This window comes from Durio zibethinus, chromosome 11, assembly GCF_047325235.1.
Source record: "Durio zibethinus cultivar Kanyao isolate XHJ-2024 chromosome 11, ASM4732523v1, whole genome shotgun sequence".
In the NCBI taxonomy this organism is placed as follows: Eukaryota; Viridiplantae; Streptophyta; class Magnoliopsida; order Malvales; family Malvaceae; genus Durio; species Durio zibethinus.
In genome coordinates, this window is record NC_143172.1 from 15,356,404 (window position 1) to 15,428,492 (window position 72,089).

Genomic DNA, 72,089 nt, shown 5'->3' on the forward strand with positions numbered 1-72,089 from the left:
TGTGTCCATGCAGGGGTTGTTTTTTATATGGCATGTCTATTGCATATGTTTCGATATTAGAACTGAAGAGTGCGTAAGTCCCCTGCTAGACCAAGGATAAAATAAAAAATTAGATATATTTCCAAATACACATATTGTTAGAAATCGTTTGTTTAATCTATAACAAAGCAAAATGCTATCGTTCTTTTAATTTTTAATTTACATCAGGTGAACTGGAAGAAGTATCCAAAGTTCCAACTTAATACGTCATCCTTTCCAAGTGATACATTTATAGTACAATTCGTCTAAGTTTTGTTCAATTGGTTTTATGCGAGAGGAATTATCACGAATGTAGATATAAAGCCATTGTCCTAACTGTTGACACTCCTAGACTTGGTCGAAGGGAGTTAGACATTAAGAAAAAGCGACATAGTGCATCATTTTCTTCGTTTTGTTTCGTTATGACCAGTTGATCTAAGTGCTTTTGTATGTTGTTGATATGGCGCAAATTGTTTCGAACTAGCCTATCTTGATGCTTATTTGGATTTATACAATAATTTTTCAAACAAGTATTCTTTATTTATGTTTTGTTTGGAGTAAGTATTAAAAATATTAAAATATATATATGTAATTATTAACAAATTAAATATAAATAAATAAATAGTTTTTTAAAGATGATAAGTCTTTCCACTAAATAATGTAAAATATTATAATAAGTTCACAATCTTTAATAAAAGTAATCTTAAGTGAGGTTCAATAAAAATTTTAAGTGAGAATTAATAAAAATTTTTACTAAAAATAAAAGATACAATGAAAATCAAAATTAACTTTCACTAAAGTTTACATCTAGTAAGAGTTAAAAGTAAGTTTTATTAATTGTTTATATTTATTATTTTTAAATAATATTGAAATTGTAAGTACATTATAACAAAAGAATCTTTTGTTATAATGATACTCGCTAAAAGATTCTTTTGTTATAGTGTACTTATAATTTTAATATTATTTAAAAATAATAATTTTTAAAATATTAGTAATATTTTATTTATTTTATAATAAAATATAATTAAATTATTAAATTAATAAATATATATTGATAGATAAATTAAATTTTATATTATAAATTTTATAAAATCATTTGAATTGAAAATTAAAACTATATCTATTAAAATCATAAAAAAATAAAAAATTACATTATATTATATAAAAATAAAAAATTATATTATATAAAATATTAAAATATTAAAAAAACATAGTTGAAGCACGCCTGCCCAATGTTTTTCTTTCACGACATGCTTTGGTTTCGGGTGTTTTTCAATGGTCCTCTAGCTTGTGTCACAAGTTTTATCCGTCTCGAATATTTACAATGACCTCTCAACAAATAAAAAATATTTATAAAATAATATCTAACGTCAACAAATCAACAAAATTATTCAATTGATACATAAGATAAAAATAAAAAATTAATTTCTAATAATCCAAAATCAAATAATTTATACTTTACAACAAACTAAAACATAAAAAAAATTAAATTGAAATTTAACAATCTTGGTTTTTAAATATTTATACTATTTAATAAATATGTTAAATTTAAATTATATTAAATATTAAGTACATTCATCCATAATTAATTAAGTTATAAATACCATAAATTCATAAATAGTTAAATTCATATAATTTGAATTTGACTTATGATCACCATTAATTTCAATAGATTCAAAAAAATAAGAGATAAATAAAAAAATAATTAATTTTATTTTTGAATTTATTAAATCAATTATTAAAAATTATATATAACTTTTTTAAGTTTATATTGATATAAATTGATCTCTCTCTAATTCTAATAATCTAAACAATTATTATTTAAAAAATCAAAACATTAAAACAAAAAAAAATGTATTTAAATTTTGAGTTTCAAAGAGTTTTTGTTAAAACAGGTGCCAATAAAAGAAAACTCTGCAAATAAAAATAAAGTTACCGTAGATTTTGAGAGAAAAAAAAAACATATTTTTGAAAGTAAATGTGATTTTATCAAAGTCAAAAATGAGATTTGGACTGCTCAACATATAATAGAGATCCTGCAGCTATCCATAATAGCATTATGTACCACGGGTCGACTTTTTTTTTTTTTTTTTCCCTTTTTTTCATGTTCGAAATGTGTCATTTTTTGTTTTTTGTTTTTTTTTTAACTCTTTTATATATTTTATTATTTAAAAAACATTGTTTTTACCATAGAGCCCACTGTTTTTGTTTTTAAGAGTTTTTTTGTTTTTTTAATTTACTTTTTTATATATTTTATATTTTTTTTTTACTTTTTTATATATTTCATTATAAAAATTTTATTTTTTAGTAGGGCTCATTATTTTCTTTCTTGGTGGAATCCTTTTTTTTTTTTTTTGTCTTTTTTGCCTTTTTTTTTTGAACTTTTACTTTTTATATATTTTATATCTTTTATTTTCAATGAGGTCAATTGTTTTTTATGGATCCACTTTTTTGCATTTTTTATTTTTTAATTTTTTAAATTCATAAACTTTTAAATATGGACTCACTTTTTTATTATATTTTTGTGGGACTCTTTTTTTTTTTTTCGTTTGGTGCTACATTTCTTTTTTTTTTAATTTTTCATAAATATATTTTAGTTTGAACCCACTTGATATTAAGCAATGTTAGGTGTTTTTCTTTTTAGTTTTTAACTTTTCTTAATTTTTATTTTTTATATATTTAATAAATAATTTTTAAAATTTTATTTTAGTAAGTCACTTGATATCAAAGATAAGTCAAATGTCAAATAATTTTACTTTTTTCATTTTTTCTTTTTAAATTTTCTTTTTTAATAAATATTTAAAATTTTTTGAAGTTAGACCAATTTGATATTATTATTAAAATATATTTTTTAGTTTTTTTTTTCATTTTTAAATTTGATAATTTTTTAAAAATAAATATTAATAGAGGTGTCAATGTCACATGACTCACATTTGAATTTTATTTTTTTGTCATTTTTTTAGTTTTTTAATTCTATGATATAAATTTTTCAAAAATAATTAATCATTCTTTTTTTAGTTTTTGTCTTCCTTTTTTTATATTTAATAGATATTTTTAATATTATTATTCTTTGTATTGGGTAGGGTTAAGTTTATGTTATTGATTAAAAACATTTTTTGTACCTTTTTTTGTTATTAAATATTTATGAAAAAAAATTAACGGGGGTGTCAATATAGCATTTAGATTTTTTTTTTTTGGGCCTTTTTTTTTTAGTTTTATGGTATAAAAAGTTGATTTTAATCAACAAGAGCAAATTGGTTCTGCACAAAATTAAAATATAAACAAAAAAATTAAAATAAAAAAAAAAGTAAATTAAAAAAATATAAATTTATGATATAAAGTTTGTAAGAAAAGTTCATCATTGCTAACATCACGTGGCAACTCAACTTTCTCTTTTTTTTTTTTTATTTCTTTTGTTTTTTCATTTTTTTTTATTTTTCTTCCTTTAATTCATTGGTCTTTTTAATTAAATAATTTTTTTTAAATAACGTATGTGTACACATGGCATTTTATTTTGCTTTCTTTGTCATTTTTTTTCTATTTTCTTGATTAGATAATTGACAACAAATGCAATTGGTAAATTAAATTTTTTTTAAATGTTAATGGAGATAAGGACAATAAAAAAATCTATATCAAATAGACTTTGATTCATCTAATATAATGGATATGTTCTTTTTTATTAGGGAACGAATCGAGGTTTTTCATAAAAAAAGTTGGGTTAAAAATAGGTTAATGATGTTTCGTTTTGTCTTGATTATATATTAAATTATATATTAAATTATTTATTTAATTTTATATTTATATATATGTATTATATTAATAAAATTATTATTTAATATCTTAATCTAATAAAAATATTATACTTATGTATAATTAAGATGTAATCTATCCATCTATTATATAAATTTAATTAATTTTAGTTACTTTTTAACCTGTATTCAAGATCTTAATATGGCATTTTATTTTTTCTTTTTCCTTAAATTTTTTTTAGATTTTTTTTATTTAGATAAATTTTGTGAAAAAACAATATAGGTGCACATGACATAGCAATTTGTTTTTTTTTTCTTTCAATTTTTTAATTAGATAAATTTTACAATAAAATAACTGATGGATAAGAGTGATAAAATAATTTGTATATAATTAATCCCTACTTAATTGGGATGTCCAAGTAGTACCCCAATGGGATTTTTTAAATTTTTAATTTTTCTTCTTTTACATTGTTCCTTTTTTTATTTTTCTTTTCGGTTGTCTTTTTAATAAAAGTAATTTTATAAAAAACTATGGATGTATCCGTATGGCATTTTATTTGGGTTTTTTTATCTTTTATTTTTTTATATTTTTCAATTAGATAAATTTTACAATAAATATGTCAATTGATGAAGATAAAAAAATAATTTATATCTGATAAATTTCTATCCATCTCAATCGAAAAGAGATTATTTTTTAAATCAAAGTTGAGTTAATATGGACCAAGGTTTTTTTTAATTTTAAATTGAGTTGAAAATGTGTTTATAGTACTTTATTTTGACTCATTTCGATATGTATATAAAAATATATTTTTTATTTATTTAATTATATATATTATATTAATAATGTAAATTTTCCTATAATTTAAGAAATATATATTTTAAACTCAATATAAAATATCAATGTAACACCTTATATTAGCTGTTTTTTTCTTATTTTCATTTACTCCTCTTCCACTTTTTTACTTAATTTTTTAATTTTTAATTTTTTAAATTACTTTTATGAAAAAAGTAAGCCAACTTATATGCTTCACCTTTTATTCCATTTTGATATAAATCATTTAACAGGTACTTAAGAAAATGTATATTGTTGTTTTCACCATGTAAAGCTTCACTCGCAATCATAACATCTTAGGCACTTTTGTTAGGCAATTCAAAACCCAATATAATGAAACAATATAAAAAATGATGCGAAAAAAATATATAAAAATGACATGGGTCAGAATTTTAGTAAAAAATATATATGGGTTTAATAAAAATAAAAAATATATATTTTATGTTTTTGGTTTCAATATGAATCATAACACATAATTTCTTTTATAAAAATTATATGAATATATGATTTTTTATTATTTTATACAATATAAATATATGAATTATCAAGTTTATTTGTGACAAAATGGATACTTTTTTAATAAATAGAGATGATAAAATAATTCATATCAAATGAATTTTGGCTTGTTTCGATCCAATAAGATTGAATTTTTTTTAGATATCAAAGGTTGAGTTAAGATAAATTTTTTTCTTTAAGGTCAGCTTTCAATCGGAGTCGGATTTTAGATAATGTAACCTTAAACCAACCTAGATATATATAAAAATATTTTTTTATTATTTATTTAATTTTATATTTGTATATATATATTATGTTAATAAAATTATTATTTAATATTTTAATTTAAGATATTAACTTAATAAAAATATTATATTTATGTAAAATTAACATGTAATTTATATTTAAAAAATAATATTTTATAAATATTATATTAAATTTAAATTATTAAATAAATTTCGAGTTAAATCAAATCAATTATAATTTATGAATATACAACTTGAATATTAAAAAATAATATTTTAATATCAAATTAAATTAATTTAAGTATAAATATTAAAAAACCGAATTAAAATCAGATAGAACAAAAATCTATACAGACTCACCCGTTTCTATCCTTAGAGTAACAATAAACAAGTCAAACTTGATCACCTTGATCCTGCATTTACAATAATTTATTAGCGGGCCCCTGCATCTTTTCCTACACAGGACAACGGCTCCTTATAGATTGTGCTAAGGTGCTTTTTTTTTTTTTAATTAATTTGAAGTAAGTACTCTTCTAGAACTAAGTTACAAGTTACATTGCCAAGATTAATATGGCCATTTCAAACATAACATTTAGTTGAAAAACTTTTAATTTGTATAATTGGCTTTGCATAAATCACTTTTTCATCTTCGGAGCCTTTTATAGCACTTTGCTTTTTTTTTTTTTGGGCTATTTACAATTGTTTTCTCAATTTTTCTTTTACTTAAATAATCAATATCTAATTAAACAACCAAGATATATAAAAGGGTACATCAGATAAATTATTATCAACTTAAGGGCTGAATAAAAAATCTAGGCCCTTGAAATTATTATAAACCCCATTTTTTACTTTATGCACCTCACTTCTAAATACAACTCAATTTTTTATTTTTACTAAATGCTTTCTTACTCCTCATCTTTTTTATTTTTCATTCCTACATTTTCTCTTTTATTCTCTCTTCACTTTTTGAAAAATCGAGCTTTAAGTGAAATTGAACCTCTTGGATATCAATTTTTGAAAAACGTTAGAGCTTTTAGAATATAATTTTCGAAAAGTCCTAAAGTTTATCGGATAATTATTTCTATGAAGTTTTTAAGTCTTATAAAAAATTCACTTTCAATAAATCTTAAAATTTCTCAAAAATTTATCAAATATCAATTTTTGAGAAACTTAATTTCAAATTTGAAAGTGGATTTTTTTATCTTTAATCAATGGAAACTTTAATCTTATATATCGATGAGCTACTCAATAATGATTTAATAGAAAATATATGCATTTATAGACTCATTTACTTGGTTATATGTGCGAATGAAACTAAAATCAATGTTCTCAAACATACATGATACAAAATTGTTTTTGGTCTTGAGACTTTAGAAAATAAAAAATATTATTTTTTGATTTTTTGGTTTTGCATAGGCAAAAGAGAATTCTTAATTTTTTGGTCTCAAGAAGAACACTTTTATGTCAATACATGCTTGAGAACTAATATGTCTCTTTCATTTGCACATATAATCAAGTAAGAATGGATACATCGATGACTAGACCCCTCCTACCTATACTTGCTTGAAAACTTGTCTTTAATATTCTCACATTTATATTACTTATTTTAAGATTAAATGCATTTATTTTATTTTATTGTCTCCAATAAAATTATTTAATTAAAATTAAAATTAAATGGATTATTTATATTAAGATGAAATGTATTTATGTATTTTTTAAAATAGATTTATGAGAATCCAATGTAAATATTAAAAATGAGATTTATATTATATTTTTAAAAATCCATTTCTAAAACTATAATATAATTATCCCCATCATTAAATGCAAAAAGAGAAGAAGAAAAAAAAAAAAGGTTGAGTGTATAAGTTATTGAAGGTATTTTTATTATTTATTAAAAATTAAAATAGATATTTATTATGTGGATTTTTTTTTAAATTTTATGGTGTATTTAAAACAATCCGATGAAAAGTAAACTTAGCCTTCATTTAGAATTGCGTTTTATTTCAAACAGGAAATTTTAAATGCAAAAGAAATGCTAAACACATTATAGTTTAAGTTTAACGTATTTTTTTATTGCTAAAAATGAGTCAATTACATAAGTTAATTGGGAGGTATAGTTACAATTTAGAGCTAAACTGACCAAATATCTACAACATTATTTATTTTTACAAAAATAACTTTTTTTTTTTCAACATAATGTCTCTCTTACATATTTTAAATTTTCATAACAATTTTCATAACAATACCAAACACTCAAAATTCTTAAATTATAATTTTTGAAAATAACTTTTTTTACAGTACTTTTCAAATGCATGTTTTTCAAATCAAACTTTTTCCAACCTAAATATCAATACTAAATTAAACCTTACTCTTTATTAATTTGGAAAAAAAAAAAAAAAACCCTTTCACCTTTCGAAAAAAGTAAGAGCACTAAATTATGGGTTCAACTCCACTTCATTGAAAACCCCTTTTAATAATTTTAATATTACCTTAAAATTGGGTTAAAATAAAACTTTAGGGTGGAAATTATTTTTTAATTGAATTAAATACAATTTAATGCATATAATCGATAATTAAATTATAATTCAACTATAATTTAACTTAATTAAAATTTTTTATAGTAAAGATGATTTTAAAAACTAATTAAATTTTGTAACCTTATTTATAACTAAGTAAATATCCTAATTTTGTAATTAAAACAAAAATTGGATAAAAGAAAAAAAAAAGAGATAAAAATAAAAGAAATAAAATTTAAAATGGAGAAAAAAATACCAAAGGAGTATATAGTTGTCTCTTGCATTTAATGTTTACTTGGTAATTAATTAACACCGTTTATCATTTTCATTTAGTAGGTTAAAAAAATTGAAAATTAAATTTTTAAATAATCTAAATGACCATTATATATATATATATTTATATATTTGGACCATATCACATTTGGCGAGACTCAAACTTTCATTGATTAACCAACTTGTTCATAACATAAAATCAAATTACCAAACTTCCAAATAACACATATATTTTCATTCATTCGCTTACTTGATTTAAAAAAAAAATCAAAATTATGTTAATCTAACAAAAAAAAGGAAGTCAAATGATCAAAATACTAAAAGCAATTGACTAAGAAAAATAAATATTATTCGTAAAAAAAAAATTGTGGTTTGCCTTAAATAATTATATAAAATAAACTTTTAAATGAAAAATGTTAATTAATCGACAATGACATGATATTTAGGCTTTGTCCTCATGATGTAATAAAAAAAATCTTAACTTATAATAAACACAGATTATTTTAAAAAGTATTGTAAAACATTAATTTTTTATTAATCAATTTGATTTCAATTATGATTTGTGATTACGGTTAAATCACATCAAACTTGAAAAAATATTATTTGTCCCACATTCTTATTTCAAATTTTTTATATTTTTGACATGACATTTATATATGTGTGCATTCTAATTTTTCATTTTTAAATTAGTTGATTTTGCTAATGGATTAATAGATCTTATATTTGAATTTAGTCATTAATTATATGACATATTAAAGAGTATAAAAATTAATATTTAGAAAAAAAGGTTTAAAATTAAAATATAGAAAAACTTAAAGAGTTAAAATAGAGAAAAAGCATGGCAAAAATAGAAAAAGCCTGCCGCTTTCAAACGCGAATTTTTCAAACCAAATTCAAAGATCCTTTTGGAAGTAAACTAGTAATTGTTTCACATGCGAGTCAAAACTAAAATTTCTTGTCAATTCCTTCCTTGATTAAAAACCAAGCGAATTACTCGTACCAAAACAACAACGCGGCACAAGCCAACGTTTCTTCTTTCTTTGTTCTTCTTTATGCTTACTCCCCTCTGCCGTACAAACCACCCTAGACTAGGACCCTCCAGATTCCTGCTGGCCCTCACACCCCTTCATGGGGTTCTTGACTAAACTCTTTGTTTGCATCGAAAATCGCCTCAAATCCGCACGAAGTGGCTCCGCAGGAGCAGACGAAGCCGACGACAGCTTTGACACTCGCGGACTTTTCTTCGAACTTCGTGCTCTCCAAATTGCTACTAATTTTTTCTCTGAACTTAATCGCCTCGGTCATGGTGGCTTCGGTCCCGTCTACAAGGTACGTTTCGGATCTTTACTGGGCTGTCGATGTCAAGTTTGGAATTTTTATTTTAAAAAAAATGAATAAACCTCTTTTAGCTAGTCCAGTTAATTGTATTTTTTATATTTATTTATTTATTTATAGTGGGCATTTCTGAAATTCTGATTAGGTAAATTTCAGCTATTGAATATTTCAGTTTAGAAATGTGTGTGTTTTTGTTGTCTTTTCACGGGGCTACACTTTGCTGGATTGGAGCTGGCGTTTATTACCAAGGACGGCCGGTTGAAATTTTTTATGCATATGAAAATTTTAATTTGTATGGAATTTGATTTTAAACCAGTTGAAATTTATAATTTCGCCCCAAAAGGTTAAATTTAAATTTTTATATTGATATTTTTTTTATATCTTTTAAGTGAAATTTTAAGTTACCTAATTCTCACTAATCAATAGGGATACCTGACAACCCCTCTAACAAATTAATTTATTTGTAACATTGGGGGATTTTTTAGGGTTAGTTCATACAAGTTTTTGTAACGTTGATTGCTAGCAGGTAATTCCCTGCTTCTTTTGGATAATAAGGATGCAATTTATCCAAAAAAAGATAATATTTAACTATATTAAAAATTTCTTTAGGCTTTTGAATCCGTTATATGTGTAAAATTAATTTTCTCTCTTAAGTAGTTGAAAATTAATCTATTTTACATAAATAAACAACCATAAAAACCTTGCTTCTCAACTGTAGATTGGAGACAACTTTTGAAGAAGACTCTTAAATCTTAATCATACAATCTGCAATTTTGTTTTAAAATTTCAATTGAGGTTATTCCAGTTTATTTTTTTAAGAATTTTCTTATAACAATTCAAATGATTTGTTGTGGCTTTATTTTGTGTATTATACTATTCAATGTCAGGGTTATAATTTAAGTTAAATTTGTGTACTACAAGAAATTTGATAATTAGCAACAAATTTTTTATGTAATGCTGCAAATTGTCATGTTACAAAAAATATTTGCAAACAATTTTACAATATACCTTTGTTGCAAAAAGTAATTTGTAACACATATTGCAACATTAACTTCTTATGTTGCAAAAAGGTTTTTGGTAACAACATATAAATTGTTGCAAGGTACTGCAAATGATAGTGTTGCAAATGATAGTGTTGCAAAAGTATTTGCAACAACAGTTGAGTATGTTCATGTCACAAAATATAGTTTATAATAACATATTACATTCTTGTTGCAAAATATAGTTTATAATAGCCAATTACAATATAATACATTTTATGTTGCAAAAAGATATATTTTGCAATGTTATTAGAGTTACGGAAATTTTTTTTTGTATTCCAAGAGATGATTGGGGGAGTCCGTTGCCCTTGTGTGCATGTATATGCTGATACGCCAACACATATACTATACTGCTAAGTATGGAAGCTCTACACCATAATGCCACCTTTGTTGGTTTCTGGTTATCTTGCCTATTAATAGTCTTGCACTTTTAATTCAACCTTGTCACTTAAACAACTAGGATGCCTTTGGTCAAAAACTTTAGTTTTATATTCAATTTGCATTATATGCTATCTTCTTGTTTTGCTTTGATTGCAAGGGACTGGTTGGTCATTTGTGACTCTTGTGAAATTATTGCTCATTGCAAGCTTATATTACAGGGTTTGATGCCAAATGGTCAAGAAGTAGCTGTCAAGAAGCTTTCACTGAATTCGAAACAGGGACTTAAACAATTCACAAACGAGGTGAAACTTTTATTGAAAACCCAGCACAAGAACTTAGTGATGCTGTTGGGTTGCTGTTTGGAAGGACCTGAGAAGATGCTTGTTTATGAATATTTGCCAAATAAGAGCCTTGATTACTTTCTCTTTGGTAAGAATCCCTTTGAATGTGGCATTCACTTCTGTTGCTAAGGAAGTTTTACAAACTGCAACTCTCATAGGCTCGTTGGCAAATTAAGACTCATAATTGCTATTAAACTTCTCAGGTAAGAATAAGTCTTCATCCTTGGATTGGACAACCCGATTTAAGATAGTCATGGGCATTGCAAGAGGTCTTCTCTACCTTCATGAGGAGGCCCCTGAAAGGATTATCCATATAGACATTAAAGCCAGTAATATATTGTTGGATCAGCAATTGAATCCAAAAATCTCAGATTTTGGCTTGGCAAGGCTCTTCCCTGGGGATGACACTCATGTAAATACCTTTAGGATTTCTGGCACACAGTGAGTAGTTTCTTTGCTTTCTTTTCCCATCGTATTATGTAATTATCCTTGCAACTTTAATTGTATTAGGATTTCTTTCAAGTTTTATCCAGGGCTAATTTTATTGTTGGCTAAGAAAGATAAAAATAAGTAAAACCTTTCATTGCCTGCAGTGGTTACATGGCCCCTGAATATGCCTCGCATGGCTATTTGTCTGTGAAGACAGATGTTTTCAGCTATGGAGTTGTCGTCTTGGAGATAGTAAGTGGGAGAAAGAACCATGATAGCCATCTTGGTTCAGAGAAAGCAGACCTCCTGAACTGTGTAAGTTAAATTTATGGGCAAACATGTTTGTAAATCCTCAAATCTTGTTATACTTAATTAGCATTAGTCTTCTGCTGTATAGGTGGATAGGTGGCCCTACCCGTATAGGAACATTAATTTGGTACTATCATAAATAACCTACAAATATTTTTGAAATTTTAGTATGAAGAATTGAAGATAAATGTAACTGCATGTCATTTAGTTAATTTTTAATTACATGCATATGAAAAAATTTTATTTTTAGTACATACACCTTCTAATTCTTTTCTTTATCCTGCTAGTAGTTCTAGTTGAACTTATACTACTTATCCTAAGTTTTTTTTTTTTTTTAATTTTTAATGTAAATAATTGTTCATTTCTCAAGCTACATTCATGAGCAGTGGAGCCCTTAGACGTTGGCAGTGCCACCAGTTTCTTACACATTATTTGCTACTTTCATCTGTCTCTTCAGTAGTGTGAATCAATATCGTTTGTTACCCATATTGGATAGATATGCCATATGTATCTGGCATTTGATGTTTTCTAATCTTCTAGACATTTCACATCTTTAATATAACCTCTTATTGTTGGAATTGAGAAAGCTTAAATCTTATTGCTATTTACTTAGTGGTGAGATAAAATCTGATATGAGGTGCTGTAAAATTTACTACTCCTTAGAAGGTTCTACTTGGATTTTTGGATCTAAGCCTAAAAAGGTACCATACTAGGAATGTAGAATCTATAAGTTGTAAGTTTAATCCTGAGAATTTTCTTGCTTTCTTATACAGGCATGGCTGCTCTTTCAAGGAGGAAAGTCATTGGATTTAGTGGATCCGTCCCTTGAGAATTACAATGGTGATGAGGCAGCAATGTGCATTCAGCTAGGTTTGTTATGTTGTCAACAGAATGTTGCCAAGAGGCCGGACATGAACTCTGTTAATCTGATGCTTTCAAGTGATTCATTTACTCTGCCAAGACCAGGTGAACCTGCAATTCGAGGCCGTGTAGAACAGTGGACAACAACCTCTGCTTCTGCTTTTACTAATACTAATGCTAGGAGCATGAACACCGGTGTAACAAGGGCTTCCGGCAGCAATAGTTTTGTTGAAGATTATTCTAGAAATTCTATATCATATTCTTCTATTGATGAGGGTAGATAAGCTACTCATAGTTCAGTGCAAATATAGCACTGGTAATCTCATGTAAAGCATATTTTTATATGATTTCATGTTAATATCATCTTATTTGTTCTACTTATATGATGTTAAATTTCTAAGCTGAGCTAGCGCGGAGAAAGAATGGAAATTATGTTTTCTTGTTGGAATGGGTTTATATTGTTGTTGTTGATTTTTATTTGTTTATTTATTATTTTGCTGCTGATTGGAATGGGTGGAAATTGTATGGACTGTTTTCTAGGTGGTTACGAGTTGTGTCCAAGCGGGTGCGAATGCCACAAGAGAAAAGGGCCCAGTTAGGGTCAAGCCAAGAGAGCCATCAACACCCATCACCCGCTGCTGGATTGTGCCATATCCAATGAAGGTTTGAGCTGACAATATAACATACAACTGGATGACACGATAAAAACAATTATAAATAAAAAAAAAATATGAAGATGATATTTTAAAGATTTTGTAAAAATTATAAAGTATAATAAAATTAAAAAAATTTATTTTTTATATCAATATGAATTATATCATATAATTTTTATATAAAATTAGAATATAAATACATAAATTATAATTATTTTACGCAAAATAAATATGTATTGTCGGATTAAGCCATCTGTGTGGAATTTCGGTTGAGGTGATAAAGGCTTATTAAACATATCTAAGTAGATTTTGATTTTGATTTGGATTTCTCTTTCCCTTTATTTATTTCGTTAATTAATTCAAGACAAGACGAAAGCAGAAACGGACAAAAGTGAAATAAAGAATGAAGATTGATTGTCAAGTGCAGTAACCAATAAATCCACCCCACTTGCCTGCTAAACATGGCCTCTATCACTGTCCTTTCAATTTTTTTTTTTTTTTAAATCTTTGACAGTTTTGAAGGGGTGGCGTCTTCAATATTCAAAATTTGAGCTCAAAAGTCAAGACAGAGGTGGCTCCAGAAAGCAGCACTGCACATGATGCGGCCATGCAATCTTTACTTGTTTGTCTTATTCTATTTTCATAAGATGCCTTTTTATAAGAAAATTTTTAAAATAGTTTATTTAACTAAACCATCACCAATCATGATAGAAATTATAAACTTCAATAAAATTAAAGAGTTGATATTTGTGATTAAGCAATTTTTTTAATATATAAAAATATATTTTATGAAAATACTTATCAATCCTTTAATTTTATTGAGTCTAAAAATTTTATTATGAATATAATGAAATAATTTCTTTTAAAAATAAAATTATAAATATTTCATTCCACAATAAATGTATTAGACATAGAACTTTTTATTACTCCATAAAAAATTAAGTACTTTTTGTAAATAAAAAAAAAAAAAAGGCTTCCTCTATTTAAAGGTTATGAATAACTTTTTGGATCACTGGAAAAAGAAAATCAACAAAGGAAAACTTGTAAAGGTGTTTTACTTTTTATTTTTGGGAGGACATCTTTACATCACTTATAATAATTATATTAGTGATTAATTAATTAAAATTTACTAAATATTAAGTGAAATCTGCACTTATAACTTTTATTGATTAATTAATTGTATGATACAATTAAATATACTTTATGCTTTCTGCAAGTTTTAGAAACAGAAACTTGGAGCATTGCAAAGCCAACTTATTGGTAACTGGTGACCAACCAACTTTTTTTTAGGAGAGAATGTTATATATTTGGGACTGACTAATGTAATTTAATTAAAAAGTAAGAAATTTAAGTGAAATATTTTCAAAAATTTTTTAAGGATAATAAATTTTGAAATTAAGTGTAAATATATTTTTAAAAATATTATTTTGTTATAAAATATTTAAATCGATAAAATTTAAGGTTGCATTTAAATTTTTTTTTAAATACAACAAAAAAATTTAATTCTTCAAATGATTATAAATAAAATTGTGTTAAAATAAATATTAATGAAAATATTTATAAAATTCAATTGATTTTAAAACCCTCAAATAAATTGTTTTACAACAAGAGTCACAAATTTTGAAATTAGAATAATCGGAATGTCGGATATTACAATGTCCAATGCTAAATCTCAAATGAAATGCATTTAAACTTTAAATTTATTATTATTCATTCGAATTCCTACTTACCTTTCATTTAAAAAAAAAAAAAAAAACTATTTATAAGTTTCAAATATCATTTCAGCCCGTCAAAGACAAGCTGCAAGATTTCAAGTTCTTTTTAAAAATATATAAAAAGACACTTTACAAACTCTCTTTTTTTTTTTTTTTTCTTTCTCTTAAATAAGAAAATCCAGTTGTTGGGTCATTCTCGTTTCTAAGTAACAAAGAGATGATGAAACTGAAACCCAACTGGGAACTTAAAAACTGCTGCAACCATGAACAAGTAGTCTTTCTTATCACTGTCGCTGTCTGCACTGTTGTTATACTTGCGGTACATTTCCCCCTCTCTCAGCTTTTCTTCTTCTTCTTCTTCTTCTTTACCAAATCTATGCCACTTTTCTTTTTTCGTATCTCATAAGCAAATGCCAATTGGGTGTCTTCTTTGGGGTTATAATTTGCGGTAGTTAAAAGTAGGAACATTGAGTGATCTGGGTAATAGTTGCTTCTTTTTGAAATGGGAATTCTTGAGGGTTCAAGCGGTTTTGTTTTTATCCAGGGAAGTTTTTGCTTATTTGGAGTAAAGTGGTTACTTAGTACATTACTAAAAGCAGATGAATATTTATTTGTAGGTGATTTATAATTTTGAATGTTCATTTTGTTGAAAGCAACTGCTTCTGGTTACTCAAGGTTACTGCTCTTTCTGGTAATTGGAGTCAATTTGAGCTTATCGACAAGTTATAACTGTGGGTTTAAGGGATATAAAATTGAGTTTCACTTTAAAATTGGGTTTCACTTTTGACTTAAAAGCCATTTGGGGAAAATAAATTCTGTCTGCTTGGAATTGGAACCTTTAGTGTGGTGGAAGCCTACATATCAATCCTCAAAGACAACAATTTATTGATTCTAATGTATGGTGCTACTAATTTGGTAATTTTAGATCCAAGCTATAGACTACAGTTGATCCTGTTTCAATTGTGCTTAGGGCTGTAAACGAGCCGAGCCGAGTCGAATAGTGAGAAGCTCGAGCTCGAGCTCGACTCACAACTCGGGGCTCGATACTCGGCTCGAGCTCGATTCGTGATCGAATTCGAGCTACTCGAGCTCGCTCGATTAATATGTAAAAATAAGCTCGATTCGTATGCTCGACAAGAGTTCGATTATTCATGCTCGAACTCGAACTCAGATTCGAAATATTTTATTAATTAAAATAATAAAAATATATTTAAATATAAAAACTCGATTAGGCTCGCGAGCTACTCGAGTCAGATATAAGAATACTCGAATTCGGCTCGATCGATAAGTCGAGCTACTCGAGCTCGAACTCGACTCGACAATAATCGAACCGAATTCGAATTTTTTTCGAATCGAACCCGTGTAGCTTACGAGTACTAATGTATCATTTACACCCCTAATTGTGCTACAGCTCAGCCAATTTAAATGTGGAATTGGCTCATTAAAGTTTATTGATGTTAAGACAAAAGAGACAGTCCATAAAGCCTGCTAAAATTATCTTTTAATTAATTATCAAGCCTGCTGAAATTTCTAGGTATGTCTGCTTCTGTTTTCTGCTTTTTGGTTTAAATCTTTATTTGATCTTTGTAGCTATGGAGGACGATACTGCTGAGACCTTTCAAGCTTGTAACTGTATTCCTTCATGAGGCTAGCCATGCTATTGCTTGTAAACTCACATGTGGTCATGTAAGTATTTCTTTGTGTTCCTGCATGCTATCTTGCAAAATTCATTTAATGATTTTTTTGGTAAATGTTAGATAAATGCTTTGGATAGCAATGTAGTAATCCTTGTCACTGCAATGACATGCTTTCTTAGTAATTAGCATTTTCCTGTAAATTATAGGCTGATGTTTATTGTGTATTGGCTTTAGTTTGCTGTGTAAAGCAATATTTTCGTCCAGTCCTAATGTTGGATTTCTGTCGTTAAGTGGAGAAATTTACTCACTGAACCTTATTAATACTTAGTTGATCGCTAAGAGAGGACGACAGGCATAGATATCAATTTGACGCAAACAATGTTATTCCCCAAAATTCATGATCATAATTTATGCTAGTAAAATTTTTTTTTGGGTCTTTGTATTTCCTTAATTGATTAAACAATGAGTTCTCTTATTATTATTATTTTTATGTTTAAGCAACATCCTGTGCTTGTGGCTATGGTGTACCATCTTGATTTTTTCTGTAACTTTTTATGAAATATATCTAGTTCTATTGTCTACTTAAGTATTGCTTGGTAAAATTGTATATGGTTAGAAAACCACTGGAGAGTCAGCCATCCTCTCCACTCTACAGGGCTAGTGTCTCTGAATTCTCAATCTCTTTGAGCAGTCTGTGAGAAATTATACACCTTACAAGTTTAATTGGTAGAGCTACTCAACTTTATTTAGTAAAGATATAGCATTTACTTCATGAGTAAATCCCTGTCATTTATGCATCAGAGTAATACATCTAGAGATATGTACTCGACTCATATTATTTAGTAGGACAGTTTTTTGTAGCCAAGGCAATTGCCTAATGTTACCCATGCCTCACTGCCAAAAAGGAGGTCCTAATTTCAATTCTCCCTCACCCAACTTAACTTTAAAAAGAAAAAAGAAAAGAAAAACTCCCTCGACTGTTCATAAGGAAATAAAAAGGGTAAAAAAAAGACAAAAGAAGCACATTTTGTCACCAATGTTTATGTTTACCATATATGTCCCTGAAGGATCAAAGCTTTGTGGTAATAATACAAAATGGTCCCATGCATGTTAAGGTTTGAAATTGGGCATGAGTTGAGTTTATATTATTCACAATTCACAGTTTTGCAATTCAGTATGTTAAAGAATGATTTTAACAATGAGAGGAAATGTTTAATCTATATCATATTTAGATTTAGGGTCTAATCATCAATTAAAGTGCTTCCAGTAAGCTAGCAATCACGTAAGATAAATCATTACATTTCTCAGTTAATTAAATCAAGCACATAATGCTAGAAGATAGAGATGAATTTCACTCACATAGAGGAAACATGAAAAACTGAGTTTCATTCTCGTTTTCATGTAATGGTTGTTTGATTTGACAGGACAGGTAATTCCTTTTGTCTTTCCAAAGACTTAATTGGTAAAATGGTAATGGGTCCTTGCATCTGTGAATCTCATTTTATAATGCCTGCATGCTACATTTAGGATCAATGAATAAAAAAAAAATTAGATCCATCAGTCCCATTTCTAATTGTAACCACAGTGCTGCCTGAGCAACTTATTTGGCTTACTGCCGTGCCCAATGGTGCATCTGGAATAGTCAAATTCCAAGTAATGAAATGCTTTGTTGATTGCATCACCTTGAGATGTTCTCTTTTATGTGCAATCCAATTTCTAAGAGGAATTCATATGCAGGTGGAAGGGATCCAGGTTCATGCAGATGAAGGTGGAACCACACAAACACGTGGTGGCATATACTGGCTAATCTTGCCAGCTGGATGTACCTTTTTTATTCCTTGACTGCTTGCATAAAAACAGATACAGGCACATATGTTCTTAGATGCATAATTATGTCAAAATTACGTTTCAATTACAGCCTTTCGACATTGTGCGTTGGTGAATTGTCTCATTCATCCATGTATTAATATGTTCATGATGCTGTTCTCCATATAAAATTTAAAAACCTTGGATTCACTATCAATTTTCTCTTCATGAGGTTGCCTGTGTTGATATCAGAACTAATATTTGTTGTTACACTTCAGATCTTGGTTCATCCTTCTGGGGAATGGTTTTGATACTAGCATCGACAAATCTTTTGACCGCAAGAATTGCTGCTGGATGTTTAGTTGTTGCTCTACTTGTTGTACTCTGTGTAGCTAAAAATGTAAGTATTCACAAACACCTAGAATGACCTCTCTAGCTTTTTTATATTTCATCGGTAGATCATATATGCTAGATCACATTTTCCAGCTTATCTGGAATTTAGGTTGGTTCTTTTAGAATATGAATGCAAGAATTCAAAGTATAAAAGGGAGCCAAAACTACATTGAATGTAAAATATAGAGATATTATCACAAAGCCCTGAAAAGAGGCGCACCCTTTTTAATTGATAACAAAGTAGTCTTTTCATTGCTATTAGAAAAAAAAAAAAAAAAAGCTTCTTGTGAACATTTAGCCTGCTTTTACTTTCAACTGCATCAATACATTCTCTCATGCTATTATTATTATTATTATTCTGTGTTTGTATGGCTCTTGATTATCTTTTGTTGTTCTGTCAGTGGACACTAAGAGGACTTTGCATTGGTAAGTCTTTTGATAGCTTGAATAAATCTGGCTGATATACCATCTGAGTAATGTTAATCCATATGTACTGAGATGTCAGGGTTTGTTCTTTTCCTTGGTGTGGTTTGGGTTCTTCAAGAAACAACAAAGATTCATGTACTTCGGTACATAATTCTGTTTATAGGTAAATTGATCTGTCTTTCTCTTTGCAAACTTTTTTTTTTTTTTTCTGAAATTGGATTGTAATGTCCATTTTTTTAAAACACATTTTTAGTTTGATCAACAAAAGTGCTATTGCTTACTGCAGGTGTAATGAACAGCTTGTTTTCAGTCTATGGTATGGTGTTGGAGCAAGAAATATAGAATCTGGTGATTTAAATGTCTGCTTTATAATTACTAATTTTGTATGACATACACTGGATGCTGCAGATATATATGATGATCTCATATCTCGTAGAGTTCACTCTAGTGATGCTGAAAAATTCGCAGAAGTATGTCCTTGTCCTTGCAATGGCGTTGGCTGGGGTATCATCTGGTGAGAATATTGAATTTTATGAAGCAATTAATGTCAAAATCTGAAATATGCATGAAGATTACTTTATTTCCTAGTTGTTAAAATTTGACAAGCAAGACTGTTGAATCTTGTTAGGTTGTTTTGTCTCCTTAATAACGAAAAAGTCTTATGGCAGGGGTTTAATATCATTCTTATTTCTTTGTGGAGCAATGTATCTTGGTCTTGTAATATTGTCTTGAGGTAAACTCTGCTTCCATGGTCTCATTGAGTTCAATCAGCTTTTCATCTATGCATGATTTTATACTCCATTTATAGACAGTTTAAATGTCTACATGCTTCATCAGATGCTGACTTGCTTTCCATGTCTCTGATTTTCAGCAGGAAGCTATAATTGCTGAAACGCCAGACACTGGCCTGTTTGCACTCTCATTCACTTTCCCAATGCCACCTCAGTTTGGACAGGGGATGTTCCTATAATTCTTTCATTTTAGTTTCTCATTTTTTTTCCCCCCTTTTTCTTGCACAGAAGGTTCATGCTCAAATGAGCTCCAAAGTGAAGAAACAAAGGCAAACTGATTTTTTTTTTCGATATTGATATTTTAGTATCAATGAATATATATCATCATTCAATGTTTTTGTCCAACCCTTTCTATTTTTTCCCCTTTTAATTTGCATGGAAATGAAAGCTGGAGCTCTCATCGATTATTCATCAACTTTTTTCAAGATTTGAACCTGCAGTTTTCAAATAAAAATCTTCAGTTAGGAATTATTATTGATTAAAATGAATATACCCGAGATCAGCTTAACAAACCAAACATAACCCGTAACAACTTGATGCCAGTTGCGAATAAATAATTAGCAGCATTAAAAATTTACAACTGCAGTATGCACTCAAATAATTCCCATTCTGACGAACATGATAATTTTAAACAATATATAATAAAATAATACAAAATAATAAAAATATATAAAATAATATAATTTAAAATTTTAATAAAATTTATAAATTTGACTTAAAATAACAAAATTTTCATGTTTAAACTACGGACAAATTATAATGTAATAATTTTTGTGTTATATACGTGTTTGACATGAAATATGCACAAATTGATACGTGAATTACTAACCTTCTGTGCCTTCTATATGAAATGAATTTTTCTCTCGATGGTCCATATCGAAAAGAACTAATCATTGTAGGGAAAATTTAAATACATCTCTATTTTTTCTTTTTACACTTTTTTTTTTCAAAAATTTTAAATAAAATTACTTCAATATCTTTTTTTATAAGTTTTATAACTTTTCAAAATCTATTTTTAAAAAATTATAATACTTCTCAAAAATATATTTTTAAGAAATCATAACACTTCTCAAAAATGTGAAAAATTATGAATAAGAGAATTTTGTTAAAATTATTTATAAATAAGTGTAATAAAAAAGTTGTTATTAGAAAAATATTAAATTTTAAAATTAATAAAAAAGTTTTACTTTTACTATTTTTATCTTAGAGGAAGAATATTTTATGAGGTCTTAATTAAATTGAAGATAAAATAATAAATATAATTTTTTTATAAATTTAAAATTTATTATTTTTTAATAAAATTTTTATATCAATTATTAAAATTTTATAATAGTTTTAATTAAACTGAATTTTTTGAATAAAATTTTCTATTTACTTATCATGATTAATTTTTCTAATTAATATATTAAATTTTAACAAAATTACTTAGTATTCAATATTATTACTTATATAATTTTAAGGAATTTTAATTCTTCTATATTAATCAAATCTAATAATTCTTCCATTATCCTTTGTAACATAAAATAAATAAAATATTTAATTATAAACTCCTAAGATTTTATTATTTCTTTAAAACCAAAATAATAAATATAACCTTTTTTATTAATTTTAAATTTTATGATTCTTTCTAATAACTTTTTTATTATATTAGTTTGTAGATAATTTTAATAATTTTTCTTTTTATAATTCTTCATAAAATTTCACTTCTCAGGCTGCCAAAGTAGTTAGCGGAGATTTGAAAACTTGAAAAAAAAATTTTAAGTAATTTCATTTTCAAAAAATTTTAAAACAAAAAGGAGGTATAGAGAAAAAATAGAATGTACTTAATCCTCCCATCACAGTTCGAAGATTTTAAATGATTTACCAAACACCCTAAATTACCATCCAATAAAACTCAGCAGTAAAACGGAATTATGGAAATAAATCTCAGCAACTAGAACCTGCTCTCTGTTCCTGCAATTGCATAGAGCAATAAATTATTCCATACAAAACACAAGTCATGTAGATTGTTGGAACATTTTGTTAATCTTGTAAGACAAGCCTAATCTAGTCCAGGTGGTTTCTTAGTTTTTGGTTAATTCAACGTGCCTTGTCCGAAAGGAGGACAAGATATCGTTAAACATAACTATAAATCCATCTTTTACATCAAAAACAACGAGAAGAAACAGGAATGTGAATTCAAATTGTGAACCATCAAAAAAACCTTTAAACACTCTTAATCCTACGCCATTTAATGCATACCAAATAGCATAAACTAGTCATAATAAAGAAAATAAATCCATCATGACAATTCTATGTTTGATTACCAACTCATAAATGTCAAAATTTTAAATACTCCCAAAAAAAGCAGTTTTCCAGGAAACAAGACTTGGACAGAAGGTGTCACAACAATTAAAAAGGACTAATCTATGCCTCAGTAACCGGGAACTCAAACACAACATCCTTTCCAGCAAGCTTCCGGTAAACTGCAGAAAACGTCTCGAGCTTATATTCAGTGTTGTTACGTTCCTTGGGGTCCAAAAAGACCTGCCCAAGAAGGGTGGCAAAGAATGAACGAACCCATCGTATGTAAAATTTATTATCTATGAAAGATGAAAACTATCATGATTAACAAGACAAATTGGTGTTGAACACAATATATGTAAAATTTCACAAGAACGCAATTCTTTCACTCATCACCCAAGACTTTTTCATAAACATTTAGCAACCTAATTCTAGTATTAGTATTTTTAATTAAATGGAAGCACTATTGTACCTTCATTATCTTTGATCCATCAATCCTATATCTAATCCGCTTCCCAACAATCTCAGCAGGTAAGACAACATCTTCTAGCATTGCCTCATGTACAGCAGTCAATGTGCGGCTGCGTGGCCTTTGAACAGCAGAACCTTTCTTTGGAGGCCTCAATATCCTCCGGGTGGCAATAAGAATCACATCCTATCATATATATATATAAACTAAGTTAAAACATAAAATCAAGAACATGTGCATATCAATCAAAACAATTAATAATCATCATTAAAGTACAAAATAGAACTTTATGAAAAACAGTAAAGCCAGAATTAATGAAACATAAATTTATGAGTAATACAATAAAACATAATTAATTCTTTTGTTCCCTGCAGAACTGCAATTTATCAGAGTCTGGAAAAGAACAATGCCACTGATGATAGCATCTTATGTGATACATGTGAATTAAAATTGTTACTGAATTTTGTACCAAATGGTAATGCACTTAAATTGTAAACTAGACCACACCCAAATTATCATTCAAGCTGCACTTCCTCTCATTGTTTCATTAGAGAGGGAACAAATTTGAAGGAGAATGAAATAGCTTAGTCCTTCCCTCACCTTGCCACTGAACTTCTTTTCAAGTTCCCTCACAAGCTTAACATGAACCTTGCGAAAAGCTTTCCTCAATCTGTAGGGGACATGGATAACAACAGCTTTCCGGCTCCCAGAAACATCAATTTGGCTGCATGCGAACAAATTATATCAATCATATGATGGACAAATACATAAGTGACTTAATAATTAATACATCCCAATGAATCATCCTTACATGGCTGAATTAATATAGAGATCTTTGAGGTCACTTTTCAAATCCTGGTTGGTATTCTCCAAATCAAAAAATGCCTGTTACAAACATACATGCACGGGTAATGAAATCATAACCACGATTACACATTTTCAGGAACTTTTCAAGTGCAACAAACGTAAGAGCATTTCAAAACCTGGGCAACTGACTCCTCAAATTCTGTTGGCTCGGCATCCTTATCTTTGTGGATCTTCTTCCTTGATGTATACATCTTCACGATCTGCATAGAGGGATGGATAAAAGTTGAAAGGAATTTAGCAGATTGAAAAGGAAATTTCAAACAAGGTGTAATTACATAGCAGATTAAACTAGAAATTAGATCAAGTACCATCCATATACAAATTTCACTAACAATTAAAGAGGATAAGATTCACCTTTTGGTTCAATTACTCAGTTTATGATGAGTAGAATCATTATACCAATTTCAAGAAGCAATGACAAGTTTGATGCTTAACAAAGTTTTCAATAAGATCAAATTTTATGGTAACTTAGAAAGCAAATGAAAAAAAAACTTCAAATTGAAATGCCTTCACTGATTTGCAACATATTCTTGAATAGACAAAAAAAAGTATTTGTCGAACATCATAGTCTTAAACCAATTACTCTTAATATAAATAAGGCACAACCTGTCACTTCTCCAGTACATTATCCATAAACTGACATTAATCTCAGTTATCTAAGTGATTGGTAATTGTTTCCAATAGTAATTTACAAGACAAAAATTTGCATACACACAAAGTTTAGGGCTTTCACACATTTTATCGCACAAAGAGTGAAAACAACGAATTGCAGAAGTATTAAAAGAAATTCAAACAAAACTAGACAGACTACAGAGCATTTATTAGCTCAGAAAGTAATAAATTCATATATATATCATAAAAGAAAAATAACCCTCAACCTAATGGTTGAAAGTCTAGAAACAAAATTAAATTATTAAAATGAAACATCCGAACCAGATCATAACAAAATTTCTTTTCCCCTACGCTAAAATTTTCTTAGCATACAAACAGACCACAGAAAATTAGCATATCTTTCAATGATAACAGTAATAAAACGTCCAAAAGCCCTATCACTCTGTTTCGTTTTATGAGAACCGAAAGAAACGAAAAAAAAAAAAAACAAAGAGAAATATCTCCATTCTCTTTCCTTTTAGAGCAGTTTCTAGGCAACCAAACAGGTAATAGGAAAATGAAAAGTGATACCTGAAAGACAAGCCAAAAATGGAAGAGACGAGAGACAAGAAAGTGAAAGAGGCGCTCTCTCCACAATTTGGCGGATGAGTAAAAACCCTAGGTTTCAGCGGAAGTAGATAATTTATAGCGTTACATTGAAGCTTTTAAGTTTGGGTTTTGGATTATGGGCTTCAAAATTATGAGATTAGGTCAAGTATGGGTTTGGGTTGGAAAGATCTACAACCTCAAGGCTTAAGTTGGGCTTGATATCACCAATAAGTCCTGTCGTCGAGAATCCAGAAGTTTCTAATATTCTCATATCCTGTACCCTTGCCCCGACAAGTTTTTTATTAAAAGTTATTTTTAGTCGAATTACTAATAAAACAATTATATAACATACTTTTAAATTTTTCCTTAATATTACGGCTCCGACTTATTAAAAATAATTAAATTATTATTTAAAACATAGTTTTTATATTTGATGTATTAGTTTCACTAAATTCAAAAAATTACATTAATTATATATTTCTTTCCTTAAATATCGTTTTAATCAATATCATTAGATATTGTTTAACATTTTTCTAATATTAATAGTTATTTTTTTAAAATAATTTATTTCAATTATCGGATTTGAAGAGACAAAACATAATAATGTGACAACAATTTATTATAATAAATCCATAACAAATAAATAATAATTAATAATCAACAATGTAAAAAAAAAATAAAACATATAAAATTTATGTGAGAGATCCTTTAATGTGGTGAAAAAAAAAACTATAAACTATTAGAAAAGTCTTTATTATATATAAAATTCTTTTTTAATTAAAATTAGAGTTAAACAATAATTAAAGAAACAATTAAAGAATCTCACTAAATAAAAAACTAAACAAATACATTCTAGATTTTTTTCTAGAGAACTTTAAACTTGATTTTTACTGTTGACAATGTAAAACTAGGGGTGATACAGGATCATATTGGTTTGCATATTTAATTTTTTTATCCAATTCGATTTATACAGATATTTTATTTTATGATTTGTATCCGATATGTATAAAAGGAATATTTAGGAAAACTCGATCCCTATAAATTCAGATTGGTTCGTATTGATTATTTGGATTTTTTTGGACACTGATTCAATTTTTATTTTTTTAGCTGGGAACTTTTTATTGAATAAAAAATTCAATTAAACAAAGAAAAAACAATATATAATTGAAATAAATAACAATAATTATGTCTCCAAGCAAATTGTTATGTAATTTACCATATAATTTACCTTATAACAAATAATACATATAACAAATAATCTATATTTAAGGCACTAAAATTTTTCAAATTTAAAGAAGATTTTGGTCTAATAGAAAATTGATCATTGTGAAATTTTTTTGTTATTGTGCAAAGTTTTTGAAACAACATATTCAAAATTTTTTTTGATTAAAGATAACATGCTATATAAGAGGAAATTCAATATCCATGCTGTTTCTAAAGCCCTAAGCACTTGATATACATAAAACATTGTTATGAAATCCCTCACAATTAGAAATTTGGAACATAGGGATAGTATATAAGTGAAAGTCCATAGCTATTTGAAGTTTTGCATAACAAACATTATTTTCATTGGAGCATTTAGAGACACTAAAGCACCCTAATTAAGTACTTATGAACTTAAGATGTGTTTGATGTATAAAATTATGATAGATTAGGATAAGATGATATTATAAACAGAATTAGATTACATATTGTCATCTTATCTTATATTTAATTTGTGCACGGGTTAAGATAGGATAATATATTTATTTGTCAAAATTATCTTTTTTCAAAGTTTATACAATTTAAATTATTAATATAATTTTTAAGGGTATAATAAGACATATAAATTTAATCCCATGGATTAAAAATAATCCTATCAATTTTGAGAGGATTGAATAATCCTATATCAAGAGAATGATTAATCCTCCTTGCAATCATATTCTTGTTTTTTAAATACAAACTAAACATATATAGGATGATTATTATTCTATAGGATGATTATTATTCTATCTTATTCATCATTTTATGCACCAAACATTACCTTAATCCATGAGAGTAACAAATATTAAAAACAAACAAACAACTTGAGAATCAATTTGTAAAAACAAATACTAGCCCTAGTCCTATCGATAATTTTACATAGACATAACTAACAAAAAAGCATGAGCATGCAACAGAAAATACGTTAACTTGAAAGGACCATAGTAAAAGAAATTTATGAATTGAATTTAATCATTTTCCTTTGCTAACAGTGTAGAACAAGACTTTCACCAAAGAAAAGAAAAGTGAAAAACCAGACAAAAGTCTAAAAAAGAAAAACAACAAGGCAAAGCATAACCACTATTAAGGCATAGATTGAGTTTAGAAATAGCTTGGATCAACTCAAATAATATCTATGAATTACCAATATGCAATTTGTTGATTATGGCCATAATTCAACTGTTGGCATATGGGCTTTTAGTTCTACAAAACTAGTATTAACTTGACAAACGGAGGGGAACACAAAGAAAGTGTTCAATTGCCATTCTTGAATCATCTTTTTATGTTGGGGGGTAATATAATCATTGTTATTACACGAATCTCAAATTTTGACTTTTGCCTATATAGTATATTTATAATATATAAGGTCACACTTTGCTCAATGAACATGCATGTCAAATTTGTGTGCATTTGAAATACAAAAGAGAGAGAATAAATAAGCAATTGTTATAGATAAGAAATAATTATTTTGTTATGTAATTCAAATCTTTGTATAAAAAAAAAACCAATTACATATCATTAAAACATTTTCACTTGTTATAGTTAAAAAAAAAAATCAATGGTTCCTCTTTAGCATACCAAAGAATGAAAACCATCTGTTTGCCCCCATTGTAGTTTGGTTAAGGCTCAAAGAAAATATCAAAAGAACATACCTATAACTTGGCTCTCCTATCTTCTTTCCTTTAAGTTATTGCAATAAAAAAAGGTTTGCCACTAACAATCATTTTGCCATTCATCTCCACAGTTGTCATAATAAGAGAAACTATTAGCTTATGATAAGATCATGAGAGTTGGGATATCATTATCAACTTATAACGATGGAGCTATTATGGAGAAAAGATAACTAGAAAATCATTTTATTATCTTAAGAAAATTAATTGAATAAAGTTAAAAGTGCCACAAAAGAGGCATCAAACATGGGCAATAATTCAAGAAACACAACATAAACTAGGATAAACAAAACAAAGCAAAATTTGCCAAAGTATTGCTATCAATCAAGTAATTGGAATTAAAGCTTTGTTAAGTAGACTTTTTAGAAAACAAGCTCCTTTATTGTTTGAGTTGCTATAAAAACACTATGCTGAATAATACCAGTACAATCTCTTTGATAGCCTTATCCTTTGTAATTGGAACCATCTTACAACTACAAGGCTACAACAAGTTATATGTAGAGTTCATCACCAAGGAACTAAGCAATTTATACAACAAGTAGTTTTAGTATAGTACATTTTTTCTCGTTGTCATCACACAATTGCTTCTGAGTTGTGTTCAATATTTGCATCACCCAGTAGTTTTACGCTTATGAAGGACTTGACCCTTATAGGATTCAAAAGTGGTTCTCCAGCCAATAATATATTTTATTAAATATATCATTATAAACAAATAATTTAAGAAGCAATCCAACAATGAAAATAAACACCATAATAAACATTTAATTATCCATAAAAAATATAAATTAAAAAGTGCCCAAATAAGATAATAAAACACAATGCAATAGTTTAAAAGTATTAACAATTACACTAAGTCATCAAATACACTCCATTCCACTTGAGCCAAACTATAACAACCTACTAGGATACTAGAAAGCAGATTCAAAATAAAATAATAATCCAAAAAAATATAACTACAACATTTCATGATATGAAATTAAGAACAATAAATTGTAAAACTGAATTCCATATTCAGTGGAATTATTATTGTTAAATTCCTTCTATTTTTAATTTCCTGAAAATAAAATAACAAGAATATCCATAATAAAATAGAAAAAAAATTAACTTATAATGACATGAACTAAAAATGAAATTGAAAGATTACTTTTCACTTTAAAGTCAATCATCGTTGACCATCTTTGTTTCATTAAGGATGAAGTTCGTAAAATTTATGAAAAAGTATATATAAAATTCATTAAATCACTAAAAGAATGATAGATGATGAGTAAACAACATAAATATATTTAATTAAGTTATAAATAGTTAAATACTTATCGAGTTTAATGTCTTCCCAAACATCCAAGTTTTCCTAATTTTCAACCAACATAAGTGCAAATTATAGCCAATTCTATGTGCATATAAAGGCCTAAGCTATTTTTAGAGTTAAAGAACTATGAAATGGATCAAGTATATGCCTTTTAGTGTTAAAAGTATATTTAAAGGCCACCATAGACACAGGAATGACTAATACATCTCAAATCATCTGAATAAGTATTGGATATTTGCAACCATTTACTTTCCACCAAAGTAAAATGTCAAAATTTTTATTATTTTGCTCATATATATCCTTTAAGTACCTTTTCAATTTTGACTTCCTCTACTTGCATTATGACTTTGCCCTTTTTTTTTTTCATAAGGCATACACCTCTACATCATTAACATCAATATTCTCCTTTAACGACATTGGTGCTTGTGAACTAGAACTTGTTTCTTTATTAGAGCCACCCATAATTGAAGCATAGTGCTTAAACAATGTAGTTAAGGTGACCTTTACACAACTACCCAACTCTACAACCTTGTTTTCATCATAAACTTCATCAATGACAAACGTTGCTTAATCCATCTTACATCTAGGATTTAAAATGACAGCAATGAATAACAAAAGATTGAGGTTCTTTACATTTCCTCAAATTTCTCAAACTTTTATTTCATTTAAGAAGCTGTTAATTGAATACTTCAATTTGGATCATGTAATTTGTCATTAATTTGCATTCCAACACCAAACACCACATGAAAGTAATTATTGCTAGTGACATATAAAAAACTAGAGACATGCAAAGTGGGATCATAAAAGCTTTTCAAAAGAGGCAACAATCCATGAACATAATTCCAATCATCTTTAATAGCCAATCTCTTATTTTTTTCTACCCTAAGTTCAGCTCTATATTTGTCATCTTATTCATCTAGCCTATCAAAAGCTTTTTGAAACTTTAAAGTAGCTTTCAACATTAAGAAAGTTAAATTCCACACAGTCTCAACATCTAAACAAACAAGACTTTTAGTTGTTATTTTCTCTTACTCCATACAAACCTTGAATATTTGCAACCTTATAGGGGATGACTTCACATACCTTACGGCAGAACAGATTCAAAAGATTGAATCATCTAAATCCTTCAAACCCTCTTTCATGGGAAAGGCTATATACGTGCAAACACCTCATATGCAAATGCTTACTCTTTAAAATACTTTTCTTTAAATTACTAATTCTTCTTCTTATATATTGGTTGCCAATATCATTAGCGCTTGCATTATCTACTGTGATAGTGAAAACTTTATCTATTCTCCATTTAAGCAAATATTTTTCAATGCATTTTCCAATAACATCACTAGAATGATTAGGGATTAAAGTGAAACTCAAGATTCATTTATGTAATTTCCATTCTTGATCAATGAAATGAATCGTAAAACACATATAACTAAGATTTTACCTAAAAGTTCAAATATTAGAAATAATACAAATTCTTAGTTTTGTTTTTTTAAATACACGAAAAGCTTCTCTTTCTTATTCAAAAAAAAGATCATAGTAGTCCTTAGCCATCGTGAACTTTGACAGAACTTGAGGTTATATAACATTATAAAACTCACAAAATCTATCATGTTCAACAATTCTAAAAGGTAACTCATGGTTTTACCATAATAATTGCAATAGGCTTTTTGACTAGTTCTATCATTACAAGGCAACTTGGTAAAATATTCCCATACCTTGGATGTCAAGCATTTTAATTTACCACTATGTGGATTTTTAGCATTTGTTGGAATAAGGGTAGTGGCATTTCCTAGAACATTTTCTATTATTGTTATAGTAAGATGAGCTTCAAGCACTAGTGGCAGGTTTTGAGTAACATGTGACTCATTATAAGCACTTTAACTTAAAGTATTGTTGGGATTGCTTGATGTTGTTAAATCCTTCCAGGTATCTAGATAATATAAAATAAAAAGAAAATTAGATTCATGAAAATAAATGTAAAGCAGTAAAGGACTTCATAAACAAAATAATTATTCAGCCTTTGAGACTTTAAGTAATATTTACATATCCAAAAATAATTAAAGAACACATTTAATTTAGCCTAATTTAAACGTATAACAAAATAGGATGGTGGTTTCAGCGAATGAATTAATAGCGTAATATAAGCTACATGACCAATACATATTTTGAAACATAAATGAGTTTAATGGAAGAAAGAGAAGTAAACAAAATCACACAGTAGATAGCAACAATAATGGTAATGATATAAGTTTTAAAAAAGGAAAATTAATAAAAAAAAAAGAGAACGAGAAACTAAAATATCAAACAAACACCAAAAAGTCCACCACGTTCCCATAGAATGATTGGTTTTTGAGACATCTAGCAAAAGTTATAACTTAGACTAGTTAAATAGTGCCTTAAAAAATGAGTGCACTGAGTTAGCATGAAATGGATGTTTAATCCAAGTGAATATCTCATTGCATAATGTAATTTCTAAAGTTTAATTGTAATTTCCTAATATTCTTATAGCATAAATCTTTAGTCTTATTGACATATCTTATGTTCTTTCCCTCATATGTTTGTGAATAGAAATTGAAAAACCTCTAAACTAAATTGTTCACTTTATCTGCTATACAAAACGTTAATTATACTAGTTGGTTTCATATTAGGAATGTCTAATTTTGTGGGTTGAAACAAACTTTACAACCAATCGATCAAAGATGAAGTAGAAGAAACTAAAATCCTTTACATTTACAAATACACTTGTGCTTTTAATATTTTTAATGGTCTTTTAGTGAATGCAACTTTTACTGTCTTTGTTTTCTAAAGCACGATCATTAACTCATGATTTCTTTCTATGTTTCATTTTTTTTTTCTCTTCGTACTCTAAATTATCTTATCTTTGTTTCTAGATTTAGTTTGCCTTGTAATTAGAAACCCATCCCATATTGCTAAAAAAAACTTGTATGATATTCTTGGCATGTTTTCCCCATAAAACAACCCTAAATCCAAAATTTTTTTTATTATTTCAAAATACCACCAATTCTATATTCTTAACCCAGTTAATGGGTTTTTGTATGACTGCACTAACTCAAGTTTTATTTGCATTTAGACACTTATTTTACTTAGATAATAGGTTTCGAGTCTTTTAAACACAAACAATGGGTCATTTTACTCTATGTAATTTAATACAAACTATGTGACCACAAAGATTTTCAAACACAGATGAGTTTAATGAAAGAAAGAGAGGCAAAAAAAAATCATGCAATAGATAGCAATAATGATAGTAAAAATAAAAGGTTTTAAAATATAAGGGAAATCAAGCAAAAAAAAAAAAAAGAGAACTAGAAACCAAAACACCAAGGAAACACTAGAAACTCCATCAAGTTCCCATAAATTGACATGAAATAACACCATACAAAAATAGGGTTTTCACTTTCTTTTGATATATGACTATTAAAAATTACAATTGTTTTAAGGCATCTTAACTAAATTTAGACTTAACTTGAAATTTGTGGTGTTCCATGGATTTAGATTGTAAGATTAAAAGGAACCATGACTCTGTGTGAGGCAAGAGGTGAGGTTGAGAGAAAGTGAAAACTGAGAGTGAAGGAGACTAAAGGTGATAGTGTAAAAGTAAAAAGAATTGTGACTTTGTATGAGGCAAAAGGCAAGGTTGAGGAGGAGTAAGAAATTGAGATTGAAAGAGACTGAAGGTGACAGTGTGTCATGTGAGAGCCTAGGAGGAAAGTGCTTAGGAGGGGATTGTCGGAATAATGTGAGAGTGAAAGATTGAGAAAGAATGAGATCACTTAGGATTAGGGCTATGCTGTTGTTGTTGGCAAAATGGGAATTAGGAATGACTTAAAAGTTATAATGAATTTTGAATGGAAATTGGAATTGCTTAAGGTAAATGGGTAAATGGATAAAAAATGTGGTGTTTTTTAGTTGGGTTTTAAAGCCTTTAAATTTGAATTGGATTTTTGGGCCATTATCTAGTTTCAAACTTTAAATTTTTTGGATTTTATTCAAGTTAATTTGGGTTTTCCAAGACTCGAAAAAAATAAAAACTGAATCGAGTCCAATTTTTATAGTTTTGATGATATCATCTATCTAAATCTGAATCGAATTATTTAAACTTAGAACCAAACTAATTTGAACACCTCGGTTTGAGTCAATTTTTTCTTTTTTCAATTTTTTTGCTCAGCTTTATGTAAAATACTCAATTGTGACCGTACTGACAAAATTTCAATTTAATCGAACCACTGATTGACCTCTGTTCAACCTCTTGATAAACTAATAGCTTTTCCTTTTTCTTTTCCTGTTTCTCTATTTTTTTATTTTGTTTCTCTTTTCTCTCATTCAGTGCCGCTCACACTTTTTCTAACATTTCATAAAATACAGCCCTCACCTTATTAAAAATAGGTCTATCATGTGTTGTTTAAAACAAAAGGCCCATGGCCTTTAATTACTAAAAAAAAAAAAAAGGGTTAGACCTAACAATCTCCCTCCTACCCAATTAGGAGGATATCCATCACCATAGTAGTCTCATTTAGAACTTATCTTGCCCAAGGAATCCATTACAACTAAGATATTACAAAGCTCAAGCTTTTTCCTAGAAAGTATCTTAGTCAACATATTTACTACTTTTTTTTATCAATATGGACTTTGTTAATTGCATCTACTACTCCTTAATCACCAAATATAGCCATTGATATCTGACATCAATGTGCTTCATTTTAGCATAGTACATGGCATTCTTACTCAAATCTTACTCAAATCCATAGCATTCTAGTTACCTTAAAACACTACATACTCTTTTTTATTCAACTCTAATTCAAAAAAAAAACATTTCATCCAAAGAATTTCTTGACATGTTTTAGTTGTTGTAATATACTCAGTCTCTATAGTTGACAAGGTAACATATTTATGTAATTTAGATTGCCAAGACATAACTTTTCATGCAAAAGTGAACCCCTAAAGTAGATTTCTTACCATTAAGATCATTTGCCTTATTAACATCAGTAACCCTTCTAGAATTAGTTATGTAGTTTCATAATTCAAGCATATTTTTTAAGTGCATCTCAAATATTTGATGATCCATTTCATTGTTTTTCAATGACCTTTGTAGACATCCCATTTTGTCCGAGATTCTTTATCAATTGAGACTAATCCAAGTTCAGTTGTAGGGATTTTTATTCATTTGTATTTTAGATTTTTTTATTTCATATTTATCATTTTTATTTTTATTTTATGATTTATTTTCTTTTTCTTTCTTTTGATTATCTGATTAATTAAAAAAAAGAAGGAAAAAAAAGCTGAAAGATTGAGATTAAGCTTGTGATTGTGATGATTGTTATTTAGATGCTAATCTTTAGTATTGGATGACTAATTGGAATTGAATTGAAACTCTATCAGTATGGGTCTATATATCAACAATGAATGTACAAGTTGAAAGGGGAGAAAAAAAACAGAGGAAAGATAGAAGAAGAATCCGAATAGGAGAAGGCAGGCGTCTTGATACACGCCACAATCTTTTTTTCCAAACAAAAATTATCGTTTCATTTTCTTAGGATTTTCTTTGGTCTTCTTGAATCTAAAAAAAAAAAAAAAGAAATGAGAGAGTGTATTTCGATTTATATCGGTCAGACCGGTATTCAGGTCGGTAATGCTTGCTGAGAGGTTTACTGTCTCGAGCATGGCATTCAGCCTGATGGCCAAATGCCAAGTGATAAGACTGTTGGTGGAGGAGACGATGCTTTCAACACTTTTTTTAGTGAAATTAGTGCCAGAAAGCACGTTCCTCACATTATATTTATTGATCTGGAGCCTACTGTTATCGATGAAGTTAAGACTGGAACGTATCATCAGCTGTTCCACCCTGAGCAACTCATCAGTGGGAAAGAAGATGCTGCCAACAATTTCGCCCGTGGCCATTATACGATTGGAAAAGAGATTGTTGATCTCTGCTTGGATCGTATCCGAAAGCTCACTGATAACTGTATCGAACTCCAAAGGTTCTTGGTTTTCAATGCTATTGGTGGTGGTACTGGTTTTGGCCTTGGATCTCTTCTATTGGAGCGTCTTTCTGTTGACTATGAAAAAAAGTCAAAGCTTGGTTTCACAGTGTATCCTTCACCTCAGGTTTCTACATTTATTGTAGAGCCTTACAATAGTGTGTTGTCCACTCATTTGTTCCTTGAGCACACTGATGTTGCTGTACTTTTCGATAATGAAGCCATATATGACATCTGCAGGCGTTCTCTCGACATTGAACGACCCACTTATACCAATTTTAACCGCATTGTCTCTCAGGTTATCTCATCTCTTTCTACCTCTTTGAGGTTTGATGGAGCTCTAAATGTAGATGTGATCGAGTTCCAAACTAACCCGGTTCCCTATCTCAGGATTCATTTTATGCTTTCTTCCTATGCACCTGTTATTTCAGTTGAAAAAGCTTACCATGAGCAATTATCAGTGGCTGAGATCACCAACAGTGCTTTTGAACCATGATGGCCAAATGTGACCCATACCATGGAAAGTACATGGCTTGCTGCCTCATGTACCGAGGTGATGTTGTGCCCAAAGATGTGAATGCAGCTATGGCCACCATCAAGACCAAGTGTACAATCCAGTTTGTTGATTGGTGCCCTACTGGATTTAAGTGTGGTATCAACTACCAGCCACCTACAGTTGTTCCAAGAGAAGACCTTACCAAGGTGCATAGGGCTATCTGCATGATCTCCAATTCAACCAGTGTTGCAGAAGTGTTTTCTCGCATTGACTACAAATTTGATCTCATGTATGCCAAGCGTGCTTTTGTGCATTGGTATGTTGGTGAAGGCAAGGAGAAGAAGGAGAACTAAAGGGAATTTACGCCAAGCTCGCGTTGTTGTCGTGGTACTTTTGATCTGCACACTCTCGCTTTTGTTTTCGACTATAATTAGTGGAAATCATGGATTTCTCCAGCTTTCTGAAATCAATGCAAAAGAACTTTGAGAAAGTACCAAGGCTGGCAGCTAGAGGCCATCATCTGTTCCAACCACAAATGGTGGGTTTTCCATGCTTATATATTGGCAGGGTTACCACGGGTCAACAAATGGTCTTCCTCCATAGCAGCAACCCTTACTCCGACTCCCACCTGGCTTGCCAATGCCACCTTTCATACAGCAATCTATGCAATATCTAGCCATGAATGTGTCATTACCTGTTGCAGCTCCTTGCCAGTTTCTCAGTTTTTTAAAAACAGTCAATTGCTGCCACCCCTTTGCTCAGAAGGACATGGAGACTGTTTATGTGTCACCTCCAGAATTGACGTTAGCTTCAGACATCTCTGCATTTATTCGAAGAAGGGGAGCTACCTATCCTATGTTTGTGATGATAGAGAGGAATACAGTTAGCAAAACCAGCTTCAAAACAGGCTCACCCAAGACCTTAAACCCGAGTCATTAATTAATCGAAACCAAAACCTTGAGTTGGAACCCATTCAAGAAACAATCTAGGCTTGATTCAAAAAGTTGGCCTATATTGGTTTTAATTCGGGGTTAAGCTCAATTTTTGGTAGGATGTTTTCTTTCCTGTTTTGATTTTTTTTTTGGTTTTAGCATGTCATTTATTCACTTATTTTATATTTTTGTGATTTAAAAACATTGTTTAATAATAAAAATAATAATTTCAAAAAAAATATTCTCGAGAAAAAGTTGAAAGTATCAATTTTTCTCGAAAATAAAGTTTCCAAAAAAATGAATTTTTTTTAGGAAAAGTTGAAAGTATCAATTTTTTTTAAAAATAAATTTTCAAAAAAAAAGCTTTAAGGAAAAGTTGAAAGTATCAATTTTTCTCGAAATTAAAGTTTCTAAAAAGTATTTTTGGAAAAAAGTTGAAAGTATCAATTTTTCTTAAAAATAAATTTTAAAAAAGAAAGGGGTTTTTGAGGAAAAATTGAAAGTATCAATTTTTCTCGAAATTAAAGTTTCCAGAAAATATTTTTCCCTGCACATAAACAATCATTCTTTTCTTCCTTTTTATTTTTTTTATGTTAAATAATCTGACGATGGAGCCTCTGCAAGTGAAACAATAGTTTTCTTGCATACTCCTGAGGTGAGGGAATTTTTTTAATTTTCTGCTAAAAGTATTAGAGTCAATTGAGAATAATTTCCAATAATTAATTACTTGGTAAAATTTTAAGGCTCATTGGAAAACACAAATTTAAGTTGGTACCATCTTTCGATGGGCGTTGTGAGGATGCTATAATCTTCCTCACACGTAACCGAACTCTCGAACCCTATTCTGGTTAGTAGACCTGAACCTATTCTTTTAGGGACCCTTAAACTTAGGTGTTCCTTGAAAGGACAGATTCCTTAAGTGGCTAATCGTACCTAGATAAAAAAGATTGGTGGCGACTCCCTTAAGTCAATGTCTAGCGATAGATCTCCGGATCTAGACGTTATAACAGCTTGACGACTCCACTAGGGAACTCTGAGAGTTAGGCCAGCAAATAATTTGTGTTATCCAAAAGCCTAATAAAATTGAACCTTTTGTATAAAATTTTTTATTCATTCATGTTTATTTACTTTATTAATTATGTCATTCATATGCATATGCATAACATGAGCTCTATACCTGAGCTCTGTCCCTCTAGGAGGGAGTAAAGTACCTATTGCTTTCGTGAGGTCTAATGCCTCCGTAGTGGCTAGCGAAATACTCTCATTCAAATTGAACATTTTTCGCTTGTAGCCTGTAATGGGTGAGGATTAGGGTGCTTTACTAGTCTGTGATGGACAATGATGTAAAGAACAATTTGAAAACCTTTAGGCTTTAACCTTGAACCACATATAGTGAACCTTAGAAGTGCCTAAATCAAGATAGAGCCCTTTCTACCCAATGATAGATGTACTTTGAAATTAGGACACAAAAAAGGTGTTTATCTAATCATTTTGATTGTTTGACTTTGTGCATCATTTTCATTATCATATGTAACATTATGCATTAGCATCACTTTCATTTCATCCATGGAATAACTATGTTGTTTGTTTGATTATATGCATCTGCATTACTTTCATGATCATGTTTTAACACAATCATTTACATCCATTTCATATTAGATTTCATTTAGGAAAATGTACATTTCATTCGTGCATCAAAGCATCATACATAAAGCATAGCATAGCATTTTTAATCATAATTGTGGTACTAGAGGTTCAAGAATAGCTCCACCAAGTAACTCCACCCATCAATACAACACAAGAGCTCAAGCCAGGCAAATGGAACAAGAAAATTTCAATCATTTTGAGAGATTAGAGAAAGCTTAAGAGAAGTTAGAAGAAGAGTTGAATAAGATATTAGAGGCTTTGAACAAGCTAACCAAGGGGAAGGCAATAGAGGAGAATGCTAGCCAATAGGAAGAAGATGACCCATTGTGCCCTCCTGGTTTCGAGCCACATCAAGCCTAATCTGTACAAGGTCTACCACCACAGCGGTTCATCTATCCTGTACCCAGAATGCCATCAGCTTCAAATCAAGAATAATTCTTATCTTTACTGAAAAGATAATAGAACCAATATCAGTCCTTAATTTGGATGATCTAGAAGAAAAGTTGAGGCCTAAGGAGAAGGGGGCTTTAAAAGCCTCAAAAGCTGAATAAAAGATGAAATGTTAGAGAAAACGCTACGAGCAGTGGAAAGAGTTAGTTTTTATAGCTCAGTTGATGCTGCTAGGCCCTGTTTAGTTCTTGATGTGGTTATTCTTCCAAAATTCAAGGTGCTGAAGTTCTAGAAATACGATGGTACAAAGTGTCCAAAAATTCACATTACTATGTATTGTCAAAAAATGTCTGCCCATACCAATAATGAAAAGCTCTTGATGCATGCATTATAAGACAGCCTCATTGGCTCTATGCTAGGTGGTATGTCCAGTTGGACAAGAATCGTATTGGTTCTTAGAGTGATATGGCTAATACTTTCATTAGTCGATACCAGCATATAATAGACTTGGCCTTTGATCATCTTTCTTTACAGAATATGAATAAGAAAGCAACTGAATCATTCAAAAAATATGCCCAACGGTGAAAAGATATTGCTTCTCAAGTACAATCTTCTTTGACTGAAAAAGAGACCATTGTATTATTTGTCAGTACTTTAAAATCTTTTTATTATGAAGAGATGATAGAGAATGCCGTAAAGAATTTTACTGATATGGTGATCTCAGGTGAAATCATTGAGAATGGCAAGCTGAAAGGAGAAGAAACCAAGAAGACACCCAAGAAGAAAGAGATTAAAGCTCAAGCTATATGCTTTGGTAGATAGTTTAGGGGATATCAATCCTATCCACCATCAGATTACTCTCTATACTATCTTACTGTGAATAATACTTCATCTTATCTATACCAACTAGCCCCACGACCACCTAATTCATCCATATACCAGCTCATTTTCATCCTCCAAGCTCTCATATACAGCCTTAACAGTCAAACTCTTGCAATACCCTAAATTCATCCTATTAACCTGAAAAGTGATTCACGAGAGCAATGGACTACTCGAGAAAAACTTGTATCTGATTCAATCCTCATGACTTATACGGAGTTATATTGAAAGCTCTATAATAGTCACCTAATTACCCTCAAGCCATGTGAACCCACTTAAATCATCTCATCCTAAGTGGTATGATCCTACAGCTCATTATGACTACCACTATAAAATTGCTGGCCATTGCACTAAAAATTACACTACTCTAAAGCATGAGGTGCAACGGTTAATCAAGGATGAAATGAGCTTCAGCTTCTAGCACTGTTCGTGCCAAATATTTACGGGCCATCGTTTTCAAGATAATAAAGAGAAAATCTAAATTAGCAAAGCTTGAGCAATTGATTACGAGAAACTACTTGATGAAGTAACTTGGGATATTGATGATGTTGCTGGATGTTTTGAGTATTATACGTACTTTGTTGAAAATTTAGATGCAAAGTAAAAGGTTGTTATCTCTCTTCTTATTAAGACATTTAAGAGTTTTATGCTTAAAGAACCACTTGAGGTCATTGGATTGGTTACTCTATGGAATTATCTACTATTGATGGTCACTTGAAAAGTAGCTCTTGCTTTGGTTACAGATTATGCTGTAATACTGAAGCCTTCTGGGTTGGTACCTATCACCTGTTTGGAGCGGTTAACGTATGTAAGAAGGTTAGTTTTCCTCCAGATGTCTTGAATATTTTGACTGGATTAAGCCTGAAAGTTACGATTCCTTTGGCATATCATCCCAATGTTGACAAGATTGCCTTTACCAGAAGCAATACAACAAGAAACATGATAATGGAAGCAACCACTCAAATGGTCAAGCCTGTATCTTTAGAACTCGATAGGAAAAGCCCAATCATTTTGTTTGAGGATCAAGAATATGAAGAGTCATAATGAATCAATGGGACGAGATAAAAATTTTTCATCTGGTTGCCTAGGGACATGATTTTAAAGAAGATGTTAAAACTGGTTGAATGCCACTTGTCATTCTAAGAGTTCTTTTAAAGTAATGTTAAAATTTCTTTTCTGCAATATGATTTCACTTGTTATCATCTTAATAAGGGCAAGTTAATGCATTTCATTACATTTTTTTTTTCACTCGACCATTATTCCATGCCCTGTTACTTTTCATAACTTTACATTCCCATTTTCAAATTTCAGATGATGAATATTTAGATAATGATAACAATAATTCTGAGATTTAATTTTGAAAACTCATTCACATTAATATGAGGAGATGATTTAAGCAAAAAGTAAGCTGTTATCGGAGGTGAAATAGATATGTCTTAAAGATGTGCAATCTTTTATACAGGTTCATGAGCTTTGTTCAATAGATGATGTTCAAGAAAGGTATTCACAATTGAGATGAAAAATGGTCATCTTTCTTTTACCATTCAAAAAACCATTTATTGCTACCCTTTTGAGCCTATCATGATTTTTTTTTGAAGAAACCCAACCAGGGATCACCCTCTACACTGGAGGGAAATTTTTGAAAAAAAAAAACCACAAAAGGTCTCAAAGATGGAAAGAAAAAAAAGCAAAAAAAAAATGCCACACATGATTTGGGGCAAAGTAATGAGAATCTTTTGTGTGAAAAAAAAATAATGAAACGATGTGGGGGCAAAATGCCAAGTTGTATCAAATGATCCTTCGGTCTTGAACCTTTTTAATATATGTTTTGAGCCTATTATATCTATTTCTTTTATGACCCCTCACCTTGACCTACATTACAACCTTGAAAAGCCCATTTGGATCAAGTGTGAATGCTTAACTTGAATGATCATATGTTGAGCGAAGGTATGTTCATGATGAAATAATGGAATCATGCTACATTGCTTTAAAGTTGAATGTATGGAATATATTAACAATTGATGAAAAATGAGTAAAAAGAAAAGAAGATGATGAAAAAAAAAGAAAAAAAAAGAAAGAAAGAAGGAAAAAATGAGAAAATGAAAAAAAGAGATTCAAATTGAAAACCTGAAAGGGTGATTTTGGTAGAAAAAAAGATCCAGGTCAAATGGCTCACATGAATGGAAGATCAAAGACATCTGAAAATCCCTCAAAGACTGGGGCAAAGTTCGCCAAGCTCAAGATGACTTCAACAGTAAATGGAATGAGATTTTGAAAAAGAATCCTAGATTAATGTTGAGAATTGTTTGAATATTCATCATTTGGACATACCATCCATCCCAATGACATGTATCCAATTTATTTCCTTTCCCATTTGCTTTATACCAAAATAGATCTTCATTGATTATCTTTAACATAATTCACCTTGTGTTCTCTTATTATTTCATCCCTAGAATAAATTGAGAAAATGCTTGATTGTATTGTATTTGTTAAGAATTGAAATGATAATGAATGAATGAATATGTGCTTAAAAGAATCTTGCATTCATTTGAAAAGAAATCTAAGATGATGGTGGTAACAAAATGAAGAAATGGTAGAAACCTAAAAGAGATGATGAGAAAGGACAAATGATGTGATCAAATGAAGAATATGATGATGAATTAGACAATAAAATGAAGATGAGGCAAATCTTGAAAAGTGGCATAATCAAGTGATGAATATGGGGATGTATTGGTCGATATAACCTATGAGTTATGATTAAGTGATGAAAATGATATGGGGCAATAGACGAAATTGGTGCTGAGAAGCTTATAAATGATGACCAAGTGACAGATGATGAAATTTGTTTTGAAATGGCTAGTATTGAGAAGCTTATGAACGATGACCAAGTGACAGAAGATGAAATTTATTTTGAAATGGTTAGTGCTAATAAGCCTGGCATGTGGGGTAATAGGTAAAATTTGTTAGTGCTGAGAAACCTTCGAATGGTGATCAAGTAATGGAAACAATGATGATCAATTGATGAAGCTTGTTCTAAAATGTTGAGAAGCTAAATAAGGGGAGAATGTGAGATGGCAGGGTCCTGAGGACCACATACCACAATTATTTTAAAATTTTATGACATAGATGTCTGCATTGCATGCATCATGAGGTCATCATTGCTTGAATAATACATGCACATGATTTGATGAATTAAATTTTGTTTGGACATGCATGGCACTATAAGAGTATAGGTTGTCGCATTTGCATCATTAAGAAGGCATTTGCATCTTTGGTCATGACATTCATTCATGCAAATTTTTGAGTCACTTAAAAAAATTATGAATATTTTGATGAGAAGTTTTGAGAACTCCAATGAGAATCTTTGAGTTTCAAAATGAGAATTTTTGAGGAGTGAAACCCTAAAGTTCGTTGAATGTGAATCTTTGAACAAATGAAAAGTTTTGAACTTTTGGATGTGAATCTCTAAAATACAAAGCTTCATTTTTTTTTTTTTGATGTGAATTTCTAATGTTTCAAATAAGAACCTTTGAACTTAGATGCGAAACTCTAAGTTTTATTGCATGTGAGCCTTTGAACTCAAATGAGAAACTTTGAATTTTTGGATGAGAATCTCAAACTTGCCAAATGTGAGCATTTAAAAAGCTTTGAACTTTTGGATGTGAGCCTCCAAAATTCAAATGAGGATCTTTGATGCGAGACTTGCAAGTTGCAAATACAATTCTTGAGATCTTGCAAATTTGAATGAAACTAAAATTTTGAGAATCAAATTTTAATAAATTCTTACGAAGTTGGAAGGTTCTTGCGAATCTGAACTTATGAATGTGAACTCAAATTGTGAATCTTTCAGTTCCCATTACAAAATTTTTTCAATCATGATCTATAACTCCTTTGGACATGATTGTCAAGGAGTCATTTATTTTCCAAAGTTTTGTTGCCTTTGTTTAGAGGAGCAATTTACTTTTCAAAGTCGTGGTGCCTCTATTTAGAGGAGCAATTTACTTTCCAAAAGTCGTGGTGCCTCTGTTTAGAGGAGCAATTTAATTTTCAAAGTCGTGGTGCCTCTGTTTAGAGGAGCAATTTATTTTTCATCGTGGTGCCTCTGTTTAGAGGAGCAATTTACTTTTTAAAAGTCGTGATGCCTCTGTTTAGAGGAGCAATTTACTTTCTCAAAGTCGTGGTGCCTCTGTTTAGAGGAGCAATTTACTTTTCAAAAGTCGTGGTGCCTCTGTTTAGAGGAACAATTTATTTTTTGAAGTCGTGGTGCCTCTGTTTAGAGGAGCATTTATTTTTGAAGTCGTGGTGCCTCTATTTAGAGGACCAATTTACTTTCCAAAAGTCGTGGTACCTCTGTTTAGAGAAGCAATTTACTTTCTCAAAGTCGTGGTGCCTCTATTTAGAGGAGCAATTTACTTTTCAAAGTCGTGGTGCCTCTGTTTAGAGGAGCAATTTACTTTTCAAAGTCGTTGAGCCTCTGTTTAGAGGAGCTTTGATAAAAAAAATAAAAAAACAAAAAAAAAAACAAAAAAAACAAAAAAAAACAAAAAATTACCTCTGTTTAAGGGAGCTTTGTTTATGTTTCTCAAAGTCATTGAGCCTCTGCTTAGAGGAGCTTTGATCAAATTTTAAAAAAAAAAGCAAAAAAAAAATTACCTTTGTTTATGTTTCTCAAAGTCGTTGAGTCTCTGCTTAGAGGAGCTTTGATCAAATTTTTTTTTTAAAAAAAAGGCAAAACAAAATGGGCAAAAAAAAAATCCAGTTGAGTCTTGAATGAGTGTCTACATCTTTGCACAATTTTTGTTTCACAGAAAATGTGCAAAGAGGGATAGCTGTAGACACCCCATTTTGTCCGAGATTCTTTGTCAATTGAGATTAATCCAAGTTCAGTTGCAGGGATTGTTATTCATTTGTATTTTAGATTTTTTTATTTCATATTTATCATTTTTATTTTTATTTTATGATTTATTTTCTTTTTTTTTTCTTTTGATTATCTGATTAATTAAAAAAAAAGGAAAAAAAAAAGCTAAAAGATTGAGATTAAGCTTGTGATTGTGATGATTGTTATTTAGATGCTAATCTTTAGCATTGGATGACTAATTGAAATTGAATTGAAACTCTATCAGCATGGGTCTATATATCAACAATGAATGTACAGGCTGAAAACAGGGAAAAAACAGAGGAAAGATAGAAGAAGAATCCGAAGAGGAGAAGGCAGGCGTCTTGATACACGCCACAGTCTTTTTTTCCAAACAAAAATTGTCGTTTCATTTTCTTAGGATTTTCTTTGGTTTTCTTGAATCTCAGAAAAAAAAAAGAGAAATGAGAGAGTGTATTTCGATTCATATCGGTTAGGCCGGTATTCAGGTCGGCAATGCTTGCTGGGAGCTTTACTATCTCGAGCATGGCATTCAGCCTGATGGCCAAATGCTAAGTGATAAGACTGTTGGTGGAAGAGACGATGCTTTCAACACCTTTTTCAACGAAACTGGTGCCGAAAAGCACGTTTCTCGCTCTATATTTATTGATTTGGAGCCTACTGTTATCGATGAAGTTAGGACTAGAACGTATCATCAGCTGTTCCATTCTGAGCAACTCATCAGTGGGAAAGAAGATGCTGCCAACAATTTCGCCCGTGGCCATTATACGATTGGAAAAAAGATTGTTGATCTCTGCTTGGATTGTATCTGAAAGCTCGCTGATAACTATACCGGACTCCAAGGGTTCTTGGTTTTCAATGCTATTGGTGGTGGTACTGGTTCTGGCCTTGGATCTCTTCTCTTGGAGCGTCTCTCTGTTGACTATAGAAAGAAGTCAAGGCTTGGTTTCACAGTGTATCCTTCACCTCAGGTTTTTACATCTGTTGTAGGGCCTTACAACAGTGTGCTATCCACTCATTCACTCCTTGAGCACACTGATGTTGCTGTGCTTCTTGATAATAATGCCGTATATGACATCTGCAGGCGTTCTCTGGACATTGAACGACCCACTTATACCAATTTTAACCGCCTTGTCTCTTAGGTTATCTCATCTCTTACTGCCTCTTTGAGGTTTGATGGAGCTCTGAATGTGGATGTGACCGAGTTCCAGACTAACCTGGTTCCCTATCCCAGGATTCATTTTATGCTTTTCTCCTATGCACCTGTTATTTCAGCTGAGAAGGCTTACCATGAGCAACTATCAGTGGCTGAGATCACCAACAGTGCTTTTGAACCCTCTTCCATGATGGCTAAATGTGACCCACGCCATGGAAAGTACATGGCTTGCTACCTCATGTACCAAGGTGATGTTGTGCCCAAAGATGTGAATGCAACTGTGGCCACCATCAAGACCAAGCGCACAATCTAGTTTGTTGATTGGTGCCCTACTGGATTTAAGTGTGGTATCAACTACCAGCCACCTACAGTTGTTCCAGGAGGAGACCTTGCCAAGGTGCATAGGGCTGTCTGCATGATCTCCAACTCAACCAGTGTTGCAGAAATGTTTTCCCGCATTGACTACAAATTTGATCTCATGTATGCCAAGCGTGCTTTTGTGCACTGGTATGTTGGTAAAGGCAAGGAGGAGAAGGAAAACTAAAGGGAATTTGTGCCAAGCTCATGGTTGTTGTCGTGGTACTTTTGATCTGCACACTCTCGCTTTTGTTTTCAGCTACAATTAATGGAAATCGCAGATTTCTTCAGCCTTCTGAAATCACTGCAGAAGAACTTTGAGAAAGTACCAAGGTTGGTAGCTGAAGGCCATCATCTGCTCCAACCACAAATGGTGGGTTTTCCATGCTTATATATTGGCAAGGTTACCACAGGTCAACAAATGGTCTTCCTCCACAGCAACAACCCTTACTCCGACTCCCATTTGGCTTGCCAATGCCACCTTCCATGCAGCAATCTATGCAATATCTAGCCATGAATGTGTCATTACCTGTTGCAGCTCCTAACTTGCCAGCTTCTCAGTTTTCTAAAAACAGTCAGTTGTTGCCACCCCTTTGCTCAGAAGGACATGGAGACTGTTCGTGTGTCACCTCCAGAATTAACGTTAGCACTAGACATCTCTGCATTTATTCAAAGAAGGGCAGCTGCCTATCCTATGTTTGTGATGATAGAAAGGAATACAGTTAGCAAAACCAGCTTCAAGACAGGCTCACCCAAGACCTTAAACCTGAGTCATTCATTAATCAAAACCAAAGCCTTGAGTTGGAACCCATTCAAGAAACAATCTAGGCCTGATTCAAAAAGTTGGCCTAAATTGGTTTTGATTCGGGATTAAGCTCAATTTTTGGTAAGATGTTTTCTTTCCCATTTTGATTTTTTTTTTTGGTTCTAGCATGTCATTTATTCACTTATTTTATGTTTTTGTGATTTAAAAACATTGTTTAATAATAAAAATAATAATTTGAAAAAAAATATTCTCGAGGAAAAGTTGAAAGTATCAATTTTCCTTGAAAATAAAGTTTCCAAAAAAATAAATTTTTTTTTGAGGAAAAGTTAAAAGTATCAATTTTTCTTAAAAATAAATTTTCAAAAAAAAGGTTTTGAGGAAAAGTTGAAAGTATCAATTTTCCTTAAAAATAAATTTTCAAAAAAAAATATTCTCGAGGAAAAGTTGAAAGTATCAATTTTCGTTAAAAATAAATTTAAAAAAAAAGGTTTTTGAGGAAAAGTTGAAAGTATCAATTTTTTTCGAAATTAAAGTTTCCAAAAAATATTTTTCCCTACACATAAATAATCACTCTTTTCTTCTTTTTTATTTTTTTATATTAAATAATCTGACGATGGAGCCCTTGTAAGTGAAACAATAGTTTTCTTGCATACTCCTAAGGTGAGGGAATTTTGTCAATTTTCTGCTAAAATATTAGAGTCAATTGATAATAATTTTCAATAATTAATTACTTGGTAAAATTTTAAGGCTCGTTGGATAACACAAATTTAAGTTGGTACCATCTTTCGATGGGTGTTGTGAGGGTGCTATAACTGTCCTCACACGTAACCGAACTCTCGAATCTTGTTCTGGTTAGTAGACTTGAACCTATTCTTTTAGGGACCCTTAAACTTAGGTGTTCCCTGAAAAGACAGATTCCTTAGGTGACTAATCGCACCTAGATAAAAAAGATTGGTGGCGACTCTCTTAAGTCAATGTCTAGCGATAGATCTCCGGATCTAGACGTTATGACAACCTTTTCTCGGATTAAAAAAAAAATTTGCTCACTACACCAACTACATGAACAATGTTAGGTCGTGTGTAAACCATAATATACATTAAAAAAACGACTGCAAAAGAATAAGGGATACTAGTTGCTTTTCTTTGGTCATCAGATGAGATTTCTTACTTAAATAAAATGGTTGGTAAGTGGAGTGCTATTTTATTTAGCATAGTGTATGTTGAATCAACTAAGCACCCATTCAATATACTTTTCTTATGACAATCACAGCCTTAGATCTCTTATCCTGAATAACATCCATATTGAAAATCCATTTTGTTGGACCAAAATCTTTCATGTCAAATGACTTAGACAATTGTTCTTTCAACATATGAACCATATCGACATTTTGTCCTATAATTAGCATATCATCAATATATAATAAGATAACAATAAAGTTACCATTAGGGAATTTTCTAACATACATATCGTAATGGTTTTGCAGATCGCTAGACGAATTTGAAAAACAAAAAAAATGAAGTCGCCACCAATCTTTTTTGGTTAAGTGTGATTGGTCACCTATTAAAACTTATCATTTTAATAAAATTTTAAAATTAATTAAAATTTATTAAAAAGATAATTTTTGGGTTTGCGAAAATAGTTTGGGTTTGAGAGTCAGTTATGCATAGGGAATGATTAGCATCCCCACAGTGCTCGTTTAAAATAGTACTAATTAATTATGTGTTATCTTTTAATATTGATTAAAATGGTTTTAATTTTGATATTTCAAAATTATTTTTCATATTATTATTATTTAAAAAAAAACATATTTTTATTTAATAAGCTTGAAAAGTAAATAAGAACCTTATATTGAAAAATTCCTAAAAATATTCTAATACTCTAGCAATATTAAAAGGAACCATCTCACCTAAGGAATTTTTAAAAATTGCTATTCGAAATTCTTGAAAATCCCATCATCGGTGGTCCATATTTATTTCCAACATTTATTTTTGAAAGAAAAACATAAAATATGATATTTATGATTTGGAAAAACAAATAGCATTTTCCTAAACTCATTTCTATGCCATTTATGAAAGAACAAGAAATCTTTATCGAAAATTAATCTAAATGCTTCAATATATTGACGGCATTTTAGATAAATTCTCTTACCTAAAGATTCTTAAAGAATCACTACTCAAATTTCTTTACGATCTCATTTTTGGAGATTTTCATCATTTTTTTTTGCAAAAATTATTAAAAGTCCTGTAATAATATATTATCCACAAATATATTTATTTCTTAAAAACATTCTTATTTATTAATAAATACTGTTCAAATTATAGAAAATAATCATAAAATGAAAATTTTTTGCGTTGAAAATAAACTTCTAAATATTCTAATACTTTGACAGTTTTTTTAAGATTTTTTTCTCACTTAGAAAATTCTCGAGAATTACTACTCGGACTTCTTGGAGTACCATCATTGGAGATTTTTTACTTTAAAATCATGTAATAATATCATTATCTATAAAGAAATTCATTTCCAAAAGTATATATCTTCATATAAATTTTTTTAAATTGAGAACAATGATAAAATGGAAATCTTTCGTATTGAAAAGAGGTTTCTAAATATTCCAATATTTCGACAGTTTTTAGAAGATTTTTTTTTACCTAGGGAATTCTCATGAATCACTACTCGAACTTCTTAAGTTCCTATCATCAAAAATTTTTATTTGCATTTAAAACTATGTAATGCAAACAATGAAGTAAAATATGCATATGAAAAATATAATACTTATTATGTTTTAATCTTCTTTAATTATTTTTCAATTATCACCAATACTTTTGAAAGGAACAAAGTAAATAAAAGTTTTATTGAAAATTTTCGTAGATACCTGGATACTTTGGTGGTATTTTAGAGAAATTTTCTCACCTAGGGATTTCTTAGGAATCTCTACTCGAACTTCCTTAGAATCCCATCTTTAGAAATTTTTATTTACTTTGTCCTTTCTTACTTAATTAATTATATTTTTTTGTTCTAATTTTTAAACTTTAATTATATCAATTTCATTACTAACAGAAGTCATTATACATTATTATTAAAATCTATCAAAATTTTTGAAAAAAAGACAAGTGAAACTTTTTAGTAATGAATATTTTTCTAAATACTCCATTACTTTGGTAGTATTTTTAGAAACATATCCTCACCTTGATATTTTAGAGAATTACTACTCGGATTTCTCTATAATATCATCCTTGGATAATCTTATTCATATCATTATTAACATTATTGTTATTATCATATCATCGATATTATTATTCATTACTTTTAAATGCATGAAAAATAAAATATATGAAACATGTATTTAAACATGAAATATTAGATTAAAATATGCACGAGAATCTAAACAATAAAGAAATTAAACTTACAATTGAATTTAAACAATCATAAACAAATTGCATGAGTATAATTAAAATCAAACACACAAAAATAAACTTTATTGAAAATAAACTTTAAGTTTTATATCTTAATAAAATATTTAGAGAATTTCAACTAACAAACATATAGGAACCCATCTCATTTAAAAGTAACACAAAGAAGACAAAGATCATGCCCCACGGCTTTTAAGATTTGTATTTTAACAAATTTATTCATCATAAAAGGTTGTCTAGGTTCATCATCTTTTAAAACAAACAAAAGGGTGACAAAGTACATGGCCTCCACATCATGATCCTTTATGCATATTCATCCCCTTGTTTGTCATATGACCCACATGCTAGAAATCCCTTTATAAAAATAAAAACCATGAAAGAAAAAGAAAATCGATATATTTGGAACAAGAAACCATGCATGCAAGTGAAGCTTTGAGCTTCCATAATCCTCCATTAGTAGTAGCTATGAAACAACAACAGTAGTTATAAAACAATAAGTTTGGGATGCGATCATATGCAAGGAAATAATGAAAGAGAACGCATAACTCATAACAAACCAGGAAAATGTAAAAGTTTTTTTTTTAAAAAAATACAATACTTATAGCTACCGGACCTTAAAAACTAAATCGATATGCTGGGTAGCTAGCTTTTTAACAAAAATAAAAGAGGGTTAGACAAACCATTGCAAACCAACCTTTAACTAGCCACATCCACCTTCCATGTGTTCTTTTTTCTAGTTATTTGTTGCCCTTTTGATACTGCTTTCCTGTTACCTTTCTTTTCCTTTCATATTTTTGGTTCACTCTTCATTCTATTCTGCATAAGCTTTCTGTTTTAACTCATTTTCTTTCTCTTTTCTGTTGCTCATCTCTCTTATTGCTCTTTTTCTTTTTCTTTTTCCTTCAAACCTATTCTATTTTGTTTTTTTTAGTAGCTTCTTTCTCTTATTTTTTTTATGTGTTTGGCTCTTTTCTTTCTAGCCTTTCCAACTCTTTCTATAGCTTTCTTCTTTGACTGAACACCCTAGCCAGTAGACACTTCCTTTTCATATTTCTTTTTCCATTTTCTTTCACCAACTTTGTTTGGGTAACCTCTATTTTTTTAGCAGTTTCCTTCTTTCCCCCTTTTTATGTGTTTTGCTCCTTTTTTTCCTAGCTTTTCAACCTCCCCTTCTTTTGACCAAACCTTTCCACCCCCTTTAATAGTTAGCTTCAAAAAAAAATATGATTCTTTGATGAATATAGACCCTTGATGAGATTCATCCAAGGGTCAAAGCTTGTCTTTTTATTCTTTTCAAGAAATCACCTTTGTTCATTAGTCAATATCAATAAAAGATTTAGTGGTCCACATTATTCACTGTAAAGATTAGTTTTTTATGCCCTTCAAACACATGAAAAGACCATTTTACCCATAGTGCAAAGTTTTTTATATTTAGGTCATTTTCTTAGAAATCAATGTTTACATGCCCATTTTTGGGATTTTAAAACACCAAAAATCATGAAATATTATAAAATTGAGATATGAAAAGTTACATAAAAATTCAAGCTTGAAAAGGTTAAATTATGAAAATTCCCTTATAGGGGTAATTTGATAATTTCATACTTTTTAGGGTATTCCTGTGATTTCAAATATATTAAAAATCATGAAATATTAAGAAATCAAGATCTGAAAAATTTCATGAAAATTTAAGCTCGGAAAGGTCAAGTTAAGAAAATACCCTTATAGGGGTATTTTGTTAATTTCACACTTGTCTCAGTGTAATAAAAATTTTTAGTGTTTTAAAAATCACCAATTTTAATTTTAAACCACATTGATTCCAATTAGGTTGTGAATTTTGAGGATTGACCTCAGTTCTATTCATTTTGACCAAGTTTTATGTAATTTTGACCAAAGTTGACTTTGGGGTTTACCCATTTTATTTGTTCTTTACTTCTCTTGCATTCATGTGAAAGAGTACCATCCATATAAATCCCATAGAAAAGAATTTGCATTAATCATATAGGTCTCCTTTTTGTTAGGCCTAAATGTCGATGTATTTTATGGACTTTTAAAGGGATGTAAAGGAGCCTGGGTTAACTGTGCTAAAATATTTCAGACAAAATTTAGTGTCTACAGCTGTCCCTTTTTGCATATTTCTGAGAATAAAAAATAATCCAAAGACATAGACAACAATTTTGTCCAAATGATGCTTTTGAAAATTTGTTTTGTTTTGTTTTGTTTTTATATTTTGTTTTTTCCTTTTTTTCTGTAAATTAAAAAAACTAAACAAATTTAAACAAAAACTCAATAACTTTTAGAAATAAAACAAGATATCATACCCATAGGTCTTACAAATCTTAACATTTTTGATTGCTTCTCCCAATAAGAGGCATTGAAACTTTGAAAATTTAAAATAGTTTGCCTGGAGATCTTAGAGATTATGCTCGAAGGTCTTAAAAATCTTTGAATGCTCCCCGTATCAGAGGCATTGAAACTTTAAAAATTTAAAATTTTTTGCCCAGAAGTCTTAAAAATCTTTGAATGCTCCCCGTATAAGAGGCATTGAAACTTTAAAAATTTAAAATTTTTTACCTAGAGGTCATATTAGAAGTGTTAAAACTTTAAAAATTTAAAATATTTGGTCTTAAAAATCTTTGAATGATCCTCGTATTAGAGGTGTTAAAACTTTAAAAATTTAAAATATTTTGCCCAAAGGTCTTAGAAATTATGCCTGGAGGTTATAAAAATCTTTGAATGCTCCCTATATTAGAGGCATTGAAACTTTAAAAATTTAAAATATTTTGCCCAGAGGTTTTGAAAATTGTGCCCAAAAGTTTTAAAAATCTTTGAAGGCTCCCCATATTAGAGGCATTGAAGCTTTAAAAATTTAAAATGTTTTGCTCGGAGGTCTTAAAAATCTTTGAATGCTCCATGTATCAGAGGCATTGAAACTTTAAAAATTTAAAATGTTTTGCCTCGAGGTTTTAAAAATTATCTAGGTGCCAGCTTAACTAGACTTTAGTCTTATCTTGTATCATATCTCTTCTTTTTCATTTTTTCAACAATCTCTTTGCTTTTTTCAGATCATTTTTCTTTTAACTTTTCAAACCTTTTTTATATTTTGATCTCCTATCAAACTATTTTTTTTCTCATATTTTCATGATAGATTCCTTTTTCCTCTCTCTCTCTCTCTCTCTCTTTCTTTTTGGTTTATTCTTTTTTTTTTCTAATATTTACAAAGTTGATAAATGTATTCATGGTACAAATATTTATTCTCATCAAATGATGCTAATGGAAATGTTAAAACGAATACAAATGTCAATGTGAATGCAAGAATGCAAATGTTTGAAGCAAATACATTAGACTTTTTCATAGTGCAAAATGACAATATTACTTTTATGTAAATGCCCCTACAAATACCTTTTTTTGAGATGCAGATGTCAAGATGCAAATGCAAACTTTTTCCTTATGGTGCAAATGCAAATGCCTTAGTTAAGATGCAAATACAAGTGCAAATGCAAGTGAAGTAAATACGAATGTCTTTCTTATGACGCGGATGCAAGTAATACAAATACGAATGTCTTTTTCATGATGTAGATCCAAGTGATGCAAATGCAAATGGTTTTTCCTTGATGCAAATGCAAATTTCTTTCTTCTTGTGACACATATGCAAGTGACGCAAATGCAAATATCTTTTTTCTTGTGATGTAGGTGCTAGTGATGCAAATGCAAATGTCTTTTTTATGATGTAGTTGCAAGTGATGCAAATGCGAATATCTTTTTTATGTTACAAATGTAAGTGATGTAAATGCAAATGTCTTTTTTCTTAATGCAAATGCAAGTAATGCAAATGCAAATATCTTTTTTCTTGTAATACAGATGGAAATGATGCAAATGAAAATATCTTTTTCATGATGCAAATGTAAGCGATGTAAATGCAAATGTCTTTTTTCTTGTGATGCAGATGCAAGCGATATAAATGCAAATGTTTCTTTCATGATGCAAAAGCAAGCGATGCAAATGCAAATGTCCTTTTTCTTGTAATGCAAGTGCTAGTGATGTAAATGCAAATGTCTTTCTTATGATGCAAATGTCTTTCTTATGATGCAAATGTAAGTAATGCAAATGTAAGCGATCAAATGGAAATGTCTTTTTTCTTATAATACAAGTGCTAGTGATGCAAATGCAAATATCTTTTTTATGATGCACATGTCAATATAGATGTGAGTGATGCAAATGAAAATGCCATTTTTTATGATACAAATGTAAATGCAAATGTCTTTCTCAATATGCATATGAAAGTATGAATGTGAGTGATGCAAATATAAATGTCATTTTTTTTTATTTTTTTTAATGCTAGATAAACTGGGCTTGCATACACGAGAATTGACGATCTCTATTAGAAATGAAAGGTGAAATTTTTCTTTCCAAATGGGTTGAATGGTTCTATATATGGAGATTTTTGTTTATTTAAAAGGGTTTCAACACTTGAAGAGGATAAAAGAAACATATAATTTTCTATGCTAGCTCACAGATGAAACATAAGCTTTTTTAAAAACATAAATTCCTTGAAGACTAAATATATTCAACATCTTTCTTAATCTCCAAATGTTACAATTTGATATATGTCAAGGTTAGCTGTAAGGGCGTGAGATTTTGGAAGGTTAATTGGAAATGGACAAAAGTTGAGATTTTCAAAATCAACATACCTCAGACTTTTGTGACCTTAATATTTCAAATCTTTCAATAAGGTTTAGCTTAGCATCTCCCACATTAAGCATTAGGAATGGTCTTCAAGGTTTGCTCTAGACTGTCGTTTTTAGGGTTTTCACACTAAAGCCACTTTTATTTCTATTTTTTCTCTTTTTTTTTATTAACACATCATGCACTTAAAAAATTCAAAACTAATATGAAAGAGGAAAATAATTTTTTTGAAAGGGGTTAATGGTCTAAACAAGAAATTATGTAATAAATGAGGACTAAAAAGATTCATGATCATTTTTTCAAGAGAAACTCTTTAATATTAAGCCTTTATGCTTGAACTAATATGGACCTTTTAAAGGTTGTAACGTAGATTAAGGTTTGGGGTTGTCAAAGAAAAGGATAGAAAGGCCCAAAACAAGTAATAAGTAATAAAAATTAAATCAAATTTCTTACATTTTTTAAATATAAAATTGATAGTTAGAGTTGAGATAGATATATGTCTTATTATTTAGAGATTTAATATAAAAAGACTATTTGGATTTTTAATATTTTACATAAATTTTTTTAAAAGATAATTTTTGTTTGATATAAATTAAGATAAAAGAATATAGTGAGTTTTTGAAAGATTTTGATATTTTCATAAATCCACAACCCACAATTCGTAACCCAAATTAGAAAAATAGCTTGAAAAACATCATGTATAAAAAAAAAATCAAAACACAAAACCGACACCCAAAAAAACCCATCACCACCAAAAAATAATAATCTCAGTAAATACATGCAAACAAAATAATGCCTGAAAATATAAACAATTAATCAAACAACACACGTACACAGAAACAACAATGTCAAAACAATAGCACATCGGCAACAAAGAACAAACCAACAAAAAAAAGAGTAAAAAGAAAGAAAAAATCAAACAAAAGAAGAATAAGAAAAACTAAACAAGATTAAGAAAACAAAGAAAATAGCAAACACACCCTTTGAAAAAATGTGAAGAGAAAGAAAAGTAGTAAGCAAAGAAGGAACACATTTCTATGCTTAAAACCAACTTTCATTCCAAAATTAACCATTCAATTATTTTTTAAGACATTGTTGACATGGACACCTAAGACAAAATAGAGGGCTATTTTTATTGTAAGTTATAGATATGTGACTTTTGATTGTTGTTGAAGGACTAATAGTGCTTAAAAAATGATAATGGGTGTGAGGGAAGAGGATTTTGAATTATTTTAAGGGAGATTTGAAGATTTAAAGAGAAAATGGGTGCAAGGGAGAAAGTGAACTAGAAAAAATAAAGCAAAAAAAAAGTAAAAAAACTTTTAAAAATTAGATAAATGTTAAATAAATTTTATCTTTCACTTTTTTTCAAGCCAACGATGCTTGCCTTTCACCACTTTTTTTTTTCTTTCCAAGTTAATGGTAAATCACTTATTTTCTTTTTAAAAAAGTTCAAAATTATTATAAATTGATAATGTTTGGTCTTAATTCGAATGAAATAATACATTTAATCTTGACATGAATAATATCTCAAACATTTAATCCTAAAGTGAACATACCCCAAATATTTAATCGTAAATTGAACATTTAAACTATTCCTTTTTTGTAAGGTATTTTTTAATCAATCATGTTTTAAATTGTCTTTTTTTACTTATTTCCTATGTATATACATAAAAATTAGTATTTTTTTAAATTATATTCAAAATTTCAAAATTTATAGCATATATAAAATTTTATATCTAACTAATGTATCATAAAAAATAAATTTTCGTTTTAAAAGCAAGAGGAAAATGACATGTCTTCACTTTGCACTATTTTTATTTGTGATAATATTTATACACCTAAAATTTATATCAAATAAAAATAAATTATATGTCTTTCTTAAAAGAACAAACACATACACAGCCACCCATACACACACACATACATATATATATATATATATATTATTAGATGATGAATAAGAAAGTATAAGCATACTTTTACTTTTGTAATCTTATTTAAATTACTATACAATATATGAAAAATGTTAGGAGATGTGTGAAAATGAAAAATAAATTGAAAAAAATAATTTTCATAAGAAAAAACTTGTAATAGAATAAAATATACTTTGGAAAAAGAAAAATGCAAACTAAAAAAATAAATTGTAATAGTAATAGAATTCCAAAAAGTTATAAACCAAAAACTAAAAAAAATATAACTCATTATATTTATAGTTTTTAATTTGTAGAATAACTGTTGGATGGCATTTAGGACTAAATAAATAATTTTTAAGTTGATATTTAAAAAAATTAAAAGGATATAAAAAGTAATAAAAATTAAATCAAACTTCTTACATAAATATAAAAGTGATAGTTAGAGTTGATATGGATATATGTCTTATTATTTAAAGATTTAATATAAAAAGACTATTTGAATTTTTAATAATTTTCTTAAATTTTTAAAAGATCATTTTTGTTTGATATAAATTTAGATAAAAGAATATAATGAGTTTTTAAAAGATTCAAATATTTTCATAAATTTACAAGCCACAATTCGTAATCTAAATTAGAAAAATAAAGCTTAAAAAAAAAACACCATGCATAAAAAAAAATTCAAAGACAAAACTGATGCCCAAAAAAACCCATCACCACAAAAAAACAATAATCTCAATGAATGCATGCAAACAAAACAATGCATGAAAATAGAAACAATTAATCGAACAATACGCATACATAGAAACAACAATGTCAAAACAATAGCAAACCAACAACAAAGAACAAACCACCCCTCTCCTCCCTCTAAAAAAAAAAGCAAAAGAAATGAAGAAATCAAACTGAAGAAGAAAAATAAAAACTAACCTAGACTAATAAGTCAAAGCAAACAACAAACACACTTATTGATATAACAGGAAAAGAATGAAAAGTAGTAAGTAGAGAAGAAACACATTCCTATGCTTAAAATCAACTTTCATTCCAAAATTAATCATTCAATTAGTTTTTAAGACATTTTTGACATGGACTCCAAAGGCAACATAAGAGACTGCTTTTATTTTAAATTATAGATATGTGATTTTTAATTATTGTTGAAGGACTAATAATGCTTGAGAAATGATAATGGGTGTGAGGGAAAAGGATTTTGAATTGTTTTAGGGGAGATTTGAAGATTTAAAGAGAAAGTGGGTATGAGGGAGAGAGTGAACTAGAAAAAAGTAAAGCAAAAAGAAATTAAAGTAAAAAATATTTTTAAAATTAGATAAAGGCTAAATAATTTTTACCTTTCACTTTTTTTTTTCAAGCTAACGGTGCTTGCCTTTCACTACTTTTTTTTCTTTACAAGTTAATGGCAAACCCCATCTTTTCTCTTTAAAAAGTTTAAAATTATTATAAGTCAATAACGTTTGATCTTAATTCGGATAAAATAATACATGTAATCTTGAAATGAATAAAAATCCCAGACATTTAATCCTGAATTGAACATTTAGATCATTCCTTTTCTATATGGTCTTTTTTAATCAATCATGTTTTAAATTTTGTATTATTTTACTTATTTCATGTGTATATACTTAATTAGTATTCTTTTTCATATTATATTCAAAATTTCAAAATCTATAACATATATAAAATTTTATATCTACCTAACTTATCATAAAAAATAATTTTTTTTAAAAAGCAAGAAGAAAATGACATGTCCTTACTTTGAACCATTTTTGTTTGCAATAATATTTATACATTTAAAATTTATATCAAATAAAAATAAATTAAATGTCTTTCTTTAAAGAACAAACAAACACACACACACACATATATATTATGAAATGATGAATAAAAAAGTATAAGCATACTTATACTTTTGTAATTTTGTTTAAATTACTATATAATATATGAAAAATTTTAGGAGATGTGTGAAAAAAAATAGATTGAAAAAAATATATTAATTTTCATAAGAAAAAAACTTGTAATAAAATATAATATATTTGAAAAAAGAAAAATGCAAACCAAAAAAATAAATTGCAATAGCAGTAGAATTCCAAAAAGTTGTAAATCAAAAAATAAAAAAATGTAACACATTATATTTATAGTCTTTATTTTGTAGAATAACTATTGGATGGCATTTAGGATTAAATAGATAATTTTTAAATTGATATTTAAAAAAATTAAAAGGATATAATAAGCAATAAAAACTAAATCAAATTTCTTGTATTTTTTAAATATAAAATTGATAGTTAGAGTTAAGATAGATATATGTCTTATTATTTAGAGATTTAATATGAAAAGACTATTTGAATTTTTTATATTTTATGTAAATTTTTTAAAAGATAATTTTTGTTTGATATAAATTAAGATAAAAATATATAGCGAGTTTTTGAATGATTCCGATAAACTTAATCTTTATAATTTTAAAACATATAAAAAGATTTGTATAATTAAATAATTTATAAAATAAGGTTATTTGGTAAAAAATTAAAATTATTCAGATAAAATACATAGTTTTAGTTTTTAATTTTTTTAAAAAAACCATATCTTTAGATTAATTTAATTTGCAATTATAATTTAAATATTTTGATATTTGAATAAATTCAAAATTATTTAATTTGTAATTAAAAGAAGATATAAAAATTATCTTACATTTGTAATTAAAAGAAATTATAGTCTTAAAAAAACTATTTTACTATCATCTAAAAATAATTATTTACATCCATGTTTGCATGACAAAATTTATAAAATATTTATATCTTATATAAATATATAAAAGCCAAAGCTTTTGGCAAAAATGAGAAAAAATCCTATTTGAACGGCTTAAAATATTAACATATGGACGGTTTTAAAAATTGCCACCGTAACATCTAATAAATGCATATTATTTATTTAATATATTTTTAATTTAAAAATAATTTTAAAAACTAAATTGATTATGTTTATATTTTTTATTATTAACTTTAAATCACTCTCAGTTCAATTCATATTAAAAGTATTAAAATTTTAAAAATTTCTTAATTTGACAAATTAAATCAATAAATATATAATTAATAAATTAGTAAATATTACAATTACAATTATAAAATAATTGATTCTCTAATCAATTATTTGATACATTTATATTTGATTAAATATGGTATCAGTAATTGATGTATTTTCTATGTAAATATATAAAACGAATATAATTCAAAAAACTAAATTTATTAAATTTATGTTTTTATTATTGATTTTAAATCACTCTTAATTTAATTCATATTAAAAATATTAAAATATTAAAAATTTCATAATTTGACAAATTAAATCAATCAATATATAATTAATAAATTAATAAATACTACAATTTCAATTATAAAATAGTTGATTATCTAATTAATTATTCGATACATTTATATTTGATTAAATATAGTATCCATTTGAGTAATTGATGTATTTAATGATGCATTTCATGTGTAAATATATAAAGCAAATATAACAAATTAATTCTCCATAATTAAATTAATGGAATAAAATATCTTATTAATTTATATTTGATTGATACATTTATATTTCATTAAATATGATTTCATTTGATTTTATTTGGTAAAATATTAATGCATGTTTGATTTCATTTGATAAAATATTAATGCACATGGATTTCATTTGATTTCATTTGTAATGTTTTATAATTTTAAAATCTAGATATGAATGCACGTTGATTTAATTAAAATTTAATTTGTTTTATTGTCATTATTAAATATAATAAATTTAATTTGTTTTATTTTTCTAAATTAAGGGATCTTTAAATGTTAATGGCAAAATAAAATATTTCAATATCAATCAACTTGCCATTGTTAGACCATTATTCACTCACAATTTTTATTATTTCAATATTAACTTTCATAATTTAAAATTATCTTATTAATTAACCTACAACACACCTTTTGTATAAGTAGCTCTTGGTTAAGTATAATACATCTTTAATCACTTTTTACTAATTTTATAACCTTTGATCACTACTCAACTCTACTTTAATTTTCTCTCTAATTTTCACTTTGCATCATTTCTTAGTCTATATTGCTCAAAGGTTATTCTTTTTTTATACTTATATTTTATATTTCTTTAACTATGATATTAGTTTTCTTTTTTTAATTCTTTTTGTTGATGATTGATTTAAAGATGATTGGGTATATACAAGAAAAATCTTTTACGAGTAGAGTCGCTATTTTGAAAGTTGATAGCACTTGTGGTTGATATTATATGTCATATGGGTGCAATAAGAAATTATTTGAAGTGGATGAGAAATTTGAATGTTATTCCTACAATGTTGATGTCTCTAATCTAACTCCAAGATAATTAGTATTTATGTTTTTTATAATTGATACATGAAAAAATTATTATTCCATAATGATAATAAAAATATTTTAAATTATTATATTATATTTATAATTATAGAATTTTACATTTTTTATAGGTACAAGTTGAATATTGAGGCATATGATAATTTTGGAAAGGCGATGTTCGTATAGTTTAATATAGAAGCTAAGAATTTAATTAATAAAGATATTAACGATCTTTATAAAATATCTGTTAAGGTATTGGCTTAGAAATTATTTTAATATTATCTAATATTCAAATTAATTAAATGATATATTTATGCTTATGATTTAGAAAAATGAAGATTATAAAATCCAAGAGATATTTGAAGATTTTAGAGATAAAATTTGTGTATTCGAGACAGTACAACCAAGTATAATCTTAAAACAAGTAGTACCAAACTTATAGTAAATAAGGTGTATTATTTTGATCTTAAGCTTGAATGTAAAAAATTATTGAAAAATGTATGTATAAACTTATTATAATGATTATGTTAGTTATAAAGTTATAGTGTAGATTATAATTTAACTATTGTCAAATTACACATTGTTGTTTTATCTATCTCTCATTAGCTTATTAACTAAAATGATACTTATTTCAAATATAGTAAGAAATACTGGAGAATCAGTTGCTGCATCTTCGCTTCAATAATAATTTATGGCATAATCTCCCATAAAAAAAGTTTGTATGTGAGATTAATTTTAAGGATGAAAATTTTAATTTCTTGAAATTGAAATCATTATTATAGTTTATTTAGAGATTATTTGGATTTAATAAATTATAGTTTAAGTTTTCTTTAAAGCTGATGATAATTGTATAAATATATTCAATATATAATTAATTAATTTTATTATATTAAAATATATAAATTTAAATAAAAATGATATATAACTTATGAATTATTCCTAAACTTCATAGCTTATATTATTATTTTAAAATAGATTTATATTTATATAAGATTTATTGATATATGAATATATTTTCATACATTGCTCGCGTTTAAAACTAGTTATAATATAATAATATACATTATTATTACAGTTTTTATCTCACTTCAATCTTAGCCAATCAATCTAAGTCAAAATTTATGGTTGGACTTGTCTAGAGTCACTTTACCTACAATCTTTCTTTTGGTAACAAAGTCCTGAAATAGAATCATTGGAGGTGAACTCAAACAAGGTCAGTTTCAGTAGTATTTAAGTTAATTTTATTTTATTGTAATTAGTTATCTGTTTAATTATCCAACACATCGCAACCGCATTTAAATCTATCAAGTTTTTTTCATTTTAATCCAAAATTTTTTTTGTTTTATATCATAAAACACCTCATATATATGAATTGAAATATATATATGTATATGTATATGTATATATATCTATATATACCACAAATTTTTTATTTGGAATTGAAAGTGTTGTAATTGACCTTGTCAAAATATCAACATTTACCGGTTGCTTTGCGTTACTCGTACGTATATATTGAAACTTTGATGCAAATAAAGTCCCGAAATTGAATCATCGGAGGTGAACTGAAACGAGGTCAGTTTCTACAGTGAGATGCGAAACGACCCCTTTGAAAGCTATGGTTTTTTATAGCACTATGGCCCGCCTTGAGATTGAGATCAGCCATGGTGATCAGGCATGGAGCTACAGAGCTATCTACATGTATAATGAAATGACGCCGAAAGAGAGAGAGAGAGAGAGAGAGTTCGATCTCTCTACGCATCTCATTGACTTTGACAATACAAAACAAAAGATGGTTGGAAAAGCTTGAAGTTCCACAATTTATGCGACAAAAACTTCCTCAATTTTCCAATCCCATATAAACTACACGTGCCCGCCATGTTCACTTCTATATGGTTGGGTTTTAGCTGTACTAAAATTTTTAGAGTAATTTTATTTTGTCTGACTTTCGATTGTTAGACCATTCACCAATGATATGAATTTAAATATGCAATTAATAACTTTTTTTTTACAAGATTAAGAACTATAATTAAAAATAGTAAATAGAAGAAAACTAAAACAAAGCTACGGCCAACTAAAGGATTTACTTGGACAGAAAGTGGATTTGATCTTTGTGAGAAATACTTAAAATGTAAAATTTTAAATGTATGATATCTTTATAAAAAAAATACACCTTTAAAATTACTCAAAAAATTTAACATTAAACAAAAATCTAGAGACACCATGATCATATTACCAAAAAAAAAAAAAAAAAACGCTTGAAAGAGAAACTCTTTTCATAAACTGAATAAATAACAATTCATTTTTTTGGAGATTTATCTATGGTGAAAACTAGCACTTCTAAAATTTGTAAGCCTCTCAAAGAATCATATATTTAGAAATTTGATTTTTTTTTTCAAAAGAATTCAAAATTTGTTTACGATGATCTAGAATCTTTTAGGATTAAACTGAAAGTTACAAATTTGCTTCTCATTCCAAATTATCAATAACGATAATTGATTGTTAAGTTTTTATAAACATCTGCAAATTAATTGATAAACTCAATTATTGCTCACACATCACGTTCGGCAAATTAAATGGGTTTCATTCATTATTGGATCACGGATTTCTTGTTTTGTCAATGCCTACTTCCTTCATTTTGTTAGGTCTAGCCCTAAATAACTTAGAAGTTATATAGATTGGGAAGATTTTCGATTACTATTGGTTTTCTGGCGGGAATAACATGGATAGGCTTGCCCCGCCGGAGTAACAGTTCTATCCACGTGGATGTAATATTTGATATAAAAGAAATTGTAATTTGAGGATAGAGTAAAAAAATTATAAGTACTAAAATTTGAATTTAAATTTATTAGATATTATTTTTTAAAATAATTGTATAAATTAATTGAATTAAGTTTCGAATTCATTATAATTATATTTTTTTACTTACACATAAAAAAATTAAATACTCAATTTAAGATGAAATATTTGAAGTTCTACTCATTTCAGAATTAAATGTATTATTTCATCAAAATTAAAATTAAACATTATTAATTTGTAATAATATAATATTTTATTTGATAAAAAATATAAAATACACATGTCATTATGTCGTGTAATGCATTAAATTATTATTGTCAGACTATTTTTTGTTACGTGGCAAACTCTAAAAAAATAAAATAATGTTAAAAAAATAAGATTTATTTTCAAAATATGTTTATACTTTCTCTGACAAAAAATTTAAAACCAAAATCAAATAAAATTTCATATCAACACCTCAATAATTCTAAAAGACTCCAATTACCTAGTAAATCCGCGATAAGTTACATGTTTTTCTTTTCATTATTTTCTTAAAAACAAAATGAAAGACAATTAAGAAAAAAATAATTGCTTGTTTGGAATTTGGAGAATTGTTAATCTTGCGAAAAGCCTTAGTGCTTGTTGATCTTCAAAACTTTTCATCTCCACTCTTTTTTTGTTTGTTTTGAAAAAATTGTGGTGAATTAGTAGTTGAATTTTAGATATTTTTTATACGAGTCTTTGGTTTTGTGGGTGGTTGGTTTTGGGGTGTTTTAACAGACAAGTGTTTTGCTTAAGAGTTTGGTGGTAATACCCTTGCTTTCCCTTGTTTTTAGAAATTGTGGTCAATTAATGAGTTAAATTTTAGGTATTTTTGGATGTGGGCATTGTACTTGAGCGTATGATTGGTTTATGCGTTTTGGGGTATTTGAATAAATAAGAGTTTTCACTTAAGAGTTTTGGTAAAGATGATGGCATTTGGAGGGTGGAATGGTCAACTGACGGTGCATTAGGATGGCTTAGGTGGTGGTATACTGGTATTGGAAGCTGATAGTGAGCATAGAACGTGGAAGGTCCGTGTATGGGAGAGTTTGTCTTTCTTTTTGTATTGCTCTTTGAGAAGGAAATTCAAATAGAGATAGAGACGGATCTACATATGGAGTTGTGGGGGCAGTTGTCCCACTAATATCTTAAAATTTTTTAAGTTAGTTATAAAAATATCTTATAAATTTTAAAAAGATTTAAGCTTTGCCCCCATTAAATTTTTTTTTCTATCATATTTGTCCCCATTAAATTGAGGCTCGCAAAGGAAAATTTTTTATTGTTTATCTAATAATTGAATATTTTATTTTAAAAAAAGTAATTGAACATTTATATTTTAGGTGGTGAGTATTCTCATTTCAATACATAGTAATTTTGTAGGAAAAACAAATAAAAAACTTTTAGAACTCATATAGATAATATATAAAGTGTGAATTAATAAGAATAAAAAATTAAAAAAAAATCTTGAACTAACATACCTTTTTTGTTTTCATTGAATATTAAAAAATATTATTTTCATGTTATATAAGGATATAGATATTTTTTATTCTCTACATGATTAAGAAATAAAAATAAATGATAAAACTGAACATATTAATTTTTATTTTTTCACATATTACATCTATTTTTAAAAATTTTATAAATACATAAAATTTTATTAAATTAATATATATTTATATGTGTTTGTATGTATTTACAATATTTAAATTATATTTGGCAATAACCAATTAATTAATTTTAATTATGCAAATATTATATTTATATATGATATAAAAATTTGTTATACATGTTAATTTTGTTTGAAAATTTTTATATTAATTTATATTTTAATAAAAAATTTAATAAATTAAATTAAAATATTTGTCCTCACTGATGAAGATTCCTATGTCCGTCCCTAGATGGAGAGGAGCAGAAGGTTGTGTTATTCGCAAAAAAATCATGGGCCGGCGAATGGCGGCTGGAGGCGTCGGGCTATAGACAAATGCCGGGTTCTTACAATGGCTCTGATTGGATATGAAAAATTAGAGAGAGAAGAGCAAAATAACAGAAGAAGAAGAGAGAGAAAAAATAAATTTTGACTTTTTTCTTAAAATTAAATTAAAATTTAATATTATTTTTTTTCACGCCAACTGTGCACGTGGCTATTTATACCTCATGTAACTATTAACTTAAACGATGTGTGCATTTCACAATTTTATTTCCGTCACAAAAAATATTTATTTGAGATCCGACATTTAGAAAAAAAAAATAATAAAAAGTTTAATTTAGGGTTATATTTTCTAATTTTTTGGTAAATCTTGTGCCATAGAGAGCTGAAATCTTGAAATGATTTACAGAACAAAAGTTGTCAATTCATCATCGGTGCCACCAAAAGCGAATTTGTTTTTCTCTCTCTGTCTCTCCGGTCAATATTAGTTAACCGACCAGATTCTTGGTTGATTGTGAAGCATTAATTGGAGGATGTGAAAAGACTGCAACCTCTTCTTAAATGGGTTTGTTTGACTTTATCCAAACTTGGCACCAAACAGGGCTTTGCAGATAAGGTGGAATAATTCATTCATTAACCGAACTGGCTTAATTGCTACACACAAATATATGGCTGCCATTTCTTTTCCATTTCCTAGTACGTAAAGGGCTTGCATTTGGGAAAGAATGTTTTTCATTACTTTAAACATTAATGAAGTAGGCCTAACAAAAATAGTGGAGAAATTCGTTACTTACATGTATTTTTCATATAAATTTATCATTAATATTTTCAAATTATTTTTTCTCTTTAATTAATTTTGTTATCTTTATGTTCAATTTAAATTTATTAAATTTCAATAATGAATTAATTTAAATATGCATTTTAAACCTTAAAATAAAATAGTGAATATTTACACTATTTTTTTAAATACTGGAAATGATTCTTTTCCCTTGGATCTATGAGATGTACGAGATTGGTGGAAATCTCTTCTATTATTTTTTTGTTATATATATATATATTTACTATTTATATGAGATTTAAGAATTAATTGTGGATAATATTATGATGATCAATATATTAAAAAATAATACATCAGAACAATATATGAAAAACAATATGTAAAAAATGTAGCAAGATAAAAAAATTTCTCTTGCAATTGGATTAAGAGAAATTTACTCTTTGAATGAAAGGATGGAAAAACGAATAGTAATTAAATTGATTTAAATCTCAAGTCCCCGCATGACTATGTTTAATTTAATTTTATATTGACTTTGTTTAATTTATTTGTTTATTTAGTTGGTTTATTAATTTTTTTTCTACATCTTATATGTGTATTATGCCAGATACATACAAGTGTGCATGAAAATTTGTTTCATTACGACTATAATCTATTGTTGTGAATGAAATCACTTTAAAAAATCAGTTTTATATCGTGTTATTGCTTGCTAATTCACTTAAATAAATAATCATTTTATAAATTCATTTTTTAATTGCAAGCATTAGTAGGAACCCTCCTACTTGGTAAGCAACTAATTATCTTGATGTGAACATTTTGGCATTCAAAATAAAATTATTAAGTATATTATTCCAAAAAAAAAAATATATGATATATATATATATCTACGCAATATTTTTAAATTTTACTAGTATTAATAATAAATATATACATATAAAAAATACAAATAATTAAAAAAATAAAATATATACGACATTATCGCATTATTATATACTATTGTTGATGAACGAAGTTATAGTTTTAATTAATTATAAAAATTAGATTAATTTTCAATAAAGAGAAGCTGCCTTTCTCATCATCAGCTGGAGATTGATGGCAAAAGTTTTCAATTTCCCCTTTTGTCAAACACGCAGTGATCATCTCTAATTTTGATGGTTTCAGCTTTCAAACATTGGTGGGTCAGCCAAAGGCAAACTTGCAAGAAAATTTTGTTTCCTAAATTGACTCAACTAGTTCAGTGTTAAGAATCTATGGGATTTGAAATAATAAAAATAAATCATAACTCTAATAGGAATCCAAATGGCTCTCAAAATCAAACACTAACTAAAATTTTAAAAATATTCTGTCACTCTCTCTTTCCTTCAAATTTAAATGAAATGACCTCTCACAATTTTTTTATTCTCTCAGTTTGTGCTTAAGTGTGCAAATTTTCAATGATTCGATTCATTTTCTCGCCATCCCACTTCCCTTGCATTTATAAGAGATAAATGGACATATTAAACTTCCATCATTGACAGCTGATTTTGCAAACAAGTGCCCTTTTAAAGTTATTATATTAAATTTCATTCAAAGCATTAAAAATTATCAAATTAACCATTAAATATTATATCAAATATAAAATTATTTTTACAAATAATAGTTAATTATTTTTTAAGAGTGTCCTAAATACACTTTCAATAAAATTTTTAGATTCTATAAGCAAAATTATATCTAGTTTAGCATTACAGTTAAATTAACTTTTACGTTCAAAAACTGCTTTTGGCCCTACTTTAATGCTAAACAACAAATAAAAAAAATGGCTTTTTAGTTTAAAAGTTTGGTTTTGCAATCTAAACTAAAGAGCTATTAAAAGAGATGGTTTTACGGTAATAAAAAATTTAGGATAAAAAATATTATATTACCATATATTTTTAATAATTTATTATTTTATGCAAAATTATTAAATATTTTAATTGCTCACAGCATTTTTTCACAATAATATTAAATATTTAAAATTTTTAACCACATTTTTCTGACTACATTTGTTAAACACATATTTTTTTCAATCCAATCATTTTTCAACCACAACAATAATGCTAAACTAAGATGATACATATCAGGTAAGATATAATTAAAAAATAAAAAATATAATATGTATAAATTTTTTAATCTTATAAAATTAAAAAAAATTAAATAGTCAGTGTATCAAATACTAAGGGGTCATTTGGAGATATTTTTGTTTTGTGTTTTATGTTTTTGTTTTCACTTTTTTTGAAATTTGGAAACAAAATTATGTTTGGTGGATTGTTTTTGTTTTAAAAACCAATAATTAAAAAAAAAATTTTGGAAATTGTTGGAAGTGAAAAAAAATAATGTTTTCAATACTTTAAAAACATTTCATTCAATGTTGCTTCATTGATGAACAGTACTCACGAGCGAACAGTATCGGTTTTAATAACAGAATATTGAAAAGCTGTCAAAACTTTGATTCAAACCCCTGCCAATTGATAAACTATGTACTCAACCACTTCCCATTGTAATCCCTTATTTTATTGTTTCTACAACAAAAATATAATTTTCAAAGGAGCCTTCAATTTCAATAAAATGAAAATAAAACAAAATAAAATTTTCAAAGACATAAATCATAAAACTCACAACAATTTCAAACGATCCCTAATATAATTGTTATTCCATGCATCGATTCAAAATTATTTGTGTAAAAGTTTTTCAACCAAATGACAACTTTACCATTGAATTTTGGCCAATATTCAATTTGGCCACTCAATATTGATTTTATTTTATTTTTAAATTAACTTGTTTAACTTTTATTTTAATTTGTTCAATTCGGTCGAAAATTTTATGATAAAATTTTTTTCATAGAATATTCTCTCTCAATCTCACGAAAAAAAGCTAACTTGAAAATGTAAAGCCAAAAATAAACACATGATTTGGGAAATTAAAAAATTATATTTTTCTTTAATTTTGTTTTCCTATCTTTCTTATTTCTTTTCCTCTTCTTCTCCTTTTTTTTTTTCTAGTTTAATTAGTGGCTCTAATTCCACATTTGAACTAGTACCAAATGGTCAACTGATGCTGAAATAACATGATAAGCTAATATAGAGGGCTATAGAGACAGAAAAGAGGGCAGACTAAGAATAGGAAAAAAAAAAGAAGAAAGAAATAAAAGAGACGGTTAATATGATGTATGGTTTTTAAATTACAATAAAATATTTAATTTAGTATATAAATTTTAAAAATTTTTAATGTGGTACTTGAATTATTAATTTATTAATTAATGTGATATTTATTTTTATTATGGTTAGTTTCAATTAATAACATATAACGGATAAATAATTCTCTAAGTACTATAATAATTAATAAATTCATAAATTAAATATCACTTTAAAAATTTTTAAAATTTAGATATCATATTAAACATTTTTATATAATTTATTAGCTATTCATGACATTAACTTTAAAAGAAAAGAAAAGAATTTTTTAAAATTTTCTACCACGGTGTTTTCCTTTTTTATTTTATGTATATTATTCTTATGGTTGAAACAAATATAATTGTTTTGATAATTTCTGAATAAATTTCATGAAAATAAAAAAGAAGAAAAGTTCACTAAATTGAATGAATCAAATTAAACCAAGTGGAATTATTAACTATCAACAAGAAGTTTATTGGTAAGTTGAATATTCATCCCAAAATTTCTTAATTTAATTTTTACAACTCCAATTTGCAGATATCAGGCACTGGTGGCAGCACTTCAATTTTGATTTAAGCCTCTTTTTACTTCATAAAGTTTTGTGGTTTAGACAATGTCCAAGCGTTCACAAATTCTTAAAAAAAAAAAAAAAGCCATATATCCAAAATTGTTTTTTTTTTTTTTAAAGAAAGAACTTAAAAAAAAAATTTAGACATACAAACTAATTGGTTTATCCTCAACTTAAAAAACTTTGAATTCACAGTTGCTGTAACTTTTGGACAAAAACTTGAAGAAAGGAAAAAAAAAATAATCTTAAGAGATGCCATGGCTGATGGCACAATTAAACTCAGAATATAAACCTGTTGAAAGCTAAAATGAACTATTGGTTAACTGTAAAAAAAACATGAAAGGGTTCCCCTTCAATGCTAGCTCCTGAGTTCCCACAGTTCCCCCACGCTCCATAGCCCATCTGCAAAACCATCATTAACCCAATTGTTCTCTGCCATGTGGCAATCACCAACCGGCTTCGCGAAATCCCCAAGTGCTGATGTGGATGCCTGGTTGATAATTTCCATGTTATAGCAACTACCGTTATTAAAATTATCAACATAATAGCTATCCATTGCAAGCATGTTATAGTCATTGTTATCAAACATTCGAAAAGGACTTGTTTGGTATTCTGCAAATTGAGAAATTTTCGAGATATTATTCATAGATTCTGAAGAAGAAACACATGAGTCTGAATTCTGCTCCTTCTGGTCCAAACATTGTACTGCTTCACTCAGATTACCAGGCCCCTGCCCTGGTACTTTTTGCACTGTCATTAATGCTTGATGCTGAGAAGTTAGGTCTAGTGATCGAAGAACTGGTGAGTTTTCGGAAGTCATGATGGATGAAGAAGTGGATGACCCTTCCATCTTTTGAAGCAATCTTGGCATCCAAAGACATCGAATAACATTTCTAAATGCTGTGCTATTAGCATCAATCTTAAGATAACGCGCCTGTTTTTGCACACGGGTTCTCCAGTAATTTTTTATCTCATTATCTGTTCTCCCTGGTAAATGTTGTGCAATCTTGGACCACCTAGAAATCATAAAACAAAAATATGTCATGTCCGATCAAATAACAAAACTGTCAGAATATAAACTATAACTATTAGTATTACATCCATGAAATACAGCTTCACTGATTCTGCAAGGTGTTGCCAGGCAGGCGACTTAAGTTTTATGAAGATAGGAAGAAAAGGAGAAAGGAAGGAAGGGGGGCAGATATTGGAGCCCTTGCACAAAATATTAGCCGTAAAAAAATACTCACACGATTTAGACAGTATGGTTATAAGAAGAAAGTTAAGGCAAACGATAAATGATTTAGGCTAAAAATAGAAAATAACAAAATTTATGAAAAATCTTTCAAAATAAAAATAGGCAAATTAAAATAGTACAATATTTTAAGCTTTTTGGTTAAAGCTTAAAATTCACAACAATTGAAATAAAATAAAAAAGTTATCTCTTTGGAAATTTACTATCAAATTTCTCTCAAATTGAAAGGAGTACTATGATTTTCTATGATAAAAATACCCAAGAAATATTTCAAAGAAAAACAATCATTAAATAAACCTTTTTCTTTTTTATTTTCTAAGCGAAGCTCTTACTTTATTTTTCTCAGTAATACATGGTGTATTTACATCTTTAGCTTTTACATATAGTGGTGGATTTGTGGCAAACAGTAAGGTG

General features: G+C 28.3%; 4 protein-coding genes and 3 pseudogenes across 5 annotated transcripts in view; 5 read left to right on the plus strand and 2 right to left on the minus strand.

Moving 5' to 3' along the window:
* The first annotated feature begins 9,115 nt into the window (after positions 1-9,115).
* On the plus strand, positions 9,116-13,295 carry LOC111290601 (cysteine-rich receptor-like protein kinase 10). The gene is made up of 5 exons (XM_022881978.2): positions 9,116-9,457; positions 11,103-11,313; positions 11,429-11,666; positions 11,819-11,969; positions 12,737-13,295. The coding sequence occupies exons 1-5, from the start codon at positions 9,257-9,259 to the stop codon at positions 13,106-13,108; spliced, it is 1,173 nt and encodes a 390-aa protein (XP_022737713.2). The 5' UTR covers positions 9,116-9,256; the 3' UTR covers positions 13,109-13,295.
* A 2,038-nt stretch (positions 13,296-15,333) lies between these two features.
* Positions 15,334-20,590, plus strand: LOC111289996 (uncharacterized). Of its 2 annotated transcripts, none has more exons than XM_022881382.2 (10): positions 15,334-15,511; positions 16,783-16,878; positions 18,567-18,651; positions 18,914-19,035; positions 19,430-19,454; positions 19,534-19,617; positions 19,741-19,770; positions 19,863-19,968; positions 20,123-20,187; positions 20,329-20,590. In XM_022881382.2, exons 1-9 carry the CDS (start codon positions 15,410-15,412, stop codon positions 20,184-20,186), a joined length of 714 nt encoding a protein of 237 aa, XP_022737117.2. In that variant the 5' UTR covers positions 15,334-15,409; the 3' UTR covers position 20,187; positions 20,329-20,590. The 2 variants fall into 2 exon arrangements, with proteins under 2 accessions (XP_022737117.2, XP_022737116.2); XM_022881381.2 differs by having other exon boundaries at positions 15,335-15,511; positions 20,326-20,590.
* A 1,900-nt stretch (positions 20,591-22,490) lies between these two features.
* On the minus strand, positions 22,491-25,122 carry LOC111291056 (small ribosomal subunit protein eS7). The gene is made up of 6 exons (XM_022882603.2): positions 25,047-25,122; positions 23,981-24,064; positions 23,809-23,882; positions 23,598-23,721; positions 23,001-23,183; positions 22,491-22,771 (listed from the first exon to the last, which is right to left on the minus strand). The coding sequence occupies exons 2-6, from the start codon at positions 24,053-24,055 to the stop codon at positions 22,652-22,654; spliced, it is 576 nt and encodes a 191-aa protein (XP_022738338.2). The 5' UTR covers positions 24,056-24,064; positions 25,047-25,122; the 3' UTR covers positions 22,491-22,651.
* Positions 25,123-34,417: 9,295 nt separating this feature from the next.
* Positions 34,418-36,184, plus strand: LOC111290387 (tubulin alpha chain pseudogene; annotated as a pseudogene).
* A 32-nt stretch (positions 36,185-36,216) lies between these two features.
* Positions 36,217-40,666, plus strand: LOC149516146 (aminoaldehyde dehydrogenase 2, peroxisomal pseudogene; annotated as a pseudogene).
* A 3,858-nt stretch (positions 40,667-44,524) lies between these two features.
* Positions 44,525-47,097, plus strand: LOC111290197 (tubulin alpha chain pseudogene; annotated as a pseudogene).
* Positions 47,098-70,455: 23,358 nt separating this feature from the next.
* The window catches only part of LOC111290451 (uncharacterized), a 3,662-nt gene continuing 2,028 nt past the window's right edge, over positions 70,456-72,089 (minus strand). Inside the window, exon 3 of the mRNA XM_022881758.2 lies at positions 70,456-71,439. Within this exon, the coding sequence (XP_022737493.2) occupies positions 70,782-71,439 (658 nt within the window). The 3' untranslated portion in view covers positions 70,456-70,781. The remainder of the gene's footprint in view (positions 71,440-72,089) is intronic.

Excerpts from the sequence above, each read along its gene's own strand:
- LOC111290601 (XM_022881978.2), top strand. The coding sequence starts at position 9,257 with ATGGGGTTCTTGACTAAACTCTTTGTTTGCATCGAAAATCGCCTCAAA. Across the intron at positions 9,458-11,102 it reads GCTTCGGTCCCGTCTACAAG|GGTTTGATGCCAAATGGTCA; the intron begins GTACGTTTCGGA and ends CTTATATTACAG. Across the intron at positions 11,667-11,818 it reads TTTAGGATTTCTGGCACACA|TGGTTACATGGCCCCTGAAT; the intron begins GTGAGTAGTTTC and ends CATTGCCTGCAG.
- LOC111289996 (XM_022881382.2), top strand. The coding sequence starts at position 15,410 with ATGATGAAACTGAAACCCAACTGGGAACTTAAAAACTGCTGCAACCAT. Across the intron at positions 18,652-18,913 it reads GCTAATCTTGCCAGCTGGAT|ATCTTGGTTCATCCTTCTGG; the intron begins GTACCTTTTTTA and ends GTTACACTTCAG. Across the intron at positions 19,618-19,740 it reads GTACATAATTCTGTTTATAG|GTGTAATGAACAGCTTGTTT; the intron begins GTAAATTGATCT and ends TGCTTACTGCAG.
- LOC111291056 (XM_022882603.2), bottom strand. The coding sequence starts at position 24,055 with ATGTATACATCAAGGAAGAAGATCCACAAAGATAAGGATGCCGAGCCA. Across the intron at positions 23,722-23,808 it reads CTCTATATTAATTCAGCCAT|CCAAATTGATGTTTCTGGGA; the intron begins GTAAGGATGATT and ends GTTCGCATGCAG. Across the intron at positions 23,184-23,597 it reads AAAAGAAGTTCAGTGGCAAG|GATGTGATTCTTATTGCCAC; the intron begins GTGAGGGAAGGA and ends TATATATGATAG.